General features: G+C 39.7%; 3 protein-coding genes across 5 annotated transcripts; 1 reads left to right on the forward strand and 2 right to left on the reverse strand.

The window, feature by feature from the left end:
• The first annotated feature begins 218 nt into the window (after nucleotides 1–218).
• LOC104946277 (single-stranded DNA-binding protein 3-like) lies at nucleotides 219–5,039 on the forward strand. The gene is made up of 7 exons (XM_010772100.1): nucleotides 219–310; nucleotides 2,405–2,531; nucleotides 2,678–2,745; nucleotides 3,845–3,909; nucleotides 4,588–4,633; nucleotides 4,737–4,772; nucleotides 4,911–5,039. The coding sequence occupies exons 1-7, from the start codon at nucleotides 290–292 to the stop codon at nucleotides 5,037–5,039; spliced, it is 492 nt and encodes a 163-aa protein (XP_010770402.1). The 5' UTR covers nucleotides 219–289.
• A 15,049-nt stretch (nucleotides 5,040–20,088) lies between these two features.
• Nucleotides 20,089–27,524, reverse strand: fkbp8 (FKBP prolyl isomerase 8). 2 transcript variants are annotated; one of them, XM_010771930.1, is made up of 9 exons: nucleotides 27,418–27,524; nucleotides 26,082–26,350; nucleotides 25,701–25,870; nucleotides 25,491–25,579; nucleotides 24,838–25,058; nucleotides 24,360–24,532; nucleotides 24,199–24,276; nucleotides 21,790–21,942; nucleotides 20,089–21,536 (listed from the first exon to the last, which is right to left on the reverse strand). In XM_010771930.1, exons 2-9 carry the CDS (start codon nucleotides 26,338–26,340, stop codon nucleotides 21,450–21,452), a joined length of 1,230 nt encoding a protein of 409 aa, XP_010770232.1. In that variant the 5' UTR covers nucleotides 26,341–26,350; nucleotides 27,418–27,524; the 3' UTR covers nucleotides 20,089–21,449. The 2 variants fall into 2 exon arrangements, with proteins under 2 accessions (XP_010770232.1, XP_010770301.1); XM_010771999.1 differs by lacking the exon at nucleotides 27,418–27,524 and adding an exon at nucleotides 27,092–27,373.
• An 834-nt stretch (nucleotides 27,525–28,358) lies between these two features.
• LOC104945972 (single-stranded DNA-binding protein 3-like) lies at nucleotides 28,359–33,397 on the reverse strand. 2 transcript variants are annotated; one of them, XM_010771743.1, is made up of 5 exons: nucleotides 33,306–33,397; nucleotides 33,106–33,184; nucleotides 32,698–32,726; nucleotides 32,509–32,610; nucleotides 28,359–31,303 (listed from the first exon to the last, which is right to left on the reverse strand). In XM_010771743.1, exons 1-5 carry the CDS (start codon nucleotides 33,342–33,344, stop codon nucleotides 31,223–31,225), a joined length of 330 nt encoding a protein of 109 aa, XP_010770045.1. In that variant the 5' UTR covers nucleotides 33,345–33,397; the 3' UTR covers nucleotides 28,359–31,222. The 2 variants fall into 2 exon arrangements, with proteins under 2 accessions (XP_010770045.1, XP_010770120.1); XM_010771818.1 differs by having other exon boundaries at nucleotides 28,359–31,490.
• Nucleotides 33,398–55,782: the final 22,385 nt, after the last annotated feature.

Raw genomic sequence — 55,782 nt, forward strand, 5'->3', positions numbered from 1 at the left:
CCCCCCCTATTCCACCTAGCTTTGCACTTTATTTTTTCACTTTTGTTATTATTTGTCTTTACTTGCATGTAAAGTGCTTTGAGCACCAGGAAAAGCGCTGTATAAATAACATGTTTTATTATTATTATACGACATTGTGCTTTATTTTAATATCTCCCTTGTTCAATATAACTAAATACTTTATTGTTACACTTTATTGACATATTTTTCTATCTTTCTCCACCAGGGTCCTCCAGGATCTCAGCCTTCCCCACACGCACAGCCTCCCCCACACAACCCCAGTAATCCCATGATGGGACCTCACGGACAGGTAAGACGGAAACATTGACTCCCTCCTCCCCCCTTGCTGCTGCTGTGTTGTACTTCATTCTAAGCCATTTCTCACACTCACCTCACCTTTTCACTGGCTCACACAGCAGCGGTGTACGAACAGCACACCGCTCCCTTGTTGTGCTAGTAGGCAGGACAGGCAGCATCCACGGTGGTGGGTCGGATGAATAATTTAGCGGTGTTGGCCCAGCTGTAAGGAGCGGAGGTGCATCTGGAGGGCTTCCTCTCTCCCTCAGCCCGGCACTCACCATCCCATAGTCCATCAATAGACCATTAATATTGCAGCACAGCCTGACACAGTGCAGCTCTTCGTGCAAAAGCCTACCACAACACGGTCAAAGGATAGAGAGGAGAGGAGGAAAAGGTAGACAGGAAAGGAGTAGGATGAGGTTTAAAAAGAAGTAAGTCATTCCTAGCCTCAAGGGGTATATGGGATTATATAATTCGTCCTCCACTTGCCCCAAACACACACATACACCAAACACACACTGCATAATTACTATTGAAAGCCAGTCTCCTTGTATTTGCGTTGTCGGTGCTTATCGCTGTGTGAAAATGATGATATGAACATTATTCTGCTGTTCATGCTCCATGACCAAAACACATAGCTCTTACCCAATCGGCATTCCAATCAGCATGTTTCCCCTTGATACTAAAACAGTGTGATTAATTCTTATCATCTGATGCTGAAATATGGCTCGCTGGATGTGGGTATTGGTAGTTTGTGTAGCAGCATACTCTCATAGGTAATTCTGAAAACCATCTGTCTGGGGTGCTTTACATTATTCACTAGGTGTGTGTGTGTGTGTGTGTGTGTGTGTGTGTGTGTGTGTGTGTTTGGCTAGCTCTTGTCCCCTCTCTGCTGAAACATCTGTGTGCATGGTGTCTTCACTTTCTGTTATAATTCACACTATCCAGGCTGTTTATTTGAAGCACTGGTGATACCGACTTGGTGAGAAAATGTGCTGAAATAAAGACAACGCAGTTCCCATGTTCCTCTTCTTCGCTGCTCCATCTCCTCCTCTCCCATATTGTCTCCCAGTCCAAGGGTTTAATCCTCCATGTTTCCCCTCCTCTCTCTTATCTGTCCTCCTTTACCTTTATCCTAATGGATTTTACCACCTATGGCCTTACTTTACAAAACTTAACAACAAGCCCCTCCTTCTTAGTAAATGTAACAAAACTACTATAGGAATTTTTTCTGTTACACAATAGCTCCCCCTGCTGACCTGAAAGGCAGCACTTCATAATAGGGAGAGATAGAAACAGGAAGTCAGGTTAACTGAGTCTTTTGTTTCCATTCTTTACAAGTATCTGTGTTAATTCGGTTTTTCTGAGGTATACCGTTGTGACTGATCGGTTTTAAATAGTAAAATGTCTGCTTCTGGCGAGCATACAGAGCCCAGATACACTAAAATAAACCCTTTTAATTAAAGCTGATATAAGCGTCATAACAGTAGGGAAAACTAGTCTGTAAAGATCTGTGGCTTATTAGTTCAACAGCATCTTAAAAGAGAGAGAAAATAGAGATGAATTCATAAAAAAGACAATATATTTTATTTCCGTCTTAAATCACAAAACAGTGGACCAACATTTATGGATGTGAGGTTATTTTTTGAACATGGAGCTAAAATGACTATGGCACGCTCAGACATACACACTCTTGTGGTTTGTGTATTTTACAATTCATGCATTGTTATATCTCTATCCATGTCCTTCCATCTCATTACTTCTGCTGCATTCATTTCACAAACCCTCCTATAAATAGAGATTGTTTGAATGTTTTACTTGAAAGCAAACCATGTAAAGTATTTTTCCTCATAAGTCTCTGAAGAGACAACCTTCTTAATTTGTGTTTATGTTGGTGAATCTATTTATTTTACCTGCTATCTTTATAAATAAGATGCTAAGTTTTATTATAACTCAAGGAAATGTTCAACCCGTCTTAGAGTGTATGAAATGCACTTAAGTGAAACAAGGTCACTGGAAAAATCATTTTAACAACCATTCTGCTTCTGAATACCCTAAAGTTTAAACTAAAGTAATTATCGTCCTTCTTATGTCCTTCCTGCAGCCATTCATGTCTCCACGGTACCCAGGCGGCCCAAGGCCCTCCCTCCGTATGCCAAATCAGCCTCCTGGGAGCATCCCCGGATCACAGCCTCTCCTACCAAACAGCCTGGACCCCACCAGACCTCAAGGTATTAAAACATGTGCTGTTATTCCAGAAAGCACCTTCAGAGTAATGTCATTTTTCCGTCTCAGTCTGAGCCTTTTCTCCTCATTTATGGGGTTATTATTGATCCAAATAGTGTATCTATTCTAACAAGCTGCTGTTTCACCACAGGACATCCAAACATGGGCGGTCCAATGAGAATGAATCCCCCTCGAGGCATGGGTGGCATGGGCCCACAGGTAAGCACCAAGGATATGAAATAAACACACATACAGAATAAAATAGAGATGATTGAGTTAATAAAGTCATGACAGAGGATGGTATATCCTTCACTACCAGCCCATTGCACTCCCACTCTGCAGATGCCACACAGCCACATTTGGTGCTCAGAGTTACAGTTTATGAACACACCAAATGTTCATTAAAGGACTACCATAAAAACGGCCATAATGTCAAACCAGCAGCCTATAAACTGCATGCAGATAATCAAGAGGAAGGATTCTGGTTGTGCCAGCCTCGTTATTCTGCCTTTAAATGTCAGAAGTGCTCTGATGATTAGGTTGGCTCTAAGCAGAGCTCACCTACTGCTAACGCCAGGACTTCCTGTTCAATCCTACTTGTGAATCCCACCTAAGGAGACAAACTTTGAGCAAGCAGCCATCAACACATTTTGACCAAAAGTGGGGCCAATTTTTGCACTGTTGTTTTTTTTAAAAGTCAAAGTAATCCAGGGAAATACATAAATACTCTGCATTTTATATACGGCTTTATTCGTCTTTGGGGCGTCTCAGCATTCACACACATTCATACAGAGGCAGAGGCTGCATTCACACACTCATACGCCCTTGGCTATGCCATCAGGGAGTCATTTTGGGTTAAGTGTCTTGCCAAACGATATGTTGACTGGAGGGGCTGGGAATCGAACCAGCTACCTTCTGATTAGTAAACGACAACTCCACCTCATACCCACAGCCTCAGTAACACACATAAGGTGCTTAAACAACAGTTTCCCTTTGAATTACTGTTACCAGACATCTGCTTTATTCTGCAACAAACCACTACTCGCTCCAAAATCACCTAACACACACACACACACACACACACACACACACACACACACACACACACACACACACACACACACAGAGACACACAACATACAGGCGTGCTCTCACACACAGCTGTCCTCTTTCACACACAGCCCATACATCACATAATTAAACGCTAGTTAGGGGGAGACATGATGGTCGCTGACCTTCATTAAGATTCAAACCTTTAGACGGAGCAGGTGTGACTTTGTGTGTGTGTGTGTGTGTGTGTGTTCCTCTCTTTGTGCAGAACTACGGTGGAGGGATGAGGCCTCCTCCAAACTCCATGGGGCCAGGGATGCCGGGCATGAACATGTGAGTACATTTACAATTTAGTTTTTAAATGTCTATATTCTGCTGCCAGAGTTAACCATAATTAAAGGGAAATTCTGTATTTTTTTCACTGATTTTTGTGGTTTTTAACCATTGTTGCTAGAGGTGAACATTTTTCTCATCAGTCACTTGGTGAGATATGGAGACTCGACAATGCATTAAAAATGTGTGTATACGTACAAGTACAGAGAGAAATGTGCATTAAACTTAAACTTTAAATTGCTTTAGTGTTTTAACTTTTCTAGTTTTAATAAGTACTGTTTGTGTTTATGCATTTTGGAATAATTTGTCCCCAGAACTCACCATACTATGTGAGAAGAGAAATGTAATTACATCAACAGGTTATAAAACAACTTTTGCCCCTATTAAAAAAAAAAAACATTGTTCACTTACAAAAATCTCAATTGAAAGATGATGTCATCAGAAAGAATTACTCTATTAAGGATGTTTTCTAAAGGTGTGCTTTCTGCAGCTAAAGAGCAATGTTCTCACAGCTAAAATATGTGCATATAGACTAATAGACTTTATTTATGCACTCACAAAATCATCAAATGTAACATGTGAGTAATGACAAGTATCTCCTATGATGCATGCTGCTCTGATATGTGCCTGAAGTCTTCTATTAAAGTTCTCCATCTCTTCCTCTCTGTATTCCTGCAGGGGTCCAGGTGGAAGAGGTCCCTGGCCGAACCCCAACTCCAACTCAGTGAGTCTCACTGTCTTACATCTTCATCTCTTATATGACTGAGTGTGTTTACAATACCCGTGTCTCATGTTTTCTTTCAACCTCGTTTCTCTTCTCTCCACAGATAGCTTATTCATCTTCATCTCCAGGCAACTATGTGGTAAGTGTCCCGTCATGGACTCGTGTTGGACCGGCGGCCATAAATTACCTGTCATGCAGTGATATCTAACAGGCACACTGCTATCTAGGTGCACTCAGCACTCATTTCTCATTGTCTCTCTCCTCTTCACCCCCTCAGGGCCCTCCAGGGGGAGGCGGCCCACCAGGAACTCCCATCATGCCTAGCCCCGGAGGTGAGTTATACACTTCAGTTCCCCGTCTGATTTCTACTTTTATCCTGCATTCACTGAACAGAGGCTCTTTCTAAGAAACATCAAACCTGTTCTCTGTCAGATACACATCTCTCTTTGGGAAAGACAGGCAGTGATAGCACTCCAAAAGGAATTCAATCTATTTTGTAAGATTAAAACATTAACATTTGGAAATATTGCAATGAGCTTTTGCGATTAATGTTACACATGCATGATAGCCGAACATTTATTCAGTGGTGGAATGTAACAAAGTAGATTTACTCAAGTCCATATTTAAGTACCGTAATTTTCGGACTATAAACCGCGCCTTTTTTCCCATTTTTCGACGCTGCGGCTTATATAACGGTGCGGCTAATCTATGGATTTTTACAGCTACCGTTAGCTGTAAAAATCCATAGATTAGCCGCACCGTTATATAAGCCGCAGCGTCGAAAAATGGGAAAAAAGGCGCGGTTTATAGTCCGAAAATTACGGTACTTNGAAGTGTGTGACCAACCCAATGCAAGGTTTATTAGAAAAATAAACCATTAGAAAGTAGTATTTGATTTAGGCATTGTTCCCAAGAGATGCAAATTTGCATTTCCCCATAACGATGTTGTCTAACAACCAGCGTAAACGGATCTTCGCATGCTATCAAGCAGTGAGCGTGCGATGTTCAGATGACGTCAAATCCAACGGGATGCCATAAATAAACTACACAGAATCACACTACACACCTACGCAATGATTACATTCAGGCACACTGTAGAATACAACCTCTTTGGACCATTTATATACTTATTGAAAACAAGCTACAAAATGTAATACCTTGGAAAATGCAGTTTAATACTTTTTAATAGCCTTCATTTTCGCTAAATTGATTTATCAACTTGTAATACTTTTTAAGACTCCGCAGACACCCTGGAAGGAGAGAGCGAGAGAAAAAAAAAAAAAGTATTCTTACCCCTTGGTTTCCATTAAATCTGATCAATGGTCGTGATGAGAGGACCTATAAAAGAACAAGAACAGCATTGTTAGATCATTTTCAAATAACCACAATTAAAGAATTCACAATGAGAATCCATCTTATACTGTAGGATGAGGTTCCAACAATAAACTGCTTACAAATGATTTGTATATGAGAAGTTTACGAGTTAAAAAGACAACAGGATGAAAATAATGTATAAAAGGCAAAGCATTGCAATAGGCTTGTGGCAAGCACTGCAATATCAGTTCATAAATAGTTGTGAGATAAATGCACCATCATTTCCTGTTTCTTTATTTCCAACTAGGGTAACGAAGAATAGGTAGCTGAATGTAGCTCCAACATAAAACCAGTTTACCACCAAACCATTTGTTTAAAGGAGATCTTAGCCACAGAGAAACCACAACTTTAATATGATTCTATTCAAAGCTTTGCTATTGCAATTTCAATCTGCATTAGCATAACTCGCATCATGAAGACAAATACAGCCTGATTTCAGTACTGAGTATAATGCGTGTCAAGTTTTTGCTCATCATTATCATATAATTATTATTATTATCATTCATAAAAATCTAAGTTAAGTTTGTATCTTCCCATTTTCTATTCAATTTTTTTTTTTTTTTAAAACGGATACAATTGCCTTACATCTATGACAAATATACAAAGACACTTTATATACTTATGATAGTCAAGTGTGCAAATTAAGATGGCATATTTAATATAATATATAATACACTTCTGTAAGATAGGTCTGTTTTGGAAATGCAGAAGAGGAAGGGTTGATCAGGGTTTTTTCTTTGCTGTTTCACTATCAAACCCACCGTCCAGGGGGATACCCCATGCTATGGATTTATCAGAACTTTTCTTATAACTCCACATTTGGTTTCAGTTTCTCCATTTCAATTAAATCAGAGGCACTCAGCACTTTCATTTCCGTAAGATCAATTCTACAAAGAAATCGAGCAATTCACGGAATTAAAAAAAGAAAATAAGGCTAACCTTGTTGCTACGCTAATATGCTGAGACTGTACACACAGAACACATTGAGACAAAACAAATGTGTTTTTGAAAAGTTGACCTAATCTGTATATTCAGAAGTGTTTGTGACAACAGAAGCTGATTTAAGGATTTGTAACTCAGTGTTGAATATCATTTGTTTGGAAACATTAAATTAGAAAATGCTACCAACATTAAACAGATTGCAAAGTATAAGAGGACACTAGGAAGTAAACCTGAATATTAAAAAGAGGAAGGTATTTTATTTTTCTTCCTTGGTTTAGTGAATCACAGTTGATCAAGTGAGAGAGCATAAAGTTTAAGGGAGGTCAAGCCCGTTAAAGACACAACGCGCTTTGTATAAATCCTGACTGATCCTGATCCAAAGATTTGGAGCATGCATACAAAGACTGGTGACCTTCTGTCCTGAAATGTTAAAGCACACTTTTCCACTTAAAAAGTATCAGTATTTACAACCAACCAACCCCTGGGCTCCAAATATGGGCTGGCTAGACTCTTGAATTCTTAGCTTTATGATCATGTACCAAACCTTTCTGAGATGTGGATGTATGCAAAGTCTACCCAAACCATCACAAAGTCTATTTACAGCCTAACAGTTTAGCTAGAAACGCTAGATTCTGAGAAACTCTTAACATAATCTGAAGTAGTAGCCACTTCCCTTCACTCACCCCTGCAATAAGTGAAAGTTTCGATTGGTAGCAAATGGTCACTGCTTACAACTACAGTGTTGTGACCAAACCGATTGCACTATTGGATGGCTTATGATCATTTACATAGACATTCATGGTCCCCAAACGTAGTCAAGAAATCACCAAATCCACACACACTTCTAACAGAGGTAGCTCCACTGCAACAGGACATGTTCTCCTTAACATTGTCATCATTAGCTCACAAATGTGCTGGTTTCCACTAGGGATGGGAATTTGAAAGCAAATGTATATTCGACCCCCCAAAAAAACGGTTAACGGAAATGTACATATCCTAAAAAAAAATAAAAAAAAAATAATTTTATTTTCCCAAAAAATGTTTTCAATAACTTTTGGAAATAAATAAATACATGTTCAAATAAGTATAGAAACCAAGTCGAATTTGTCAAATGTATTGAACTGGTGATCACAGTTTGACAGCTATAGGCCTACAGCTTTCATGTGTGGAGGCGATTCACTATCAGGCCAGCTGTAGAGAAGACCCTCTCAGCTGGAACGGAGGTTGCGGGTATAGCAAGGTATAGTAGCCTATGTATATAAGTTTAATTTGGCATAGTTTGCACTCTACACCGCATTCACTAACATGGTCGAAATATTTCCACATATTACTCCTTTGACGCCATGTCTAGGACTCTTCTTAGAGCGTAAATAATTACCGGACTATGACTGGTAAAATATGTTGAATACCGGCAAAGCTAAATCTCTCCTGTCAAAATGTCTATATACTTTGTCGCCACACACGGTTGCCAAGCAGCGCTTATTGTTGCTTAGGCTGGCCACTCATTTTAATCCACTCGATTAATCGTTCCCATCCCTAGTTTCCACAGTACATCGACTCATACATCAATTTGTGAAAGCTGACTTCAGTATCCTGCATGTTTTTTTGTTTTGTACGACGTTGTGTTGCCTGTGATGTTTGTAACTGTTCTTTGTGCATGTGTGTCAGTAACGAACCGTGACCATCTGATCTGACAATCTGATATAGTCGAGATTTTAAATAACAATGTTAAGATCATAACAACAACATTTGTTTGAGCAATACATCAGAATTGAGCACTAACGCCAGACATGACTTCATATCACCATATTGTCAATGTCATGATTTTGGTTTGAGGACACAGTGTACTCTGGGACAGTAATTCACATTGCAATTTCCCCTCTTGGCATAAAGAAATACAACCTTAAAGAAGAAAGCTGCCGTTTCATCTATCTTACCAACAGTATTATATTGTTTCACACTGTCCCGAGCTCAGAGCCTATGGAGGAACACCAGCCCTTTCATGGAGCCACGCTCCCTGGTCTACCCCTGCAATGTTTGACACAGCACCAGTTTTAGCCCTCCCCATCCCCCATCCCAGCACTGCTAATATAGTGCTACCCTCAGCCTGTTCATTTGAATGGGCTGCTGACATGTCACTATTCTCTGGGACCTGAGCCCAGAATGTTCCACAGAGCTAACCTAAGGGACAGAGTGCAGGTCCTGACCATGGATCGATGACAAGGCTATGGATGTTCACACACACACTGCCAACCAGAAACAGCATGAGGGTCAGCTGGACATGGCATGGACTCTCCGCCCAGCAGCCTGCGATAAAACTGAACTGATGACAATGTTGTTTATTTCTGTTTCCTATTATCTTTATTTGCAGTATTGACAAAGCAAATGTTTATAAAAAGAATCTAAGCAGCATGGATCTCAACTATTTCTTCAGCCTGGAGTTAAGCTTTTAACTATTCAACACTAGAATCTACAACGTATTAGTATTCAGATTGTAACACGTACATTATTTCATGGCCCAACATTAGCCACACAAACAACCACCACATTGTACATCTAACTTTACACCAATGCACTCCAGGGATCTTCCAGTTATGAAAAAGTCAAGTTTCTAAACTTTAGAAGTTAAATATTGACCTTTTGAACTGGCAAAGCAATAGGCGCGTTCACACCAGAGTACTTTCACCCATACTTTTCCGTTAGTGCCTGGAATTTTGCGTTCACACCAAAAAGATTACTTAGTCCCGAGAACTTTTACCCCCATTTTTAGTGCCTGCTAGAGAGGTGGTACTATCCTGGGGAGAGAAAGTACCAATTTCGATTGGCTGTGCGAATTGCAAACCACGCCTCGTAAAACTCTGAAAAGTTTTGTGAAGCCGCCATTGTATTTGCTGGCATTAGCATTATTAGCATTAGCATCGCGCCCCGCGCACCAACGGAGAGAGAGTAACTTATGGCAACACAAAACATGGGAGCGGTGGAGTGATGAGGAGGTGTCGGCGTTCTGGCGATTTACTCGGAAGGCTTCAGTAGAAGCTGCTGGGAGTCCCAGCAGCTTCTACTGAAGCCAGTCCCCAACTCCGGGACTTCCGGCTGGGGACTTCGGGTGGCAGTATACGTCGTGAAGTGGTAAGCGACCTGCCGGTAAACCCAAAGCAGAAGAAAAATAAGTGACGTCAGCGGCTTCCCACAGGGAACTTATTCCGGTGTGAACGCGATCTGTACTTAGTTCCATGGGGGTACTAAGTGCTGGCACTAAGTGCTGGGCACTAAGTACGGCAAAGTACTTTGTGTGAAAGCGGCTAATCTCACCAGAGAAGTCCATTATTAATGATACAATGTTCCACAATGTTCCACAATAGATTAAGTTTAGTCCCTTTTTGTCAAGTCCTTGACATGCTCAGATTTGTTTTGCCAAACATGTTCTAGTATACTCTTTAAAACAATTACTTGAGTCCTGTTGGCAAACAGACTTTGGTATTTTGATATAAAAACAAGCCTATGTTTAGTTAGAGATTTGTCAGATAACTTTAATGAAGCTTTACTGAAAACAAGCACCAGGCTTTCAGCTGACTCATTAATAATACTATTCAAGAACAAAGGATACGTTTTAGCAGGGTAAAAATTCACTTTTAAAAATGAAAAACATACAAGCTTACAAGAAATGTGGCAAAACTCATGAACAATCCCCAGCCTCTATTTATATAAAAACCATATCCTTATACATGTGTTATTTTCTACTCTATCAGGTTGCACTCCTTAAAGGATTTCTATGTTTTGTAGTATATGCACACAGGAATAGCCACATCTAAATCCCCATGGGTATGAATGTGGCACCCAAATTGTCAGGTGTTTAGTTGCCTCACTGTCACACTGATGAGATGTTCCGCCTGTCTAGGATTTCAGAGGTGGAAAAAGCACTGGGCAAGTCTGAAATGGGCAAGTCTGAAATGGTACTGGGTGTCCCCGCTCTCAATACACAGTTTGCATGAATCATAGCTGGGTATCTCCTCTGTGTAAAACTAGCTGTACAAGTTTACTAGTGTGTTTGACTGATGATTGTCGGGTAGGGCAGCTCAATTAATCGTATTTTAAATCGCAATTATGATTATGGCTTGCAACGATTATGAAAACAACGTAATTGAAAAAAAAATTTTTTTTTTTTAAATTGGCTTTTCAGTTGAATTATACTTAAAGTTCAGGGTAATCAACTGTTCAAAACATACTGTTCACATTTTTTTTCTCCAATAAATTGATGTTTTCAAAGTAAATGGATAATCGTTTTTAATAATCGTGATTATGACTTTCGCCATAATCGAGCAGCCCTATTGTCGGGTATGTTTTTGAAACAACACGCTATATTGTACGTTCTTATTGCTGTACATACTGTAACTGGCTCTTCACTGCTAGGTAAAACACTAACAGATTTATCAAAAAAAGAGACTCTCAGAAAACTAAAGTGAACTATGAACACATAAAACTGATTTTGCATTATAAACGTGTAAAAAAAAAATGCTGAAAAACCTACATCATAAGGACGATTTATGAAGATTTAAACTTGTGCGATGGGGCCAACATTGTGGATCAACATAAAAAAATGAATGTCACTGACAAAAGTTTGGCATGAATGAGGCTGTGTAAACTTGTTCCCTGTCATTTCGGATAAACAATGTCAGGAGGTCAGTGTTTTCACGCTTTGTCTAGTAAGACATTTTGTTTGCGCAAAACTAGGGACACTAGACATTTTGTTTTCAAAACCAATATTAGTGATATTCCCTGTGTATTGACCAATGTACTACCAATGTCCCGTTACCATAGACTTGTATCTGAGGTATTGTTTTTTTATATCTGCAACATCCCTAGTTTAACACACCACTAAACTGCCAATCAAAAGATTGAGTTTTGACAGAATATGATGTGCCACATAACCCCTCGCAGTGATACTTACACGTATTGGAACATATCAATAAAGTTGTTATAAACAAATAAACTACATTGAAAAGTGCACTTCACAATTTTTATGACAGCTTCACATTTAAACGACTGGAAAAAACTATTTTTTGGAGACTTATTTCCTTCCATTACAAAATAAAAAAATCAATCAACTGTACTCTGAACAAATCCAAAGCATTTTGTACAAAGCTGGTTAATTGAAAGGATCCAACGTAAAACTGTTTTAAGTACATTGATTTTTACGGCAAAGACGTGCATAAAAGCCAAGCACGTATGATGCCTTTTATACTACTGGTGTTCGCACTGACTGCAGGTAACGACGGGACATTCACAGCAAGTCAATGGTGTCTCTGGCTCATTACTGCTACCTGAATATTTCAGTGCAGCTGGACCTTTTCTTGTACAATTTGATATGCTTTTATCACGCTCTCCTACTAAATTATTCAACTTCAGGTTGATATATATAGATCTGTCATTGATAGGCCTTTGGTATGTTGTCCCGTAGTCTTGACATGGCAGTTTCTTAGTGAGATTATCATGACAAATGAACTGTCTGACAGCACTAAGAAAGATAAACATGTGGACTCCAAGAGACAATTCACAAGGAGAGAGCGCATGAAGAGATAAAAAGAGAAATCTCCTTACTTAAACAGTCTTTTCAAAAGAGGAGAGGCCTCTGACTTAGGAGATATCCTTCATGGTTTGAGCCTAGTTCAAGTTTTATGAATTGATGCGGTCAAGTTTCAGGAATTAAATCTGTGCTTATACTCAATTGCATTACTCCTCTACTGAGAGATACAACATCCTCCAAAGGTGTAAAGGGAATACGCAGATAATTCTTATGTGTGCTTGAATTTTCTTCCTCTGGCTCTAGTCAAAATTTAATTATTTGACACACCTATTTTCAAGCATCACAGTGCTCCATTACTGGTCAAATACAACCAGCACAACGCATGTTGCTGGACCAAAGACCGAACACTGCACTGACTGACCTATTGGAAAAGACACAGCAAGTCATGTTGTCTGTCCCGAGTGCAGTGACACCAGGTTGACATGGTCACTTGTGGCATCCCTGTCACAGGGCAGAATAACACCATGACATTTAGAGTCATATTTGGCCTTAGTGGTTATGGTCATCTCATGCAGTGTCACGTGGTCTGTTGAAAGTGAGGGGTCAGCATGCCTTAAATAACCGTAGCACTGGCACAGGCTGAACGGCATCAAGCAAAATAAAACCAACCAGTCTCCATTACTTCCCATACTATTTCTATAGGGGCCGAGATAGGAGCTATAGAGTGCAGCCAAGCACATGAACAAAACTGACTGGGTGTAAATTGACCTCCACAGTGATGAATGTAGCCTGTCAACACAGCTAATTACTGAGGATTGATCTCCATGTGGACAAAAAGCTCTTGCATCCGACTCTTTAAAAAAATGTATACTGTAATTTATAATTTGGAGGGCTTATTGATTATGGAGAGGGTGTCAACGTTAAATCTATGAAAACAGACAAAGTCCAGTAATGAAATATTTACCTGGAAAAGAAACCAAAGTGCAAGCTGAGTAAACGAGAGAATCCATTATCATATTGCAATCAGACCCCGTTTCTGTGGTTAGTGTGATAAACTCATCTAACAGTACTGAGGAAACCCCCACATGTAGAGATGTAGTTCAAAGACAAACAACCCATTTCAAATAAACACAATGGGTTTCCTGAGAACACTTTCGGGAAATAAAACAAGATTTAATTCTGGTATCCACTGCCATCATTTGACAGGTATATCGTCTTTTACCAAATCCTCAGACATTTACTTTAACAGGTTATTGTTAAAAAGTACTGGCTAAAGGAAACATCATAATGGGCCTTACAATCTAAGCTCAACACACAGCATACATTGCCAATCTTAAGGTCACTACTGTGATGCATGTCCTTAAGAATGTAAAACCTCATACTCCCAGTTTATAATCCCTGATCTATTACATAAACACAAAACACAAGGCGTGACATAAGCCAACAAAATGTTAACATTCAAATGGCACTACTCATCTCTCACTGTAACACAGCTGTGCCAGCACACATCATTTATTGTCACTTCATGACTTGCCTATGTTCATTTTACACTTTGGTTAATTGCTTAAGTTTTCATTCTGTGGGCTTTGCATTTTGATAATTATAAGAAAAATGAATTCAACCGTTTAAAAAAAAAAAAGAAGCTTTGTCCTACAGCGACTTCATTATAAACGTTTTATCTGTACTCTCCATAACCTTCAGCTTGATGACGCTCAAGTAGCATTACTCATTTCCTTGCTTATGTCACAGCCGGTAAAAAAAGAAACAAGAACATGTGAGTCTCTGGACTGCCAGTCCCACAGCAGGAGCTCTAGTTCTCTCTGTCCTCAGACGCACCAACAGAGGAAACAGCTGACAGTCACGTCTCAAACAGGAAGTATTGTGACTTGATGACTGTTGTTGCACAAGTTACTTACAGAAACACAATAAGAAACATTCACAGAATTTTGTATCAACTACTAGTACAATAATATTGAATATTGGATTGCTTGACTGAAAAAGCTTTACATCTGGGTTAAGAGTCAGCATTTTGTTAGCTTAGCATCTTGTTCTTTAACAATGTAGGGGAAGTAACAATGACATGAGTAAGAGTTCAACTTGATCCTTTTGTGTTGTTAGCTTAAGTCTACATTTCTTTTAAAGATATTATGCCAGATGCCAGACTGGATTTAAGCTTCCTTTTAAAAAGCAGGGGCCCGCCAGAGTTCACACATTTTCTAGTCACACAATAGCTACATTCGGGTCGTAAACATTACAATCTCAGTCTAATTAAATCCTTGGCATCACCACAACTTTTACATTGAAAAGGCGTGTGTCGTTCTGTAGCTCTCTTCCTCTTCCTTTACCGAGTTCCCGGCACACAGCTGCTTTTGGATGCCAGCCAGTGTCTGAATTATGAGGAAGCGCCAGAGGGGGCACAGCTCCCCTTAAAAAGATACCAGAGCGACACTGACAGCAATAAAAGCTAAGAGTCAACCCCTAATTTTAATAAGGAATGACATTTCAACCCTTACAGTGGTTATTTTTTCTATGTTAGAGCAACACGCTATTTCTCAAAGCACAGGAGAACTGAAGCTGATCCGAACTTAAGGCTGCAAAATTAAATTGAATATTAATCACGTTCCCCATTTCCGGCTTCCTACAACTGACACGATCTCGTGCAATATTGAGGTGTAAATTGTGTGCACCACTTATAGAAAACTGAGGCATATCAAATCAAGTTCTTCCTCACTTACAGCCAGTTCCACTTTTCTCCAATGCCTACATGTTTGCCGCAACTGGATATAGCAAGTCGTCTTGGAAATGCCCCGGTGAAGGTGGCTTTCGGTTTTTACTTTTCTTTCTGCCAGGTCATCACCACCACCATACATGAACAACCAATGTTTTGATATTCAACACTGTTTAATAGAGCAAACAGATGTTAACAAGATGGTTTTTCTGCCTTCTTTAGTTTGCTGTCAAAGTGCACCAAGTTGAGGCATTTCACTTTAAAACGTAGCCTACAGGATTTAGGATGTATTTTTAGGAGTACATTTCCAGGAAATCGGAATATCGTGCAGCACTAATTTGCATATTAGCAGGAATGTGGCAAAACATGTTAAACCAGTACTTTGTTTAGTCACTCAAATCAATTAATAATTGTGATGAATAAATCATGATCTCAGTATAGATCAAAGTAAACACGATGTACCTTTTGGTTATAACCGTGAAGCTATATTCGATATGGTAAAGTAACAGAGTAAAGTTTCTCGCATTTGCACTGCTACGTGTTCGTATTGTTGGTTGTAAATCTCCTGTTTGAATTTCAATATGCCTCTTTTAAATATGAGGACATTTCTGTTTATGTAGTCATTTATTGTAGCATATACACATGCAGAGCACCTGTGCATGATTACACTGCATCACACGAGTGGTTTGGTGTATGCTCATCATCTGTGATCGTGGGATGATCCAGTGAGTAAGCTGCGACAGAAGCTGCCAACAGCCTTCATGTGTGTGTGGTCCTCATATGTGTCTGATAGAAGAAGAGTACACTGTATCATCATTCATGTATCCCCAATATGTTTGTTTAACTGGATAAATCTTACTTCAATAGACCTAATCAAACTAAATGTGTGGCAGCCAAGGTGTAACGTCCCCAAAATGGTGTAACACATGTTTGCATCACCCTAGTGCTATGAAACTCCTTGAAAAATCAAAGCACCCACAGCTATACCATGCAGACATTTGATTACTCAATAGCCTAGATCTTCTCTGCAACTGTGAGTAAGGGTTTTAACTCAAATGGTAGGGAAAGGTGATACAATAAGCAATTCAGAGTTTGTGAAACTGCAAGTCTGTACAAGAGGCAATTGTCTAAACTGTAAAACATGATTCCAACTTGCCTCTTTCGTCATTAATGTACAGTACACGTTAACTGCGGGAATACAATTCCCAGTGGAGTGAGTTACTATTTAGGTTGTGTTCCTGAATATGTGCGTGATAGATATTATCAACATAAAATGGAACATGTGTGTATCGAACACGACTGTATGTAGAACAATGGTGCTACAAATATGGGCAGCACTCTACTCCTTAAGGAAAGCCCTGCCAATATAAACTCCATAGGGCCCAAGATGCTTGAGAAAATCTCACCTGTACAGTCATGTCTGTTAAGTTAATCCGAATCACTATTAATAATAAGCTGTGGAAAAATGATCTCGACTGTATGCTTTGCATGTTTTAATAAAAAAAAAAAAAGGAATACCATTTTACCTGAAGGCTTGTAGCTAATTTACACAAGAAAAGTCCAGTTTGTGCAGGGGCAGATGTTATAATCAAGGCTACGTTTGAATAGTTACCCTTAAACATCAGCAATGCAAGTTTGACACAGGTATCCCGGGTTGCATGCTTTACGTATTGGACCAAAACATTTGCCTCTTTTGATTTGAGAAGTCAATAGCTGAACACAGTTTAGCAAAAACATAAGTTACAAAGGTTCTTTCTTGCAATAATGTTCAAAAGATGAGAACAGACTACATCTCTAAAGAAAGAAGGCCCTGTGGATTCAGATATTTGCCTAACGTGGCTACCATGCTACCATGACAATTTAAGAGTTGAGAGATTTCTCTAATATCTTCCGTCTGTCACACCAACACTTTTCCTAAAACTACTAGTCCCCAGTTTACCTGTCACAATTGTATTGCTCTCACTTATCAGCCACAGTGCTGCTGTCAACAGCCACAGGAGCTGGGGATAAGGCCCTTTCCTCATGGCCTGCCAGGGTTTCCCTGTCAAATATTTATAGAAGCTGAAACACTAGATGCCCGACATCAGACTTATTGCTCTCTACACAAGAAGCCAGGCAAGAAGCAGCAGCAGCAGCAGAGCCATTTCAGGGACCAAAGCTCTCATTGAAAAACTACTTCTGAACAGAAAATGTGTTAATCCACTGTTAAATAACATTGACGCACTTATAAAGCTGTCAAGTGAACATGGAGCTTTAATGGCAGTGAGGGGGTTGGGAAAGGAGATGGCCATCTTTCGTCTGAAAACTGGGTACTTTTCCAAATTATTCACTATGTTTTCATTTGATTGTTATCCAAAGCTATGGTATATTTGAAGTTAAAAACCGAACAAATTGTAGTAATCGAGAAGACAGGGATTGTGTGTCCACCGGTCAGAGGTGGAAGAAGTACTCATTAATGTAGTAGAAGAACTACTACAGTGTAGTGGTTCATATTTCACAATATTATCTGCAAAAGTTATTAAATAAATGTAGTAGAGTAAAAGTACACCATTCACCTCTGAATTGTAGTGGGGTACAAAGCAGCATACAATTGAAATACTGAACTAAAAAGCAGCATTGTTTAAGTAGAGTACTTGAGTAAATGTACTCAGTTACTTTACACCACTGCCAACGGTAACACTAGCTGTTAACATTATGTGTGGGCAGCTGCCGGCTAGTTTTTGTTAGGATTGGCAGTTTTTTTTACACAGTTTAACAAACATTCTGGAAAAATCTGTAACCTAACATGCAGCAGCAGTTGCTCTGTTTTCCCTTGAAATGTATATACACATTCTGGTGAGGTAATTTAGCAACAACACCAGTATATAGTTACCAATATATATTTTAATAAAATGGGCCAATCTCTATAATGAGTAATTTTATTGTTGGTACTTAAAGTATATTTTGATGCAAATACTTTGGTACTTTTACTTGAGTAACATTTTGAATACTTTTATTTATATCAGAGTATTCCTACACTGGTACTTTACAAGATCTGAGTACTTCTTCCACCTCTGAATAACACCAAGTTAAAACTGTTGAGCTAACGACAGCTGAACACTCCCAATGATTTAACTAGCAGAGCTACATTTTGAGTAGTGTTGCCTGAGCTTGATAAATTACCGAGTATGGTGTTCAACTATCGGTCATGGTAAAGCTAACCAACCTAACAACCAGGCCCAGCAGCAGTTGAGACCAGGTTGAGACATATGAACGGATAGGGTAAGACACTTAAGAAGCCGGACTAGAGGCCGTTTTGATTAACGATGTGAAATATAATCACAGCTTAAAAAAGACTTTAGTTACACCTGGAATAACATTTTCAATCTACCTCACAGCATACAAAGTAAATAAAACTAGCTCCACCTTTACCAGCTTTGATAACACTTTTATGTATAAATAATTATAATCAGTAGTATATTTTAATGCTAATAATGTTGTACTTTTACTTGGGTAACATTTTGAATGCAGGACTTCTTAGAGAGTACTCCTACACTCTGGTACTTCTACTTTTACTTAAGTATAAGAACAACACTGTTAAGCTAAGTTAAAATTGTTGAGCTACTCTATATATACAGTTTATGAGCTAACTACAGAAAAACACCCCCAACGATTTAACTACCAGGGCTCAATTTTGAGTAGGACTGCCTGAGCTTGATACATGACCGAGTATGGTGTTCAACTATCGGTCAGGGTAAAGCTAACCATCCTAACAACCAGGCCCAGCAGTTGAGACATATTAACGGCTAGGGTAAGACACTTAACAAGCCGGACTAGATGTAGCTTTAACCAGCCTGCTGTGTAATGTATCGCAGCAGACTATTGACCTCACTCTGTCTGTCACAGCCGAGACAAGACACACTTAAACCATCACGGTGAACGAAAATGTTGACTTACCTTGCTGCCCTGATATCCCTCAAACGCTTTCAGTGCGCTGTCAGTGAGTTTAACGTGAAAGACGGATACATTGCTACCGTTGCTCACTCTTCCACAGGACAGTCCGTAGCACTGCTCCTCCTTCAGCGCCGCCATCTTTGCTACCGTTCACCACCATGCGCACGGACGCACTCGTACTGTCGTAAAGCGAGAACTCCCGTTGCTTTTCTAATGAATATTCAGTGACTGGTCCCCGATGATGATGATGATGAAGTCACCGAGCAGTAATGAAGCCCTATATAGTCACATGTGTAATATCAACTACATTTACACTTCTGAATACATGATATGACATGTATGCAAAATGAATGGGCCTAAACAAATGTTGTACTAATAATAATTGTCTTGTATAGCCTACATGTAAAACTAATTTGGAGAAAACCATTTAAATATATACTAGCATTGTATTTTCTAATTATGTGTTATAGTTTTTTATGGATGACAACAAATATACATTTTTTTATACAGCTTTTAAGAATGGGCATTTCACAGCAGTGATGCATAGGAAGTTGGAAACGATAGGTCATCTAATTGCGTCAGCGAAACGTCAATGTCTGAAGAAGACAAGAAAAAAACTCCAGTTTGGGAATATCCACAACATTTGTGGATGTCCACCTGTAATCTAATAATAGGAGGAAGGTAAATGCTGAATGTTTGTTATCTTGTCTTTATTAATAACACATATTATTGAGTTTCTGTATAAATATAACACGTATTTAAATGAAAGATGTGGAACCTGGAACTGGTTCACTTTTATATTTCTTCTATTGCCAGTTGTATGAGGCATAAACACCACGCATCTTGTGGACTATGGATACTACATTATATCAGTTCAGGATGTAGTTAAAATCAACATACATGGTCATGATTTCACTGCATATAGTGTCCTATGACACAAAAAAGAGGCTGTAGTTTGATAACAGACATATTTTATTGTGATGAATATAAAATTAACAAATACAGGGAATGCTGGGAACTTTCACAACTACTTCATTTGTATGCAACTTTTGGCTCTTTAGGCCTGCAATCTACTCTGAAGAAGCCACAGATCCGTCAGTGTCAGTTCAACTCTTGTGTTAGAAAACAATAACCAAAAGAAATGGAATAAACACCAAAATCAAAACAATAAAAAAATATTCACAGACAAAAAAAGTAGAGGACAAAGGAGAGAAATAACAAAAAAACACCCAACATTTTACTTAAATGGTCATCCTTCAACATTTGGTCTTAATCATCAAAAATTGAGGTATAATTGACAGAAACTGAATCATTATAAATAAACTCTCCTTTAGCGTTACTCATAGCCACATCACAGAGAAACGATGTGCTCCTCTGTTCTGCGTTAAAACTGTACCTCAATAACAGAACATCTATTTAAGCTGTGACCAAGAATTTAGAAACACTGGAGCATTGATGTTGATTTATGTTTCTGTTTGTTGCTGTTGACAGCGTCAGAAACGCAATGTTTTAATTCCTTGGTACGTTCTAGGGCTCCAGTTTGTTGCATTATGTTTTACTGCATTCATGGTTTTTTTCTTAGATAGATTCAATGTTCAGATCAAAACACAAAGATTGATTAAACACACAAAAAACTTTGGCATCAGTCAACAAAAAATGTGTGTGATGTTGTGTTGCATTACAGGACCGGTGCGTTCTATTTTCTGATCACTTAACATATAAATAGAGTCTGTAGAGTGTGTTTAAGAGCTAGCATACAAGTCAGAAAGATTGCCATTGTGTGGACCTCTAATATAACATCTGCATGAACATCAGTCAAGATTAAACATTGTACCATAATTAAAATCAAAGTGAAATCACATATTCTCTCTTGGATAGTAAATATTAATTTACCTAAACAATCTGGCGTTTTAAACTATAGCATAACAAAAAGGAATATATCACAATAGCTATTCCTTAATGGGAAAACATGATTAAATGGCTCCTATCTTAATCTATGGTAAAGTATCTTATACTTTGATGATAATTAAGCAATTTCCTACCACCAAGAACATAAACAATGGTAGCAAAAGAAAGCAGTGTCTGGCAGCGTGTTTATGCATAAACCTACACATTTAGAAAGTTTCCATATGTAAATATTGACGTTTTATTAATTTTCAACTCGTTCTCAAACATAGCAGAGAAACAAATGACAGTGGAGAGGAATCTGACCAACCAACAGACATTTCCTCCCCCCCCCCGACCAAAGATCAGAAGGCTGCGAGATGTGCTTCTGTGTTGAGGCTCACATTGGTCAGACTCCGCACAGACTTGGTTCAGTTTCTAGCAGCTATGACGACGGATAACGCCACACCGCCAAGGGCTACGGCAGTGGCACCGAAGAGCCATTTCCAGCTGAGACCCTAGGGAAGTAGCAGAAAATAAAATAAGACTAGAGAAAGAATGTTAAGAATTGTCAAAAGTCAAAATCTAAAGTAAAATAGGAATTTGACCTAACATTTTTATACTTAACTTGTTATTGCACAAAGGCTCCCTTGATAATTACATACATCAATTCAAAAGCACCAATTGAAACGCATGAGCATCATATGATGATAGAGAGCTATTTGCACTTAAACACTTGAACAGATTTGTTTCCCCAGCAATGACTCTCACCCATGAAGACTTGGCCCGGTGTTTCTGTGAGCTGCTGCTGCTGCTGCTGCTGCTGCTAGCGGGGTTACCCAGCATCTTCTTATACAGCGCCTGCTCGGCTCCTCTCTGCTCCGAGTTCTTCTTCACCAGCTTGGAGAGCTCAGCATGGATTGTCTGAACAGAAGAGACAAGACAAAGGCTTCAGATCGACATCCTCAGGTGTAAAACAAAGCAACATAAAAACAGCAATCACTCGGATGAACAGGTTGTAGCAGCATTGCTCAGGTGCTGTGGGTGCAATGCTTTCATATTCATTTGTTTGTTTGTTTGTACACAGGGTACTTCTTAAAAATGTGTCTGTTGACTGTGTTGTTTTAAACCTGTTTCATGATGGATACCTTGTACTTTTACTGCATACCTACAGGTAAAATAAAAACCTCAACTCAAAACCTTGCTTTACTCTACCAACCTAGCTATCCCGACATAAAAGGAACAAAGTCCTGCTGCTGTAAAACAACCTAGGTATGATGTATTTGTTAATGGAAATATGTGAAATAAAAATACACTTACATCAACAAACAGAAGCGTTCTGGAAAGCTTTACAAATGACATATCAGGAAAGCTTTTCAAGATATGGATGAAGCGTTGATGGATGAAGCATCGATTAAATACTTGTATAAATAAATGCTGGGAAATTATTTGTTCTTACAAGAAATCACAAACCTAGCCTGCCATTGACACGACATGTACAAAGTATTCCAGTATATGGGTTCAATTGTCGTTCCAACGTTGCCACCGATCTGAGTCACTTCGCTCTTAAAGCTGGTGAGTGACTAAGCAAACCAATGTTTTTAGAAACAATGTCAATGTTTATGCTTTGTAAAATGCCCCCCAGTGATGGGGCCCTATAGCATTGAGTTTACAGCAATGTTCACTAAAGTGGTATTTAAGAAAGGTCTACCTTTATAGATATGTGTAATCGATGTGAATGTCTAAACCCTGCCCTGAGGATTTATCCGTCATATTCTTTAAAGAACATATTAAAGTGATCATGTTGTGATATCTTGGGAGGACCTGTACCTCACAGAAATCTATTTCTGTCTGTACAGAACAGATTGTATGATTTGTAGACATTTCTGCAGAACCACGATACTTAACACCGTACTTTGACACATATACTGTACATGCCTTTTACAAATAGTGTGCCGCCAGCAACTTTGATATGAACTATTACACATTGTCATTTTGATAAGGATCCAATTCATTGTTCCCCTTTCTTCAGCAAAGTGTTTGAACAGTTGGCACCACTATTGTGCATAAGCTAACCACCAAAATGACAAAAAAGACAGAACACTGACTCCCAAGGACAAAATAGGGTAAAAAAATATAACATCCTGTCCTAGCAGCATCTGAGGCTGTCTAAACTGGAACTGTTAAGCCTGCGTGTCATGTCAAAAAGTAAACTAACCCCAGACAAATACATTTTCTCTCATTAATTTGAGTTTGAGGGTATAAAAAGCCGACACCAGAGTAACAAATTCAGACAGCATGTTGCTCAAAGCTTGGAGAAGAGAGATGGAGTGTCTTTCTGTCACTCCTGTCACTGCTTCAGTTTGAGACCGCCTCATTGATTATAATGGGAGAGTTCTGGCATTGTCCCTGAAGCACACCCACTGTTCTTGCTGTTGGAATACAAGGTTATTAAGGGAGAGCTTTCATTATTATAGCACTTAGATGCAAGTCCATTTGGACGGCTAAACAGCTAATCTTATTGGTTTAAAAGTGTGTTGACACAGAGCCATCTCACATACACAACATTTACAGCTATGCATTGACCATACACTGTATATATAAAAGGCATTGACACAACAGCCAGAAAGTGGAAAAAATGACATGCATCTTTTTATTGCCTCCACACAGGCAAAACTATAATCTACCTAGGATGCATTATTGCAAAATGTAATAGTACATTATATTTACACTACGTGTGCTGGATGAAAAGCTTAAGTGGTGGCCACGCCATGTGTTGTTTGACAGATTGGTGTAGGACTCAAGTGGGGGATTCTGGGCACGAGTACCATGCTGCTGCAGCTCAAAACGAATCCAAAAAGCCCACGCACTGAGCTCAGTTCTGTCAAACGGCCTTGTTTGGCCAAAGTACCGCATACACCCGACTGTAATAGCAGCAGCAGCAGGAACAGTAGCTAGGTATTAGATATGGCTGGGTGCAGGGCAGACCTATTTACAGCAACAACATGAAAACAGATCCCCTGAAATGATGAGTCAGCAGTTCACCTGACCTTGCACAACAAACTAAGAGATTTGATGATTAGCCAATGGCACCATCTACTGGTGATAGGGAATAACTGCAAATTCTCAATACTAAAATGTTTGATTTACCAAAATAGTATGTGAAAAGCCCAATAGTACCTTGTTGCTTGGTTCCAACTTCAGTGCCTTCCTCAGAGTTTGAATGGCTTCTGCGTATTCCCCTTGTAAGGCTAGTACCTTGATAAAAAAAAGCAACAACACAAAGTTCAAGAAAAACATCCAACTTGTAATGACAGTGAAAGAAAAAGCGTGATGTTTACCTTGCCCATGCGGAAAAGTGCTTTTATGTTGTCTGGCTGGTGTTCCAGTGCTGAGACACAGGATTTAAGTGCTGCATCATAGTGGTCCAGTTTCAGCTGAGAGGCAGCCATGTTGTTTAAACACTTCACTCTTACATCCATCAGCTCACTCTCCTCCTCAGGAGTAATGTCAACTGCAGCAAAAAAAAACACACAAAGAGTTTTAAAATAATTGTTATAAAGTATCAAGACAATCAATTCATTATAAAAGTTAATGAAGAATAGTTATATATATTCCCTGCCTATCACCGTCTAACGTGGTCGATATTGTTTTTTTCTACACACAGCCCTTCTTTTTTTGAGGGGGGGATTCAAGAACTTCGAAAAATGCACGAGTAAGCATCAACTCTTTCAGTTCCCCACCTGTTAGTCGCCTCCTTATCCCAATGCTAGGTGACAGAAAACGTTTCACCTAAACCCAAACTCCCCGCTCTCTCACCTTTAGAACTAGACTCTGTTATGGTCAAAGCAATGCTGTATGAATTCACAGCGAAAGCATAGTCCCCACGCTGGTAATGAACATTGCCTCTCTCTCTCTTATGAATGGCCAAGGCAGTTTTTTCTGCAGGGGGCAGCAGCTCCAGGTCCGGGGCATCAGAAGCTTCCAGCAGTTCCACTTCGAGAGACAATTCTTCATTGGCTGGAACCTCGGGTTCAAGACTGAAAAGATAAGGAAACAGTCAAATTCAGAAATTAAGTGGCATCAATCTCTAGATGAGACACAAGGAATTGTTAGAGCTTGGAGAACAAGCAGACAGGGAATTGGTCTTTTAATAGAAGCTTCAGTAGGAAATAACAAGCAGTAATAGATTTTAACAGGTAGAGGAAAAGCAACGTTTAATGTATATAGAGCCTATTGAATACCATTGTCTTGTCTTTTTGTAACAGATATTGTTAATGGTGGAAATTCGTTGAATATATGGACAATGTTGATAATAATAATAATACATTTGATTTGTAAAGCACCTTTCATTACTATAAGCAATCCCAACGTGCTACAAGGGGCATACAATACATACATGTTTTGTTGGTTTGCATGAAAACTGCAGTTTAAACAGCCTTTAGCAGTGTTACTTTAAAGCACGTCCATACCTCCCCCGTTCACCATATGCATATTTTGCATTGGCCTGGACGAGGGCCTTCTCTCCCATTTCCATGAGCATGACTGTGAGATCCAGAGCCTGGAAGAACAATTTCATTGAGTAAGAAAAACTAACTGAGGTCAGTAATATAAAGCAAACTATGTCAAACCTTTTGTGACTCTGTGAAATCAGTCCATTTGAAAAGTATGGTCCATTTTACCTGGATGACATCTCCATCTCCAAGAGTAAAAGAGAGGTCAGACTGCTTCTCTACAAGTGTCCCATCGCTTAAACATGTTTTGAGATTAATCTTGACATTCTGTCCTTTCTGTGGGCGACTGTCTCGCCCTTTTCCTTCCTCCAGGACCTTTTTCTTCAGCTGGTCATTACCTGGGGACAAACAAAGTCATATTTATTTTGTTTACAGCATTGATCACTCTGCAGGGAGTCTTTAGCCCTGTTAAAGATAATCGCAACGACTTCCGCTCTTGCTGAGTTGAGCTGCTCATCAATATTAAATGGTAAACCAAGTTAAACAACTACTAGAGGAATATGTTCAGCTATAATCTAACCTGTTACTCATGGGGCTTTTGTCACCTACCTAATACATCCAGCCATTCTTCCACTGGACCTGGAGGGTCAGAATCTGTGTCTGCATTAGTCCTCTCAGACTCATCTGTGTTTTTCCCCTTCCCACCCCCAGCATCTTCCAGAGGAGGGGGCTCATCGTCAATATCTTCTTCATTTAAAACCTCAAAGTCCTCCCCGCTGTCCAGCAACGAGGTTCGTCCGCTCTTCTTCCCTGATGTCACACTGTCATGGCTATCAGAGGAGTCCATATTTTCCTCTATTTCCGTCATTTGAAGAATACTATGAGAAAAAAGGAAAACAACTTGGGAAGAATGCAACTTCATTGACTTCATGACTGCAGTGTTTCCCAAAGATGTAACGCTTCTATCATCAGTGGTGTAATGTTACTAATTACATTGAATCAAGTAATGTACTTATAAGTAAAAAGTTGTACTTGTACTTTACTTCATTATTTTCACATTTTGCCATTTTATACATTTACTCCACTACAATTTGTTGGAAAATGTTGTAATATTTATTCCACAACAATTATTTTAGATATTTAGTTACTAGTTCTTTGCAAATTGAGGTCATTAATACAAAATCTGAATCGACACATCCATCATCATATATTGTTATTATAGGTTGAGCTAAACAATAGCCAATAGAGTAATCTATTCTAAATAACCCAATCTTTCCGAGGTACAGCATTACAGTGATGCTCACATTAAGGCAGCAATACTTTTTAATACAATAATTATGTTGTTTATGTGCCTTTTAAAATAATTAATACTTTTGGTACTCAAAGCATATTTTGATGCTAATACTTTTGAATGCAGGACTTTACGTGTAGTATTGCTACTTTTACTCTAGTAAATAATCGGAGAACTTCTTTCACCTCTGTCTATATTAATACATCAGTGAGCTTCTAACAGAGCTATCACAGCATTTAAAATCAAAACGACTGCCATCTCAAACAATGTAGCACTTAGTTGCGTATTGTTATCAACTAGCTAAAACATTACACACATTACAACTCACCTGTTAACAGTTTTTCAACGGCAGAATTTTGTTATTGTTTGATATATAGAAGCCAAGCTAAGCCAACGTTTTCCAGAAGTTTCTGTCAAGTTATACAACGGCTCCTCAAGAGGCTAGCAGCATGCTAACAGGCGTTAGCCGAGGAAGTTGACAATAGCAAACTAGCATTAGCTGTAATCTCGCTAGCTGATGTAAGTAGTAGATATTAAGGGACTGTTTTTATCTCATCTTGCAATAAACCAGTGCCTACTTCGACTTCAGATAGGGCGAGTCATTCAGAGCGACATATTTGATAACCACGTTTAACAATAGAAACGGCACTTTACCTTCAAGCACTATCTGTGCAGAGGCTTGTTTTGGTCCTGTACAATCTCCCCTCCAGGTTACACTGATGAAGTCAGCTTGCTGTTGGGCAACGCGAGATCAACGTGACCCCTATGTGTTGCTAGGCTTCAACCTCAAACTGACTTCGCTGCGGTCTCTAGCTCATCCCAACAATCTGCTTCCTGTTAACCTTGAGCTCGTGGACTTCTATTGGACCTTTTCATGCATATTAATGTTTGACCTCATGGGTGGGCTTTCCGACGACTGTAGATAGTTTTCAATAAAAAAAACCTCTGTACTTATATCTCAAGTATAGATTACACTCCTAATTGTGACTACATCCACCATGGATTCATGAGTGGCTTTTAATGCGTTATCTCACAACAATAGCAAAATGCCATTTGTGTAGCAGCTGGATGTACAGTGACTTTATCGTTTATAATTATATTTAACATATTTTTTAGCTTGGAGCTGTGGTAACCTTAATGCAAATTCAAAATGTGTGTCAGAATCATTGAGTGTTATTTAAAGTCAAAACTCAACTGGTATAATACAAAAAATTACAAAATTGAGAGCCTAAATCAAACATTGATAATAACTGTTTTGAAACGTGTGCAAAGGTTGAGGCCCGAAAGGAAATAGTAAAAAGCAAAAAATTAAATCAGGGAACCTTTTAGTTGCAGGAATTTAACCCATACAGTCCATAAACCTTTTCTAGGAATATCATGCAGGTTTATTGAAGCTATAGCAGAATTGATTTGATTTTTTAGCTTTAGTCTAGTTGACAATAATGACATACCAAGTAATATATTATTCCACATTGTGAAAAGCGTGTTTTAAAAAAATATTTGGCCCTTTCCTTTGCACTAAATTCCTATTGTGTACTACTACTGGTGGATGAAAGCTAAATGAGAGCTCAGAGGAAGAGATTGAGACAACAAGGAAAAATCAAATTACATTTATTATTGATGCATTGTTTCTTTTTTGATAAGCAAATCATCTGTTTTCTTTCAGTCTAAAGAAACTTTACAATATAAAGAAACATACAAAGAACATCTTTATTACCTACACAAGACACCTAAGTCCCTAAGACAAGATTTCTGAACTATCCTACCATGAAAATACAAAGCAAACCCAAGAGACAGACTGCTTCATATTGAATACTGCCATGTCATCAGAAAGGACCATGAATGGTACAGGAGAATCATTTATATCCCATTCCCTTGAACCCCCACCCCTCCCCAACTCAACATAACCACCCGCACCCGACCAGCAAATCTTCCTAATGGTACAGTATTATACATCACAATAGAAGTACAGAGATGGCCAACGATCGATATACACAGAGGACTGAGAGAGGATCAGTGAGAGAGCTTCTATCTATACAACGCTATAACAGGAATAGCAAAGGACACAGTTTCTTTTTGATCTATTCTTAATTTAAAATGAGGTTCTCTTAAGTACTTTTACCTTTTTAAAAGTTCTCTTAAATTGATAAAAATCCTTCATATTAAAAACTGCAGTAAGAGGTCACATGTTTTTTTTTTGGGAGAAGATGCCCTTTGAAAAAAATGATGAACAAGGCCAATAGTAAAACTGAAGCACAAGGAGACGAGGGCAGAGTGAGGACGCTACAGTTTGCTTCTGTCTGTCCTGTCCTCCCCACCTACGAGTCTTTAGCATACAGTCTGCATTTATTGTGTCGACTGTATTCTATACATTTTAATGGAAATGTAGCCACGTGTCAAATAGTCATCCTTTCTCTATGAAAAAACATGGACAGTTTTATTTATAATTTACTTTCAACTGTATTCATTGGTAGTGACTGACATATCAAAACATGTCAATGATATCAAAATGCATTATACAGTATTTACAAAAAAGGAAATTAAAAAGAGAAGGGAGGGGAGACGTTTGGTAGGGACGAGGCGAGGGATTGGAGGAAAGACGGGGAGGTGTGTGTGTGTGGCTACATTGAAGGAACACTGGAGAGTGTGTCCCAGGCCACCAATAGCCAAATCCTGGAGATGTCATTGTTGAACTCTGGGTACAATCTGTTCACATTGATATCAGAAAATTGACAAGTACGTCACCATCACCCATAGAGGCTACAATGGTTGTTTTAGTTATTGTTGATTTGAACACAGCAATGCCATTAAGTGCTGCAGTGTGATGCCACGAGAGATAACGTAACCCTTTGAAACGGAGAGTAGATCAGGCCAAGAAAACATAACATACAGAAAGAAATTAAATAGCGTAATATGTAACTATGATTTTCTTTGTGTGCAGATTCTACGGGCTTTCATTTTTTCTCAGTTGAATACATTAAAAATAAAAACAATCTGCTGAAAAAACTAAACAGAAATATCCTTTACAAAAGCGTCCCATTGTTGTTTCCTCTTCCTCAGACCGATGTGGCAGTCTGTTTACCCCGAGGTGCATCACTCTGCTCCCTTCATCGACGCTACTCTGGATCCACTTTCCCGAACATATGGGAGTCGTTGAGAGGATCTGATCGATGGGAGCTCCAAGGAGTCTGTTTTAGCCTGTCTTGTCTGGGTTAAAAAAGTGTATCATACAGGATCTGTGGGTTCACCCTAAAATCCAAGCAAGAAAGCAGGCGGCCTCACAAGTGTATCTGAAGTCCTACATTTATCTCCAAGTCTGAAGAAAAGGGGGCATTGCCTGGAGACCAGAATGAACCCTGGGAGGAAAACAGTGCCACTTGGGAGTCCACAGTGAGGTTGAAATCAAACAAAGTGATGGAGGGGAAGGAAACACGTTTTAGGATTCACAGACAACTTGTAAATAACAAATAAAACAACCACCATACACGCTAAATATGTTGTATTTACAGACAAATCCATAGAAGAGATGCTCTCTTGCTCTGTTGGATACTGAATGAGAACTGGCACCTCAGAGCTTTTCCCATGTAGTAAAAACTGTGAGAAGGGGGGCGTATTAAGACAAGATAGCTAGATGATCATTCAGGTGCATCAGCAGACATTTTGTACCAGGAAACAGCAGTGCTCTGAGAAAGCCTCTGTTTTAACTGTATGGATATCTTTAGCCAAAATACTACATCAGAAACTACTTTAATTGGTGAAGACAGTCAATTATCCCGATCACTTTAAATGTTTATGCAAATGGTGCAACAAACATTAAAGTGGCAAAGACTCGAGCTACACGTTCAGTTTAGTTTAAAGGAGAGGTATGTGATGTGAGATAGACTGTAACAACAAAAACAAGACAAACATCAAATAGCCTTAAATCATGTAAACAAAAAATCATTGTGCATTTTTCAAATGAGTGTGCTTATTCTGTCATTGTTGATGCTGCTGCTGAGATAAAATGTGCCCTTTACAGGAAATCATAACTACATTAGTAGAATAATATCAATTATGAAAATTATAACAATAATATTACCATCAACAACAAAAAAATACAAACATTTAAAAAGAAAACCATTCTTGCCCTAAAATAACATTATCAGTTCATGTTTTTTTTCTTGTTTTTTTTTTTTAAATCATTCCTGACACAGGAGTTTTTGAATGAGGGTTTTCGGCCCCTGTCAGTCATCAACCGCGTGTCCTTATAAGTTATGATCAGCGAGATATAATGGAGTGGTGGTGGTACAGCGGGGCATCGTGTTTGGGTGTGATCGCCACCCATGAGGGCAGGTTTTTAGGTTTTGGGAGAGACAGGCTCGGAGCAGATTCAGTCTCTTTCTGTCCTAGGGCCCGTGTCGAGGCCCGGCAGGCGAAGAAGAATCGGAGAAGAGACCTTTCCTGTTGCTTGGAGGCCTTTTCATGTTCTTAAACCCATTTTACAGGCGTTGGGATGGGGGGCCTTGAGGGGAGTCCTGCTTTCCAGGTGCATCCCATGGGGCTGTGTGGCACACCATCCACCAGGAGGAGGAGAAGGAGGTAGGAAGGGAGAGAGGAAGGTAATGCAAGACGCACCAGGGTGGATGGAAAGGGAAGATTTGGGTAAGGGGAGATGAAAAGGAAATAAAATAAAATAAAAGATAAAATAAAATAAAAAATCACACACTCATCGTCATGTTGGGTGAATACTGTAAAGGGAGAAAAAGAAAGGGAGGGGAAAAAAGATAAGCCAAAACTATATCATTAAACTACCCAATTCAAGATAAAAGCAATACAACTAACTGAACTAAATGCCATGTCCAGCAAACATTACACATTAACATTAACCCTGACTAAGTGTTTAAACCAGCAGCAAGCAAAGCAGCCCAAGGAGAAAATGTTAAGGAATCGAGAACACAGTGAAGAGACTGTGGCAAAATGTAGTCGTTGTCAGTCTCGTATTAATCACTATATGACAATCTCTCCATGCAGCAGAGAAAGCATATGATGTGGTTCTTTCTCATGCTTGTGTTTGTGCATGCTGTGTTTTTGTGTATGTTGGGTAAAGATGGGGAAATATTGCACAACATAAAGGACTAATTACCGGTTCAATTTAGCCAGGAGGACTGGTTTTAAGGTCAAAGTAGAGCATGGGGCTGATTTCACTAACATATTTTACATTGGTCAGCAGTGTTATTCTCTTTAAAATGTTTTTATAACTGTTGAAAGCAAAAACATTTTTGGAAGAGTGGACATACTGTAGTCGTTTAAAGTGGTATCTCAGTCAGTTTTTAATTAGTTTAATGTCCTTCAAGAACCTCATGGCTTTGTGCAAGAGACACATTTAGAAGCAAATCTATCTTGAGTCTGGGTTTTATTTTGATAAGCAATAGTGAAATTATATTTTCTACTTTAAACCGGCCCCAGGTCACCTTGGGCAATTTACATTTAAACTATTTAAATGTTGCATGCTTTAATTGAGTCTCAAACCACATGGATAAATCACAACTGTATTAAAAACATGAATATGTTCATCAAATAAAAAATGTGATACTGCTGTTTGATCATGTTATCATCAGGGATTTGTGCAGATACTACTGTTATCCAAAGCAAAATGTTTGATTTAAAAACCTGACTCTTTACCTTATCACAGTCAGATATGATTTGTATGTCGTTGTTTTGTTTGTTCCCAGCTTAAGAAGTATGTTGTCTCCTTTTGGTACTCACACTTTCACTTTGGAATGGGTTTAAAAAGTTGCCTGCCATCTCGCCGTCGTCCCGCGGAGTGCCGGGAGGATTGTTCATGCCTGCCATGTTGTTAGGAGAATTCTGTGATACACAGGTAAACAGAAAAAGTCAGAATACAGAAGTCATACGGATAGACAAATTCATAGACTGAGAGTCAGTTAGTCTTACCTTTGGCAACCCATCCATGTCACCAGAGCCTGTGATTAGAAATAGAAAAAGGAGAAATCGTTATGAGGTTACTGTTAACTGATTCAACACGATCAGGATATCCAGAGCAAGTAGGAACAGCTTGCCCTCTCACAGGATATGGCTTTTAACTAAGCTATTTGTTTCAGATACAGATGAGCATCAACTTGCTGGCTTCAATGATCCCGTCTCGCAAATCTACTGGATCAATTGGCCTTCTCACTGCCCCACTAATCTGTTTTAGCTCTGATCAATAACAGGATGGGGGAGGACACTTCCTCTGCCGGCCATGAGAGGGCACAGTCTTACTTCTAAAGACATTAACAGGTATGAAAATACTCAGGAGCCTTAAGGAAGTGCATGCTGTACACACTATCTTTGGCTACTCACCTAGTGATCCGTTCATATGATGCTGCTCCATAGCACCCATTCCTCCCATAGGCCCGTCAGGACCCGGCCCCATAGGGAACTAAAGAAAAACAAATGATAAAAGGTTATTAGTTTTACTCTGTGTAAATTGTACAGAAGAATTCTAATAAATATTGGATAAATATGTTAAGTGTAGATCAAAATTAATCAAAATGACTCACATTAGGTCTGTTTCCACCAGGGCCGATAGGGTTCATCATTGTGTAGATGTTTTCACTTGAGTTTGTCGAATCTATGAATTAAAAACAGTGGTATATGTGAAATCAGAATACTGTTAAGTATTTTCTTCCTCCGGGAAACACTTGCAGATAAGCCCTATATCAACGACATCCGCTTTCTATCCAATTGTTTGGGCCGGGGTGTGGAATGGGGTAATGAATAGAAAATAACGAGCCGAGCTGCACAGAAACGACTGGAGAGGCACAGTCCTTCACCGAGTCTGACGTTGTTTCAGCGTAATTCTGCAATTTGTTCCCCATATTCAGCTAGAGCCCACCCATGTTCTTATTTCTGCTGAGCATGACAAGAACCAGCAAAAATGTTACTCTAAGTGTCACTACATAATGTCAGTGAATCTGTCCGTCAGTCAATCTTCACACTGCTCCCTGCAATGTTCAATAAAAGAAACCTGCAATCTCTCCTTCCTAGAAGCAGGAGATTGGTATATCGGACAACTTGACAAATGTGCGACAACCAGCACATGCTGTGTCGCTCCTCTTGTGTCTGCTTATCCTGACACAATTCAGAAGGATGAGGTGACCTTGATCTGACATTGCAAGTTGTGAGTGACAGTTTGAGAAAAGCAGGCTGGAAACAGAATAGCAGATTGAAAGACAGGAGAGGACAGTATGTGCAAAGTGGTGGAGAGATCTCGCCTTTTAGTGTCCCTTCATCTAATAGCCTGTTTTGTCGTGACTGGAGAAGGACGGGGGGGCAGTGCTGAGTGGGAGGTGTGCATTTTTTGTGGGAGGTTGGTGTGGAAGTGTGTGTGTGTGTGCGCACACTCTTGGCGACTGCAGTGGAAATATGTTTCCCATCCCGGTGTACGTGTGAGCAGGAGCATTTTCTGCAAAAGGTTGCCCCGGCAACGTATCACAATAGAGGTATGTATATAAATAATAAATAGTGGACACAAAAAGAAGCTCTCGGCAGGCCGGCAGAAAGAGAACATCCACAGGATATCAGCCCACAGGGTTTTGTTCTGAGCTAATCCTCCGCTCAGACTCTAGATTGATGTGTCAAAGCTGAGGAAGATCACTCGTCTGATTGCAGACTGACATGCCTCCGCTTTCCTTTCAAACAGCTGTCTGAACATTGAGAGAAAACACAGCTAACAACGCCAGAATATCTTTGTTCCTTTACTGAGAAATGCTTACAAAATGCAGTGGTGGCAGAAGTATTCAGATCATTTAGTAAAGTAAAAGTACTGGGAAAAGGAAGGTGCTGCTTTCAAAACGGATGTGAGCAAAATGCACTTCAAGCCCCTGTCGGTGTTTAACTACCATTTATGATGTTTATGATTAATGTTAAAGCTGCATTAATGTGTATGATGCATGTTACTGATGAGGATGTTTTAGGATGTTTTAAAAGGCTATATTATGCTCACTTTCAGGTTTCATAATTGCATTTTGTGCTTCTACTGTGACATGTTTGCATGAGTTTATGGTAGGCTTTATTTAGGGAACTTTGGGATTTTAGCCTTTGCAGACCATTTACATGCACACAAACCTATATAACACACAACAGGAAAGGGAAAACCTCAAAAGAGCATAATAGAGCACCTTTCTTTTCAAATTTGTAGACAAAAGCCTATCAAAATATGTAGAGTAACTAAAGCCTTTAGATAAATGCAGTGCAGTAAAAAGTACATTATGAGTATCTGAGATGTATTAGACTAGAAGTATAAAGTTGCATAAAATTGGAACTCAAATAAACCCAAAAACGAGTACGTAATTTTCTGACTATAAGGCGCACCTGAATATAAGCCGCAGCAGCTAAATTGAATGATGTGTACATATATAAGCCGCACTGGACTATAAGCCGCAGGTGTTTTAATGTTTAATTACCATATGTAAGGGTTCGTGCACAGAGGGGATTGTCGGGAAAGAGATGGCTGTTTGAGGAAGCTCCCATTTATTAACATTTCAACAAACAAGTTGCATATTTGCATAACGTATTCAAGTGTTACCATTTAGTGCAATAGTAGCTACAGAACATGTGCTGTGTAAACTGTACTGTATCACATAGCGTTTCAGACACACAAACTTTTCAACTTTCAAACTTAAACGGTGCGCTCCCAGCGCACGTACCGGCAGTGATCTACAGCAGCGGTTTTCAACCAGTGGTACGGGGACAAACTGTCTCGCTCTCGTAATGTCTGTCTGTCTTGCTCTCGTTCTGTCTCTCGTACCACTCTCGGTTCCACTTTTACTTTTGCGCTCTACCTGTCTCACTCTTTTCCGGCCTCCAGCTTTTCCTGCTGGAACCCGCCGCTTAAAGGTGGGGGTCCGCGGACCGGCCATAGAGCCCATAGAGTTAAAGGTGGTGGACTGTAACCTGTAAAATCCATAGATTTAGGAGGTCCCCTAGTGGCCGTTAGCTGTAAAAATCCATAGATTAGCCGCACCGTTATATAAACCGCAGCGTCGAAAAATGGGAAAAAAGGCGCGGTTTATAATCCGAAAATTACGGTACTTAAATTGTGCATTAAGAAGATAAAATAAAAAGATGATGTGTATATATATATATACGAGAAAAAAAACCTGCATAAAGGCACTGAAATAAATATTGTAAATTTTACTTAAAAAACGTCGAAAAACTAACCCATACAGTAGGTACAAATGTACAAAAAAAACGTTATCATATTTGTTAGATTTATATAACGTAGAGAAATTTACTAAAGGTAATCCGGCAACAATCTTGGATTTTTTTCACCAACCGGGAAAGTAATTCATCACCACATCCGGAAAGCGTGTCAAATATATAATGTTAACCGCGTAAGTTTACTCGCGCTCGGCATCCACGACGTTTGGGCCGGGCAATAAAAATAAAACGAAAGGTACCCACAGGCCAAAAAAGTGAAAAAAAGCGTGGGAGTAGGTCCAAAAAGGGCCGACTTAACGGGATTTTCAGCATGGACTGAACTGACTCAGCTCCTTACACCGTTCACCCATGTGAATGTTGTTCTACTTATAAACGGCACTAAAATAACGACTTGAGCAAAGTAAAACTAACGCTTTCTTGTTAATGACTAGGGCAACTGAATTGCGTCATATACGACCGCAGGAGTTGTGCCGGATGCTTAACTATATGGTCCGACAAAACAATAACATTTGACCTTGCGCGTATTCACTCGACCGGTGGTCTAGCGAGGAGGAACGAAGAAATCGTTTAGAAAAAGTTTAGTGAAGAGGGAAAGCGTGAAGTAAAAATAGAACATCAGAATAAAAAGATAAAACAACCTACATCTGATTAAAACCACCATTAACCGTACTAGGTGGTCCACACAAGAGCATACAGAGACGGGGGTGAATAATGTACTACGGCACAGTATGTTACGGAAAACGTCCTAAAATTGTTCAAGTAAACAAACTAACCTAAACTAACCTAACCTACTACTAACTCCAATAAACACAGGGAAGGTAACCAGGGAAGCGTCGAAGGAGAAAGGACAAACTGCTACGATTGTAAAGCGCCACGCGCAACGACGTCCCACAAGGTTCCAGGCAAGAAGGCCGCACCGGAAGAAGTCCACTCGAGGAGCACCCTTTTGTTTAGAGGCCTTCCGCGCCCATCCACTAGCTACGTCCTCGCTGCGTCCGTCGACTCTCTCCTCCTCTCTCTCTCTCTTCTCGCTCCTCTCTCCTCCTTAGTCATACATCATTAACACCTTTTTACCGTGACCACCTTAAATTGATACTTTGAAGTTGATGCCCAACGATTTTACGTGTACAACTCCTTGAAATTTTGCCGATGACCTGTCGCGTTTTCAGCAGTGTAGGATGTAAATAGATTGTCGAAAATCAAAAACCAACATTCGAAGCGTACACACAGACATAATGTATAGTGGTGTCATAAACTAAACATACTTTGTTAATTATGAAATACTAAACAGCATAGAAAAATATATAATCTACACGGGAGTTTANTTTGCATCTCTTGGGAACAATGCCTAAATCAAATACTACTTTCTAATGGTTTATTTTTCTAATAAACCTTGCATTGGGTTGGTCACACACTTCATTCTCTTGTGCTTTGTTCTATCTGAATTATGATAAGGAGTTATCACAAGCTGTTTAGTTATGCTATCTTACAATCAATACTGTATATAGAAAAGTGTGTCGCCAATGTAAACGGTTAGAATTCGAAGTGGCGATGAGGTCTTAAAATGTATGGAAAGGCTCTTTAAGAAGGTCTTAAAATGTATTAAATTTGACTTCAGGATTCCTGCCATTTCGCAATTTCCTCATTCAATGCAAACTGGGTTTTTTGGTTCATAGAGATAAGGTTAAATACATAAAGTATTTTTCTTTTATTCATACGGGCAATATTTTAGTTGGCCAGATGGATTTCAAATTACAGGTGTCTGAGCCAGAAATGAATTTAGATTTAACATGACCTGCCTCACAGAAATTCCGAACTTTCAGAAGAGCATTTTGAAGTTCAAACTCCAACAGGCGTCTTTACAAACGGGCACGTGATCATGCCAACATGGGTATCATTTTCAAGCTAGCTATTTCCTCCACCAACATGACACTTCAGTGCCATGTCCTTAAAGTGTCGGCCTTCAAGAGCAGTAGGAAAGCTGCTAGCAAAGCTGCTTCGGATTGAATGATGTTCTTTTTGTCATATGTGTCATGTCAACAGAACTTTTTATAAGGCACTATTTCTCAGCCTCTCTTGGCACAAGATTTGTTTTATTTTGCTTTGGTTCCTAAATGTACAAAACGTCAAGTGGGCCTTTTTTGCATGGCAGGCAAAATACTCCCAAACCTATTTTTTAATACACGAGTTCTCACTTGTTAGGTCCCACTGTGTTAAGTGCCTCCGACGTATTATATAAAGCTAAAGGAAGGTTTGTTTGAATTCTTCGTTAAAAAATGTTTAACAGATGATGATAATGATCTTTATCTTTATGCGTTAATCTCTTTGAGAGTTCTCTAGGATCCAGTATAATGATATTTGGGACTTTTCATATCTTGGAAATCAAATTGGATCAAAGGCTCTTTTGATAATTAGAGAGGTTGGCTCTTTTGGTGGCCGTCAATAATTGTGCTATCACCAATATTAAAGGTCCCATGTCATGCTTTTCTGGTTATTACCCGCCCCCTTGTGTGTTATGTAGCTTTTTATCTATGTAAACGGTCTGCAGAGTCACAAACCCTCAAAGTGGCGAGTAAAACTCTAACACAGAAAAGACCGGTCTACGCTGCCCCAGAACGCCTCGTTGGAGATTTTTCTTTTTCCATTTGTTTCTTCCGGGAACCAAGCGACGTAACGACGACCCAATGGACCAATCCGCGGAGCCGCTACTTCCGCGGAGCCGTTACGTAACACATTGTAACTGATGTTATGCTGTAATGGTGGTGGACTCATCAGAACAGTGGGCGAGCTGACCAATCAGAGCACAGTGGGCTCATAGGGAGGGGGGGGGCAGGAGCTCCAACAAGCCGTGTAGGACAGAGAGTGAATACACATACTATACACAGATGCTGTATGAGAAACCAATGTGAGTTTGGAAAATTGCACAATATAAATCTATTCTAGTAGACTTCAACAATGGAATTATGATCAGTAGAAATGGCCATGTCATGGGACCTTTAACATGACAAGTGATAAAGCGGCTTTAGCTAGAGCACACTAAAAGCGCGGGGCTGCTATTATTCACTACTGCAGCAAAAGTAGAGTTACATCTGCCTGCCACTGCCTCTTTGCTGTAATAGGGGCAAGTCAATAAATGCACATATGCTAAGTGTAGGAACTAAACAAGTTGCAATAAAATAGATTGAGGATCCTTATTTCCCACAATGGAAGAAACTGCCTCCTTTTCTGCAACTGGATTCTGGTTGTTTATGAGAATGACAAATCTCACACGAGGGCCAGTACTCTCTATATGAGCAATTGTCTCCTCAAAGACAATAAACATCCACATGCTCATAAGCATTCTCTGCTTAATAAACGTATTCCTCCACAAGCAAAAGGCAGCACTAGCATGTGTTAGGCTGCCCAGACTGACTTACGGCCCGTCCACACAGCGGCGTGCGTTGAAAGCTTCACCATTCACTTTGAATGGGGTGACGTCACTTTTCGCCGCACTGCATTGTGGGAAGCGACGCGGAGCTTTGTTGGCGTGGCTCGCTGCAAAAGTTTCGCAATGTTCAACTTTTGAAGCCTCAGCAGAAGCGTCAGCCAATCAAATCATATGCCAGTACAAGCGCTAGCCAATCAAACCGCTGCTTGTGTTTCAGGGGCGGGAGATTCATGTGATTGGTTGTTGGTTGAGTTTCAGACACGCCCGCCTGCAAGCTTCAACGCACGCCGCTGTGTGGACGGGCCGTTACTGTGTGTGAACTTCTATGCTGTCATTATTCAGCTAAGTTGACATCCACAAATATTGTTCATTTAGTGACCTCCTTTTATATCCAAAGATTATTTTTGCGGTTCATCTTTGTACAAAACATTGTTCTGAGCGGCTGTTTGTAGGCATTACTGGTCACAATGCGTCCAATTGCAGGATTTCTAGCAGCTCTATCCTATGTTTTGACATATATCCTACTCTTCTCTTCCGACAGATTCACTTTCAACCTTACTGCCTACTCTGCATCCTGTGAAGGGGTTGACACTATAGGTTATCAAAGGTCATCAAATATGCTGTAAAATGATTAGCACCATATCCAGACATGCAGGTTGGATGTCTGTCCTTGGGGTAGACGTTTGATAAATTATTAACTTTTGTTTTACCTGTTACACTAGTCAGCATCTAAACTTCTGCACATTTCTCAATTTTGTGAGGAGGATCTCTGAGTTGTTTACTCTAAAATGCTTCATGGTGAAACATTAGATTTGCCACATCCTCAGATCTCAGGAATGACAATTTTATTATTGGCCAAAAGAACAGGAAACACTTAGATGAGAGACTCTGCACTTTCTTCTTTTAAAAAAAAAATGTTTTTCAATGTTTTGAAGTTGTTTTTTTATTATGACACAGCAAGATCATGAAGCTGAGTTCATCGGCTTCCCCCTCATTCATCGTTGAATACAGTGTGTGAATTCCCACTCTTGGAAAAGGGTGGATGGCAGGTGGCCATAACTAGAACATTGGCTTGTTTGTATTGTGACCTCTAGACATAAGCAGTTTTTTCTTAAACTTGACACTCATGTCTAAGGACAAACGAGCAAAAACTGCTTACAGACAGCTTCACTCACATTAGCACAAAACCTGCCAACACCTCATCTTGTCCATGCTCCAGTGTAACACACAGACACACAGCTTGTTAACATTTATTTTTAAGGCTCGATATGTTGCTATGGGAATTATCTGAATGCTTTCCAAACCCTCATCATAAACCTCAGGTAGCAGCAGCAGATAATTGTCTAAAATTATTTTTGTGGTGTGGAGGTTGTCTTGAAGAATTTGCAAGATGTTGGATATCATATGATCCTTTGTATAGCTCTGAGTATTTTTGATATGGTCTATGATTTCCACATTGGCAATAGAAAGATGGATGGATGGATGGATGGATCCACTGTGAGTCTGGTAGATTTTGGAGAGGGTGCTAACAGTTATCCATAATTGAAAACACTTTGTCCAGTGTCGACCTCTTCACCAAAAGTGTCCAGTTTGCAGCCATTATTTGGGCATCTTCTCGGATTCTTAAAACGAATCATGCTGCCACCCTGATTCAATTTTTTTTGTATGAAATTGTGAACAGTGCTGTGAAATTCTGCACAGACCCAGACCCGCCATCAATTTTTTCAGTGTCCGTTTTTAAATCTCCTTTTTTCGCAGGTATTGAAATAGCATATGTGTCGTGTTTGCACAAATCAGACGGTAAACCTGATGTTTATTATTCAAAGTTCTAATGCTGAAGAGTAAAGGAAGGCATGTATTTTTCTGGTGCAGCCGGCTCGGTGTGTGGAGGAGAATCTGTCACTGTTATGAGAATGGTAGTCAGAAGGGAGAAAGTGGCTAAATGACAGAGCAGATGGCCTGGCTGACTGAGCTCACATATATTCATTCACTCATATTCATTCATCTGGTGCTGCTCTCGCTGGGCTCTGACTAAGTGCACACTCGCATAACAAGTTTCCTACATGTTTTGCAAAGGAGAGTATTTAAAGACACAAAACAGGCAATTTAGCGAAAAGTCGGAGTTCAGACTTTAAGTGACAAAAGATGGTGCATACAACAGCTACATTAAACACGTATGATCAGTAATAACTCAACACGGTCGATGAAGCTTCTATTAACTGTCTAGTTGGAGAGTTAATGGAAGCTTCAGAACCCAATCAGCCGCCATTGACACTAGATGAGCCTTATCCACAACTGATGTCCATTTAGCACGTTTAATTGTTGGCAGAGGCAGTTGGAGAGAGAGAGCGCTCTCTGAATGGCTCTTCGGCCGAGCAAATCAACAGTTTACAATAGTTTTCCAGCCAATTATTTTGTCTCCCAAGCCAAAAACCACATGCCAACAAGCTAAATCTTTAAATTCCAGCTACAAATGTTATGTGAACATTAGATGGAGAAATTGTGTGTGTTTACATTATTGCATAATATTAAGCTATTTGAGTTTTTCTTCTGCACCATCAATTTGGGATAACAAATACAGACTGCGGATAAGTTCATAAACAGAAGACAGAAATTAGGCGACATGAAGCAAAGCTTAATCTTTGATGTCGGCTTTGTGTTTCTAGCCTCTATCAGTTTTTTTTTTTTGTTCTACCTCTTTGCTCCTTTTCTCTCGCCTGTTCTTGGAGAGAGGACAGGGTGAAGTGCGTGGGGGCATTGTGTGCTAGCTGCCATACAGAATGAGAAGGTGAGGCTAGCTGCAGGCAGATTAAGGAGGGGGTGGTTGAACACCTGTTGAAAATCCACTTCCAGCCCTAGGAAAGCTTTCCAAAGGTGATTATTACTTGTAGAGATAGCGTTTCATTGTCAGTCCCTGCCGTGTTTAAAGTAGTCTCTTTTAAAGAGTGCCTTTTTCCATTACTCCCTTATTTTAGCTTTTGTGTCAACAGCTGGCTAAAGCTTTGATAAACACTTCAACCAATGCTGTTGCATGCAAAGTTTTTAATTTGCAAGTAAAACAGATTTAAAGCTGCGGGTTTATTTGTTTCTTTAGAAGAGAAAGCAGTTGGGTTCACATTAAATAATGTTCGTTTGAGGTTCCCCTGTCCACAACTAGATAATACCGGTTTCACCTCAAACCCCTCAAGATGCACCCTCTACTTTTCAAAAGTCAAAAACATTGACATCATATTTCAATGCTCAAGATTGAACATGACAAACATCACATTAGAACAACTCTTTTATATTAGTTTACGAGACTGTTTTATAGTCCAGGTGCACTATAAACTAGAGAAAGGCCAACTCATTGACAAAAAAGGAGTGTCAGCTTCCACCTTGTGACCCGCTTTGTAAGAAACTGCACTTTATAACGCATGAGTAAGTTAGTGTATGCATATAGTGGGTTTCAACACACTCTGGTTTCTTAAGCCTGGGCCATTTGGTGTGGAGAGGCATCTTTTATCCTCTACAGCGTGAGTCAATAGAGCCTCTCCTTTTTGTTTGTTCCTCTGCCTCTTAATCATGTCTGGGTTTACATAATCGATGTTTCTGCATATCAGCTGTGCATGTAGGTGTCCTTAAACACTGGCATAGGACATTTTAGCATATTTAATGTGTTCAAACTGCCACACGTTTTGTCCTGTAAACTCAGGAATAGAATCTGACTGTCACATTTTGAGGCTGGGCATATCCTCTAATCCAGTGCTTCTCAAACTTTTTTCAGTAATGTACCCCCTGACCGACCCCGGAGATTTTTGATTAAAAAAAAGCCTATATAAATTAGGGATGCCAGAAACTGACCATGATCAAATTCGAAAATCGGACTGCCCTGGCGAATGTTAATCAATTATTCGCCGCTGCATATTTTGGTTGAAACTAAGCCAGGAAAAAAAAGAAAAACATAAATAATAATAAAAAAATTATTTTCGATTATGGAGACTAACGAATATTCAAATAATCGCTGGCATCCCTAATATAAATAATTACAATATAGTGATGTTCCATCAGTGTGGGATGTATTAACTCCTTCATGCATGAGTTTTCAAAGGAGTTTTTCAATTGAAATAATATGTGTTTAATAAACAAAATTATATATTATGAAAAACTATAAAATACAATACACAAATGTGACATGTTTATATGAAGACCCCCTTAGTGGTTCTAGGAATATTTTATATACAATTGTGTTTTCTATTTAACTTTTTGTACTAAGATTATTTTTGTAATCATGCATGGTATTTTTTTATTAACCTTATTTTTTTTATCGCACATACCCCCTGCAGTACCCCAACGTACCCCTAGGGGTCCGCGTACCCCCTTTTGAGAATCACTGCTCTAATACACTCTTACAAGGAATTGATTGATCTTTATTGGTCCTGGAATAAGCCATTTATAAATGATGTATTGGGCTTTGTGTGAGTAACAGGAGTTGCTTCTGTATTTGCTGTATTAGGGGCCCCATTATGCTAATGTTCATATTTGTATCTTGTGCCTCTACTGTGACATGTCTCCATACTTTAATGTTCAGAAAGCTCTTCTCTCATACTGCCTGTGCTGCAGCAACTGGCTGGTTGAAGTCTATAGATTAGACACCGCAGAGAGTTGTAGGAACAGTGAACATATAGAGCAAGAACATGCAGAACTTTTATCATTTTAACATCTTTCTTGTTGCCCTCAGGAAGTTCTGCTCCTCAGACGTTTCAGATTGTTCTTTGTAACAGGATTTAAGTGTGTCTTTTACATCTGTGGCCAAAAATGTCTCTACATCCTGTCATTTAAATGTGTACTAACCTATTACACAATGTGGTGTGGGATCGTCCTCTTCCTGTGTAAATTGTTGGTTATTGTCATAAGAATGATGATAAGAAGTACCGCTGAAGTTGTATCGGTTATTGATCTATCTGTATGAGGTAGAGTGCGGCAGATGCAGGAAGTGCGTTAATGTTATGGAGCATTATGGAAAACTAAAAGCAAAGGTCTTCCAGGGGATAAAATAATCAATACATAATACGACAGGCACACATAAATGGATATTGTAGTTATTTGTAGTCAGCCATATTATGCAACCTTCATGTGTTGGGATTTGTGAGTAAACAGAGCTGGTGTGTCTGACTCCTGATGACGAGGTCAGTGAGTCACCGGCTGAGCCTCTGGTGGAGGTTAGCTCAGGGCTCACTGATCAAGAGGAGCTGAACTGGGGAACCATCTAATTCAGCATCTTTTGTTACCGTGTGATGCACAGCCGTGATGCTCACGAAAGCAGAGCTGAGCTGGGGTTAGCCTGCCAGGGCCTCGTGGAAACACAACCCTCCGCCTGGCCTGAGCTTACCTGCTCTTAAACTACCTCTCCTGCTGGTTTTCTCTCAACTTATCAAATTAATTCACTCGTCAATCCTTAATGATAGGGTGTGAAAATAATGTTCAGGTGATATCAGGTAGACTTAATCACCTAGGCAAAGTTTCAGTGTCACTCTCGGCTCTCACTTTCACATTTCTCTCTAAGCAGATTACTGACATGCCTCTGTGCACCGCATTCAAATGTTAACCATTTCACCCAGTGCTCAATGCAAGATGTCTTTTAAAGCAGAAAACTAAGCATCTGCATGATAGTTGTACTAGTCAAATCATTTCCTCAATTTAACCAAATTGTCACGCAGCGGTGTGATCACTGGTTCGCAGAGTTGACTCCACGTCCTCTGTAGTCTTCCAAATGTAACACCTGTAGTGTGGGATGAAGGTAAATCTGGGGGAGGAATAAGATGTTCCTAACTATGTTGAGGCTAGACACTGCAGAAATACCTATCATAGTTCTTCTGTTATACTCATTTACCTGCGGTTCCTCCAATCACACGTTGGGAACACTCTGCCGTGCTGGAGGAAGACAGGGCAGCCGGTTTTAGCTGCGTTTTTCTGAGGCTGTCAGTGTTTTTGAAGCAGGCGAGAAAATGCCTTGGGCTTACTGACAGATGTACGTAGTCGGAGCCAGGTTTTCAAAGAATGGAGCACTGGCATTTGCTTTCTGAATGCCTCAAGAAATAATTGTTGCTGTATTGTAAAAGGTTTTGAAGGCTCTGTGGCCCCTTGTTCTGACACTCACTAATTAAAAACGGGCATAGCTCATGGTGATTTCATATTTGAATGTTTTATTCTTCTTTTGTCTTCAACAGAAAATTTCAATACCACGGTCAGAAAATTCCAGTGAACTGCAAACGTTTACTTTCTACCTGTCACATGTGGGCAGAGATAACCCCCAGGGCAGCTTCGACTGCATCCAGCAGTACATCACCAGGTAAAACAAACACTGACTTTCACTCACTTTCACTCCTTTCTCTGATCAGATCTGCAACAAATCTTCTTCTGCAAAAAACTGATTTTCTGACTAACATTTATGTAAATTGTTGTGGAACATTTGAATTCTGTCTTTTGAGGTCTGTGTGAATAATCAGCAGGCTTTGGAAAGACAATTAGTGTTTTCGGTTAGACTTTATTTTTATTTAACATTTCTATAACGTGAGCTGAATCCCTGATGCTTAATATCAGCTCTGGTGAACACAGTTGGGATTGTGGCTGAACATAGCTGCTACTGTGTGGAAAGATGCACACGTGATGTCTATAACATTGCATTACACCAGTATCATGCACATGCCTTCTTTACTTTCAGTAAAATAACTTGAGAGGGAAATTAAAAGTTTAATACAAGATAGTGTTCAATTAAATGTATAATAGATCTTGCAATAATTTTAAGTTTGAGGGTTGCAAAAATAAGAACACATTTGTTAAAAAAAAAATTGTTTAAAGTGCATGCATCTTTGTTTTTATGCATTTAAGATCAATTTAAAAAGATTTAAACTTAGTGTGTAGGTCTTGCTGTGTTGTGTCCTTTAATAGCATCAGGGGCCGTCCCGTTCTATACATAAAGCTTGTTCTGCACACTTTCTCTGGCATAACGTGGGCAGAAAGGTGCTTGAAGTAAATAGGACCAGATGTTTGTCATGAGGGGGAAGGAAGTAGAAAACAGAATTGGAAACAACAAAACATTTCTGCGTCTCTGACTCTCAATGACTCCATTATTCATAGAATGTTTTTATCAAGTGGGTCAGGTGGAGTTCATCCACATCTCTGACTGGATCCTAATCAACCTTGAGTTCCAGTCTAAAGCCCGAATGACGGAGCTCAGCTTCCACTGACCGCTCCAGCGCCATCTCATTTTCATTTTCTGCCAAATCCCCATCGGAGTAGAGGGGAATCAAAGAGAGCCGGAAAGTCGGGAAAGAATGGGATTTGATGCGGCAGTGAGTCGTACTGTGGGAACACACAGTTGGATGGAAATTGTAAAAATAATAGTTGTTCCCTCAGGGTGGTTAATGGAGCTCATCTGGGAAGGAATGCACAGAGAACAGACGGGTTATTACAAATGGGGAAGGATTCTAGGTTAATGCCTAGTGGATTTATGGTTTATTTCCTGTCTATTTCAAATAACTGTCAAACTTATCAAGTTGCAACTTCTTTTAAAATAAGGATATCCAATCTTTTCCATCCTATTTCTATTGGAGCTACTGGTCACTCTATCCTCGCCTTCCTCTCTCACCGTCTCCTCTTTGTTTTTGCAGTGAAGGGAGCATTCAGCTGGATTGTTTGGGTGGGATCCAGGACAAAATTACAGTTTGTGCCACGGACGACTCGTACCAGAAGGCCAGGGAAAACATGGCCCAGGTCGAGGAGGAGACTCGCAGTCGGAGTGCTATCGTCATCAAGCTCGGGGGGAGATACGTAGGTAAGGAAAAACGGCCCAGATGCAAGCAGACCACCTGACTATCACTCACGGACATCCTAGTAGTATATTAAACTCACTTCTTCATTTGCTTAATCAGGAAGAGGTATTTCTCAGTGGTGGAAGAAGTATTCTGATATTATATTGAAATAAAAGTAATGAAACCACAGTGTAGACATACTCTGTTGCAAGTTAGAGTCCTGCATTCAAAAAATGTGTACCTAAGGAAAAGTACAAAATCTAAAAGTACTCATTATCCAAAGTGGCAATTTTATGGAATAATATGTTAAATCACTCGATGATGATTAGTGAGCATTGATGTGTTCATGATTTAATTTTTACAGCTAGCAAAGGATGAGATAACATTAACTTATTATACTGCCATTTAACTCTATCCATAATGGCATATCATAATGTATTATAAATCATAATGTCCAAATAAATGTGAGTACAACATTTAATATTTGCTTCTAATAGGTTGTAGATTAGAAGTTTAAAGTAACATGGGAAACTCAAGTAAAGTACATTTACCTCAGATGTCTTGAATACAGTACTTGGTTACTTTCCACCATTTTTATTTCCATTTAAACTCCATACGTTTTAGGGAGTTGACCGACAAGAATAGACTAGAAGAATATCCAAACCGTGCGAAAAATAGCTCATGTGTTTGTGTAGCCTTTCTCTGCTGGTGAATGGGTTCATGTTGTAGCAGACGGGCAGTTTGAGTCTGGGGCCCAATGGCAGAGGGCCAGAATGCCTCATCTGTAACCAGGACTTTATTGAATTTGATGGTGGTTTGCTTTCTAAATGCTCAAGCAGCTAATGTGCTACATGCACACTGATCCTCTTTCTCCCCAACCCCCGTGATTGTAATTTAAACATGCAGAATTTCTGACTTCTTGTTTTGGTCTCGGACCTGCGCCATAAAACAAACCGTGCTGCAGCAGCAGTAGCAAACCACAGCAGCACTGCCTCATTGCCTGCAAAGAAAGAAATCCAGTGTTAGCCTATTCACTGTTCAGCAGTGAGTCAACAAAAGTCTAGTCCCTGTGTGCTGTGGAGCCAAACGCTGTTTCAGGCTCAGAAGAAGGCAACGCAATATTAAGTCTAAATCACCTGAAAAAGGTCTCCGTGGGATAAGGTGATAAAAGCTGATGTGTATAATGGAAGGTGAGTACGGGGGACGTGGCAGCACTAAAGATCAGTGCCTGATGCTTCTTATCTGAGTCATCTACAAGTTCCCGAAGCCATTATCAGTCACTGAGATTAAAGATGTTGACAGAAATATATTTCTTGCTGTGATCTGTGTTATTTTCTGTTCTTATGAAAACAAGCAGGCATTGGCTGCCAGCCCACAAGTCACTCGGGTCCTCTGCCACCAGCACTTTTGTTTCAGTGCTAGATTGAAGTACTAAATGACTCCTGCCATTTATACTCAGAATAATGAAAGTCCTAAAAAAGTAGTTAAGATAAATTCAACTTTTCTAATGCTCCTACTTCCCTTCTGTAACTTCTGCACTCTTAAGGTAAAAAGGTTCAGATCCGGAAACCGGCACCTGGCCTCTCAGACGTCGCCCCGCTGCGGAGGACGTCTCGGCCCGTCATCATCTCGAGCAGCACGCTGAAGAAGGGCACGCCTCAGCACAGGCCGCTCAGAGAGCGCCTCACACACCTGCTGGCCCTCAAGCCTTACAAGAAGGCTGAGCTGATCCTGAGGTTGCAGAAAGACGGCCTCTTGCCATTAGACAAGGACTCCCTGGATAGCTACCTGCAACAGGTTAAACAAACACATGTATTGCCTCTGTTTCCTCTCAGAAACTGAGGAGGAGACTCACGATTCCATCTTTCTGCTCTCCCAGGTGGCGAATCTGAATGGGAAGGACAACACCTTCACATTGAAGGACAATTTGTATAAGGACCTCCAGATGGACTGGCCAGGCTACACTGAAGGAGACCAGCAGCTTCTCAAGAGAATCCTGGTTAAGTAAGTCAGAGATGTGGATCACTCTCTTTAAACGCATGTGTTACCTCGTGATGATTCTCAACAGCCGTATATCAGTCGAGATTATATCAATCACATCAGAAGTTTAATTTTATGAATTGTTGCTTTATAAAACCTAAAATAGTTGGATAAACACTAAAAACCCTTTTTACCGAGATTCAGATAGCAGAATCTCTCAATTTAATTTTGATTGGCATTTTAAAAATGTCTTAAATCTAACTTGCCTTATGCTGTATGAACCCTGAGTAGAGTTCAGTATTGTGGCACAGCAAAGCACCTTGTGTTATTGTTTGTGGTCACTCTGTGGAGAAGGCTAGGCTGCAGGGTGAGTGCTTCTGGTATGTTGGGACTATAGAGCTGCCAAGCTTTATAGATAAACGTCTTTCTGTCTGAGGTTAAATTCTGTACACTTGAAATGGATGTGAAAAACCCACTTTTTTTCTATTTATTACAACGGCCGGTGTGTCCCAAGGAAGTTTTCTGTTTGTTCTACTGAGGACCGTGTTGTATTTGTTGACAGCGTGAGCTACTGGCCTTCTTCCTAGTGGAAAAAATGTGGTTTCTCAGGATCTGGGACACCAAGGGAAGGCAATCTTCCTGCTAACTATTTATAGATCAGGCAGCAGTGCTCCGGAGCTCAGTTTGTGTTGACGTCAGACTCAAGAATAGCCCCTATTCACCATAATAAGCTCAGTTTTACCTGTGGTGCAACGTTTTAAATGCAGCGTCAAGAGTGTCAACACTGAGGGACCAGCAGAATGTAAACACTTAATGCAATAATCCTGCAACACATACTACTTTATAAAACGTAGCTGATATGTCCAGCTTTTGTTGAGACTGCTGCTGACATAGTTGTATGTTTTGTTTTGGGCTGTTGAAAGGTGTTTCTGCTGTTTATGTCCACCGAATCTACATAAAATGGAGAGCAAAAACCACCTGGCAATATAATAAATGTAACAACACAATCTAGCCTTTTCAAAGTGGCATTAAAAGTGAAAGATGAAATAAACGTTTACAATGTTAGTTTTTCTTAAAGTTCTACATTTCTTTAATTCCAGTGTATTGTATTTAGTTTGTAAAGGCATGAATACTTCCTGTGTCCCTGTTTTAACCGTACTTTGAGCTCCGTTTGTGAGTTAATCAGCTGACTAACAGCCACTGCCTCCAAACTAATACCACCCCCATGTCCTCCAGAGTTTTGAGCTAATGCAGGCAGTCACGCAGGAGTGGCACAGCAACACGATGGGAACGCACATGATGCAACAGTGTTCTAGCACATGCTGATCCGTGCGTGAGATGGCTGCCGGCCAAGGTTCAGCCATATCGGTCAGCGTGCTGTTTCACTCGTAGCTGCCTGCCTGTCTATCTGACTGTCCCAACACACACACAAACACACACACCCTGATTGAACTAGGGTGGGGCATTGACAAGACTCGCTGTTCCCAACTGCCCCGTTCTGATGCAGTTGTCAGCTGTGACAGTGGCGTGTCTGCGTGTGCAAAGTGCTCTTTAACATGTCAAGTTATGACGGCCTGTTTTGTAGAATGTATTTGTACTTTAAACCAGAGTCTGTTTGAGCAGGTATACGGCGCTCTAGCTGTAGTGGTGGAGTTGGCGGTGCTGGAGAAAGAGTGTTGATATTTAAATTACTCAGGGCTGTCAGGACATCAGATTTTCACGGTTAAAAGAACTCATGATGACCATGTTTTCATGATGTTTCCTGGAAAATCTGAAAATACAAAATCTGAAAATACAATGCTATCGGTTAAATCAATCTTCAAGTGTATTTATTGATCGTTTTGGGTCTTTTTAATGGCAAATCAATTACTACATAATACAAGTATAGGGAGTTGGAGAAAGATTCTGTTACTGTACAAAAGTGTATATTAAAAAGGCAACCAAATGAACGGATTAAACCAACTAATGATGATATATAAAAGCTTTATGTATAGCACTTTCCGTACAGTAGGTGCTGCTGAAAGTGCTTTAAAAAGACAGCAATTGATTCAAGTCAGGTCAAAAGTTTAAACCTTTTTGAATAGATGCTGAATATCATAATATAACAATTCAAGGAATAAAAGGAGGTAAAAACGGTATTATTCAAAAAGTCCACGACCACAACCCTCTCAGTCAAACAAAGGAAGACCTAAGATAAAATGAATAAACCATGCCTAACATCTGCCAATATGATATTATTATGAATTATATCAACATTATTATAAAAATGTTTTAAAAGTATTGTGGTCAATATCATTCTAACCGGTATATTGCAACAGCCGGAACTCCCTGAATTAAATCAAAGTAAATTGGATTAGACTGCATTTGTTTAAACAAGACTGGTGTAGCAACGTCTTGCCCTAGTTGGGTAGGCACCTTTTATCTTGGTTAAAAATCTTTTTATTTAAAAAAAAAAAAAAAAAAAAAAATCTTTTTATTTGCCACTGCTCTCTTGTTTTGACACTTCTCCTGTGTGCCACATGAATCTGATACATAATGAGGTCTGAGTTCAGTGCATCATGATCAATCTTGGGCTCTGTTGTTCACACCTGACACTAAGATGGTTTTTGGCTCTAAGTACATTATAGTTAATTCGTCTGTATGAAAGTCAGTAGTGCAGTGTGTCCCTGCTCCTTTCAAATGTCCATGTTGCATAGAGTGCATATTGCATTAAGAGAGATAAAACTCTCAAACAACATCTATTCCCAAAATGAGCTGCAGCACCATATTCTGTCTCTCTCGCTTTCTCTCTCACTAAACAGTCTCACGCTGCTTTCTCACTCATCCTGAACTAGCTGCCAAAATTGTTCAACCATTAATAAACACGCAGCATTGTCTGTGAGGTTACACATATTCCTCTGTAGAGAAGAAAGGAAGATTTGGACTCATAAACTGCTATAGAGCTTGCCAACAGATTTAATGATTGTCCATTTTTCAACATCAAGGTTGCGGTTATGACCAAGTGCTGCTTTTGTCAAGTAGGCCCTCATTTGCTCTGTTGTCATAGCTACCCAACTGTTGTAACTTGTTTTTAATGTCCTCATGCGTCAATTAGTGACTGAGGAAATGGTAGCCACACAGTTTGTTTTCAACCACTTAAAGAGGACACGTGCTCATTTTCAGGTTCATATTTGTCATTTTTTGCGACTGCTCTGATTGGTAAGCTGGGCGGCTCTGTTGTGATTGGACACCCACTTACAGATGTCTTGCCCTTTAGCCTATCATGTCGGTGTGCTGGAGTGGATAGAAATGCCATGTCACCTCAACATCTAGATAGATAAATGAGTGTTCCTGTAGTGCTTGTATGCAGGTGGATATATATAGAATATTCAGAAATGATATCTAGTGTTTGCGTGTGTCGTCATTCATACTTTCATGTGTTCGCACTCTCTTATAGGAAACAAAACCAGCCCCCCCCTCTGGAGAGCCCGCCCAAAGAGCTGGCCGGCACTTCGCCATCTCAGGTGAGCTTCCTGTTTCCTCGTTTCTCACTTCCTCACAATTCCTTATCCCTAATCTACTGTAGCACTCTCACGTTCCCAGTGGGCTAGTGATGGATGATATTTTAACTGCATAAAACAATTTCAAGCTAAAAATCAAATAATTGTTTTGCAATGCCGGTTTTTATTGTAAAATAATATTAGTTTATAGGCTGTTAAATACTGAGCTCTCAAGCAGCTTGATGTTAATTCAGTCGAGTGTGAATACGCTCTGCATAGCTCATCTTTAACCAGAGCTTTTCTGGCTGACCCAATGTAAAGGGGAATCGGGGAGAAAGATGTGTCTCAAATTATTTATTTATTTATTTATTTTACATTTACCCCAGGTTACCTACATTCTGGTTTACTGGGTCGTGCCTGCAGTCTTTTAGCTTCCGGTATATCCCAGGGAGGATTCTTCTAAATTCTCCTGCTCCCTCCAAACTCTGTGTCGTGTCTGTTTTGTGTTTCCTCCCTGTCTTTCCAGTGGATTTCCTTGCGGAGTATCTTTTCTAAACTGGATTCCAGTTTTACACACTTATGGGCTATTCAATATACATTGTTTGTATAAGAACTAAACCAAGTTGCTTCCATATTTAACATCATTTGACTGAAGCTTTTTTACCCCCTCCTCGTTGCATAATTCATTTTTCATTTACCTTGTCCTGCTGCTCTCTGTTTAAGGTCATTCGTGACTCCAGAGTTTAGCCATTGTTTACACTTCCATTAAGTAGGAGGAGGAGCCGCTCGGTTTATATTAATAGCTCCTTCCTCTCAGGTTCTTCTCACCTCAGACACCTAGTGTACGGCCCTTCCTTTCCGCTCCCTCCCTCAGTAAACACTGTGCACAAACACAAAAGCAAACAGTACCCCCGGCTCTCGTTTAGAATTATTATTATAAAAAGAGAGCAGAGCAGCAGGTAAAGGTAAAACATCAGATATGTGAGGGATGGAGAGCTGCAATGCAAACAGAGGACGTCCACACCAACATAGATAAATGCGTAAATAATTTCCTACCCCGCTGGCACTTTCAAAAAGTTTTACATTCACTCTGAAATACAGAAACGAAGACCAAAACTCTGCGTCTTGATCTACTGTTAGTGGAAGATGTGTTTATCACAGCCATCTTATCAATTTAACTTTTCTCCGGCACCTCATTCTCTCAAAGAACCCAAAAATGTGTCTATCTGAAAATACTGATGTATAGCCCCTATCCATGAAAATATACACAAGCATTAGAACCATGTTTTCCCTGTCCAAACTACAACCTCACAGCCTTTTCTCCACATTTCAGTGTCTTCAGGTTTTCAGTTTTTTGGGTGTCAAAAGATTATAAAGTGAGAATTAAAGGTAGGGTAGGTAAGAATGGAGAAACTAGCTCGAGTGCGCTAGAATTTGAAAGTATGCAGCCGAAAAAATTCTGCCCCTTCCTTCAGACTTCCTTACAGAGCCCCTCCTCCAACACACATGGACGCGCACATGACCAATGAGGGCACGAGATAAGTTTGTGCACAGATGGAAGGCTGACAGGCAGGTAGGCCATCCAGTTATTTTAAACGGGCCGGCTCAGATGATTGGTCGTGCTTTTTACAGTACCACGGCTTCCACAGATGACATTTTTTTATGTATTTATTGTCAAAGCATTTAATATATTCATTGCTATCGGGATGTTAAGAGCATTCCATGGAATATAACAAAGTGTTTCTGAAGTGAATTACCTAACCCACCTTTAACCTTAATAGCTTATTGTAAAAAGAGTCTTATTGTTGTTACAGCACCCTAAACCCTTAAGTAGTCTTGGTGGGTCGGCCACTCCCAGAGACTTTAGTTGGGCTGGGTCAAACGGAGCCCGTCACAATACCAGGGATTATATGACAGTCCTTATATTCTCAGTGCTGCTGTGAATACAGATCACCTTTCTTTATACTCTTTCTGCTTCCTCCATCTGTCTGCGTGTACTAGATACTCTTTTCTTCACGCTTCCTTTTGACCTCCTCTGATCGGAACATTTTATTATGACGGACTGCTCTTTACCTGCTGCTCACTTATTAATTAATTAATCAACATTTTAGAGAAATGGGCAATATGGTGTAATACTAAAATCACAGGAAGAAAAAAATCTCTTTAAGCCTAAATGTTTTTCAAAAAGAATTATAATGAATAATTGTGGAGCTGCAGAGATGGTTTGTATAATTTTGTATTGCTTTATACATATCTGCCAGGCTCAATGAATAACAATAAAAAACATTTGTTGTAATATTGTTAATTTTTAACTAATAACTCAATGTATAAATACGTGTAGAGCAAAAGGTACAACATACAGTGGGGCAAAAAAGTATTTAGTCAGCCACCAATTGTGCAAGTTCTCCCACTTAAAAAGATGAGGCTTGTAATTTTCATCCTAGGTATACTTCAACTATGAGAGACAAAATGAGGGAAAAAAAAATCCAGAAAATCACATTGTCTGATTTTTAAAGAATTTATTTGCAAATTATGGTGGAAAATAAGTATTTGGTCACCTACAAACAAACAAGATTTCTGGCTCTCACAGACCTGTAACTTCTTCTTTAAGAGCCTCCTCTGTCCTCCACTTGTTAACTGTATTAATGGCACCTGTTTGAACTCGTTATCAGTATATAAAAGACACCTGTCCACAACCTCAAACAGTCACACTCCAAACTCCACTATGGCCAAGACCAAAGAGCTGTCAAAGGACACAGAAACAAAATTGTAGACCTGCACCAGGCTGGGAAGACTGAATCTGCAATAGGTAAGCAGCTTGGTGTGAAGAAATCAACTGTGGGAGCAATTATTAGAAAATGGAAGACATACAAGACCACTGATAATCTCCCTCGATCTGGGGCTCCACGCAAGATCTCACCCCGTGGGATCAAAATGATCACAAGAACGGTGAGCAAAAATCCCAGAACCACACGGGGGGACCTAGTCAATGACCTGCAGAGAGCTGGGACCAAAGTAACAAAGGCTACCATCAGTAACACACTACGCCGCCAGGGACTCAAACCTGCAGTGCCAGACGTGTCCCCCTGCTTAAGCCAGTACATGTCCAGGCCCGTCTGAAGTTTGCTAGAGAGCATTT

Source organism: Notothenia coriiceps, unplaced genomic scaffold, assembly GCF_000735185.1.
Source record: "Notothenia coriiceps isolate Sejong01 unplaced genomic scaffold, NC01 NC01_scaffold00000154, whole genome shotgun sequence".
Lineage (NCBI taxonomy): Eukaryota > Metazoa > Chordata > Actinopteri > Perciformes > Nototheniidae > Notothenia > Notothenia coriiceps.

Bases quoted from the DNA above. Each gene is read 5' to 3' on its own strand.
- LOC104946277 (XM_010772100.1), top strand. From the start codon at position 290: ATGATGGGACCTCACGGACAG. The intron at 311-2,404 runs GTAAGACGGAAA...TCCTTCCTGCAG, and splicing joins TGATGGGACCTCACGGACAG to CCATTCATGTCTCCACGGTA. The intron at 4,773-4,910 runs GTAAGTGTCCCG...TCACCCCCTCAG, and splicing joins CATCTCCAGGCAACTATGTG to GGCCCTCCAGGGGGAGGCGG.
- fkbp8 (XM_010771930.1), bottom strand. From the start codon at position 26,340: ATGACGGAAATAGAGGAAAATATGGACTCCTCTGATAGCCATGACAGT. The intron at 25,580-25,700 runs GTAAAATGGACC...TTGTTCTTCCAG, and splicing joins GAGATGGAGATGTCATCCAG to GCTCTGGATCTCACAGTCAT. The intron at 21,943-24,198 runs GTACTATTGGGC...TCTTCTGTTCAG, and splicing joins AGTTGGAACCAAGCAACAAG to ACAATCCATGCTGAGCTCTC.
- LOC104945972 (XM_010771743.1), bottom strand. From the start codon at position 33,344: ATGATGAACCCTATCGGCCCTGGTGGAAACAGACCTAAT. The intron at 33,185-33,305 runs GTGAGTCATTTT...GTTTTTCTTTAG, and splicing joins CTGGTGGAAACAGACCTAAT to TTCCCTATGGGGCCGGGTCC. The intron at 31,304-32,508 runs GTGAGTACCAAA...TGTGCCACACAG, and splicing joins ACCCATTCCAAAGTGAAAGT to CCCCATGGGATGCACCTGGA.